Here is a 60,948-nt window from a genome sequence, read left to right on the forward strand (position 1 = left end):
ACAAGAAGGCATCGACTTTGTTGATACATTTTCACCTGTGGCAAAGATGACAACAGTTAAAACTCTGTTATCTGTGGCTGCAGCTAAGAAGTGGAGTTTAACACAGTTAGACGTATCGAATGCTTTCTTAAATGGTGAGTTACATGAGGAAATCTATATGCGTTTGCCTCCTGGTTACACACCTAAAGAAGGAACTGTTCTGCCTCCTAATGCTGTCTGCAAATTAAAGAAGTCCTTATATGGTTTAAAGCAGGCATCAAGGCAATGGTTCTTGAAGTTCAGTACTACACTACTGGCTCTGAGTTTCACGCAGTCTCACAGTGATCACACACTCTTCATTCGTCGTGATTCCAAGAGATATAAGCTGTTTTGGTGTACGTTTATGACATTATCATCGCCTCAAACAATGATGATGATGTTACTCAACTCAAAACAGACTTGAAATCCTTCTTTAAACTAAGAGATCTTGGCCCTCTCCGATATTTTCTTGGACTGGAAATTGCCCGCTCAGCCTCTGGAATCTTCATTTGTCAACGGAAATACACTCTGGAGTTACTTGAAGATTCAGGTCTTCTTGCGTGCAAACCGGTCTCTGTTCCGATGGATCCAAACGTTAAACTGCGATGTGAACCTTTGAAACACTGTCAAGATGATCTTCTCGATGATCCCTTGTTGGCAAAATGATGTACCTTACAATCACACGGCCTGACATTACTTTTGCTATCAACAAGCTTTGCCAGTTTGCTTCAGCTCCACGCAAGTCACATTACCAAGCTGCCTTGAAGGTTCTTCATTATCTGAAAGGAACAGTTGGAATGGGCATTTTCTACTCGTCAGAAAGTGATTTGGTACTCAAAGGTTTCACCGACGCAGACTGGGGTTCCTGCTTGGATTCACGAAGATCGACTACGGGTTATTGTATGCATCTTGGTAACTCATTGATATCACGGAAGTCCAAGAAACAGGATACCGTATCACATTATTCAGCGGAGTCCGAGTATAGAGCTATGGGGTTTGCAGCACGAGAGATTCAATGGTTGGTTAATCTGTTAACATATTTTCAGGTGTTTCAGACTCAACCAGTGGCGTTCTTTTGTGATTCAACTGCAGCAATTCACATTGCAAACAATGCAGTGTTTCATGAAAGAACTAAACATCTTGAGTTTGATTGTCACAAAGTCCGAGAGCTCATCATCAAAGGCCTGATCAAGACCTTACATGTTCGCACAGACAATCAACTTGCAGACGTCTTTACTAAACCGCTTCAACCTGGCCACTTTCAGTCTATCATTAGCAAGATGGCTTTGAATTCAGTCTTCTCGCCATCTTGAGAGGGGCTATTAGAGTGTTGGTTTATATCGGTTCAATATTGTATTCGGTTTACATAGTTTTCCGGTTCAGTAGCTACTATAAATAGCTCTGTAACAGACTCTGTAACCGTTTAACGAGAATAACAAACTCATTTTCTTCTTCATGATTTCTCGTCTATCAGAGATCCAAACATTGAAAGAAAAGATGGAAGAATATTCCAAACAGCTGGCGCAGAGCGTTCAAAACCTACCATCGCTCGAACCCGATAACTTAATTCTCTGCGAGGAAAATTCAGCCCTCAATATCACATGGAAAAATGCAGGTTCCAAACCCGCGTTTGACCTATGGAGCCCTTAACACACCGTCTGAGGGAGGATTCGGCGAGCTCCACCATAGAATGGAGAACCGATCAAAGGGCCTGATATCATGAGTGACAGTGACTCTGATATGTACATTGACAAAGAGATGCATGAAGTAGCCATTACGAAGAAATCAAAAGAAACGGCTTATCTGGAAGATGTCTTCTCCAAGAAATTCAAAGCGGTCTGCCCGCTTATAGAGAGGCTTCCTGTTGTCGCTCCTCCAATCAAAAGAAGTTCTCCCAACTCCTATGCAGACGAGATCACCTTGTTGAAGAAACATTTCGGAAATTAGAATTTTAGTTTTGTATTAATTAAAAAGTCCATATCCTACGTATCATTCAATTAGATTATTAATTAATCCTACGTGGCATCATTACGTTGAAATTGAAAAGGGAGTTGGTCCAATTGAATTTGTATATCTCGCTAGATACAATGGAATATAGAAACTATAGGGTATGATGATAGTGATATGATATCATATTATTTAATTAACTAAAGCAATGTCTAAACAAGCGATATGATATTTCTTCAGAAAAAAAGACAAGCGATATGATATTCTTCAGACCATATGACCGTATGACTGTTCGTCTCTTTAAACGATGATCTACAAATATGTCTTTTATATCATCATGTGTATGAAGCTTTCAACAAAAAAAAAACGAAACCTCAAAACTCAAAATCTCGAATTTACAGTAAACTTTAGATGATCGTTAACATGTGACCCAAGTTTGTAATCGATCGACAGACAAGTTTTTATTTCTAATAGTAAACAAGTTTCCAGGCATCGAAGATGTTCTTGGGTCAAATTTGTATTTACATATCTACACCGATGGTATTAACTTTAGATGATTCCACCATGAATGTCTCCTTCAAACTCCAAATCGCAAGAAAGCTTCCTCCTTTGTGAATCTGCAATTATCCCAATTATGGCAAGCCAAATTCAGAAGCTCTGAAGTCGTTGCCTCTAGCCGTGGCTGTCGTCGGAATCAACCAGGTCACGTCGAGAGAAGAAGAACCAATAACTCCAATGGTGGGTTTTTTCGTATTTTAAAAACCAGTCCCTGACCTTTGGATTTCTCTCAACTCTGACCCATACTTTTATATGTGCAGAAATGCCCCGCAAATCAAACCCAAAGTTTCGATTATGCAATCTAACCCCAGCGAGTATTCTAAATTGCAGCCTTGGTCCCTGAATTCTCGTGGTCTTTCATTTTTGCCCCCAACTTTGTAATTTACAAAGATAACCTCTCAAATTTATCTCAAACTTCCAATTGTGCACTCCAACCCCTATGATATGCAAATGAATATGCAAATGCAACATAAAAACATAAATGCAACCTAAAATGATCATAATAAGCTAAAATATAAATCTAAAACACATCAAAATCAAGAGATATCAAACACTCAAACCGTTTTCTCCTTTTTCACCATTTGTTAAACAAGGTAACACCCAAGAGTAGACTCAGGTGTGGAAAGGATTTGGCACATACCACATACTAAAGATTATAAGTTTCTTGTGATGTTATCAAACGTATATTATTGTTTAGCTCTAATGGTTCAAAAGGTTAAGTTGCTCTCCACCCTCTCTGTTTTTCGAGTCCCCAAAGTGTTTTTGTGTTTTTTTTTTAATTTGTTTCTACACTGTTAATCACCGTTCGCTTATTCATTTATTTTTCTGCCTACAATTATATTTTATTTTATTTTTCTTTTCATTTCTTTTCTTTTCTTTCCTTTCTACAATATTAACTTTCCAAATAAAAATATAATTTATTTAAATTTCACTCTAACAATTATCTCCTATATATTAAAAGAGAAGTATTTTGAAAATAATTACCTCAGTTTTGTATTATTTTTAAAAAGCCTCATTGTCCACGTATCACTCAATAAGAATGCTAATTTATCCTATGTGTCATGCTTAGATTGAAATTGAAAAAGTGAATGATCCAATTTAATTTATTTCTTTTCTTTCCTTAAATAAAACCGACGGAATTACCTTAAATAACTAATATATAGATATATATATATATGACAATTAATGATTCTAATAATAAAGATTTGATAAAAAAAGTTTTATCTCTTCCATCATTTTTTGTTTAATTTTATATTATTAAAATAAATTACACAATCAAATTAGCTACAAAATTAAAATTTAGATTTTTTCGAATATGTTATATTTTGGTTTAAAAAATTACAATAAATGACTAAACTATTAAAATTATTATGTTAAAATTAATGATCAAAGGTTTAAAATTTTTATTATAAAAAGATACACATAATTTTAAAATCATATGAGTAAAAATTATCATTTAATAATAAAACAAATATATGTTATAAAAAAAATATATATATATATATATTAAAATATATAAAATATAATATTACATAAATATTTTAATATTCAAACTTTCGATGAATTTTTAAGAACATTTATAAATTATAAACTTATTAATTTTTCACATTGAAAATTTTGTTATCAATGATTGAAAATGTTTTGTTATAAAACGATATTATTATGAAGTCTCATTTAATAAATAACTATATAAAATATACTATTCTTAGAAAAAGAGGTTGGTCCATCTTAACTTATATTACACTATTTATTAATCTAACTATCGAACTGATAAATAATGTCCAAAAAACAATCTCGCAATTTCTTTAAATAAAAGCTACAAAATTACCTAATATGATTGACGTATATATGAAAATTAATTATTATGAATAATAATTATTTGATCACAAATTTTGTATCTTAGTTCTTTTTATTTCTTTTCTATTATTAAAAGATATTAAACAATCACATTAACTATATAATAAAAATTAATCTTTTTCTTATATGCTATATTTTGAATTTTTCAAAACGTCTATAAATTATTAGAAATTTGAAGATACCATTTTGAAAATTTTGTGATCAATCGTTTATTTTTTTGTTATAATAAGATACAAATCATCATAAAATTGTATTAATATGAACTTTTATTTATTAAATATTCAAATTTTTGGATAACAATTAGTTGAAATTCTTTACAACTTTTTTTAAGCCCAAATTGATCTGGCTCATCATAAATTCAAAATAGATTTTGGTCCACAATTACAATTATAAATGTTCAGCTGAACATATCCACTATATATTAAATCAATTTAGTCACTTTAATTCTAATTAACAATGAGGCTCTTAATTTTTTAATCTTTATTTTCTTGATCTTTTTGCTTTATTTTAGCAGTAACTAAATTGAAGTAAAAATTATAAATTTGATGGATTACAATTAGTTGAAATTCTTTACAACATTTTTTTATCTTTAAACAAACAAAGTTGTGTTGAGTCGAAGACATATTAATTTGATGAACACTAAATATGGAAGAATAGAAAAACTTTTCTTTCATGCTTCTATTTTTTTTTAAATTTGGAGCTTTGATATTAATTCTAGATTTGATTAATTTATTAGATGATATAAGCTTTTTTGTTTTTTATTCTCTTATTTAAATATATAATATTTTTTAATAAATGAATTTTTGCAACACAATTCAAAAATTCGTATAATATATAATATGATTTCAAACTAAATAATTATGTTTTGGTATAAACCTAATAAACTGAGAACCGACGGCATATAAACCAAATCGAACCTAAGTAAATATGGATTTAGAATATTAGTTATATTTTACAAACCGAAATATCGAAAAAACCGAACCAAACTATTGTTTCATTCTCTAAAACCCCTAATCCAAATGAAACCGAACTATTGTTTCATTCTCTAAAACATAATAAAAATAAAAACTTCATCCCGCGCAAGGCGCGGGTCTTATCCTAGTGTTTATTATTTTTTTGTCAATTGCATGACATGAACAAAGAAGTCTTCTCACAGTAGACTTCTATGTAAGACTTCATTTAAAATTCAAATTTCTACGATATTTTGGTCAATTTAAAAACTAACATCGCTTTTACAAAAAATTTCGGGAAGTCTACTCAATTTTTCTGTTACACAGACTTCTCAAGAATAATTCTATGACCCTTTATCAAAAAAAAAAAAAATAATTCTATGAAACATTCGCAAAATAATTAATTACAAAAGTAACCTATGTATTGACCATAAGTAAGATTTCTCTAGAAATCTTCCGGTGGAGCAAACTTCGGGAGAAGTCTTCTATGTGAAACAGATCTGAAAATTTCACATATCATACATAGATCCAGTGAGAGATCGTGGTTAGCTTCTCTAAGCACCAATAACATATTAATAAAATATACCCACTCGTTATCGACCAAGAGTCATCAAGTTTGAATAACTTTAGTGAAAATGTAACATCGAAATCTAAAATTTTGAGTTTTAGAATGATATGAGAGAGGATATTCAAGGTAAATAATTTGTATGTGTAAAAACTGAGATAAGAAGATGTATAAATTGATTTATCATGCATTTAAGCTTGGTTTTGGTTCTTAGAGCATCTCTAAAAGACACTCTATTATAAAGTTTCTAAAACTTTATATTTGAAGTTTAAAAGTATTCTTGTTCAAAAGAAAAACTATAAACTTAATTTTAAAGCTATTTGTCTTTTATAATATGGTCCTTACATGTATCATAATTAAATTAAATTCATAAAAATGTAAATAATTAAGCACATATATAAAAATATTACAACATTATTAATTACTACAATGTTATGTTAAAATATATATATAACATAATTAATATTAAAATTCAACCAAAATACCATATTATTCCATAAAATTATTTCCATAATGCATATATGATCAGCTAGTACATTTCAAAGTAAAAGACGACTCTCTTTATTTTTAATTTGTAACTACAAACTAAAAGTTGTTGAAATCAGATGATCTTAAACTTGTAAATACATTAGATCAAAACAATAAACTCACCAACCTTTCTCTAATCTCTTTGAACTTGAAAATATGAAACTTTATATGAATTTTCATTTTTGTCTCATGTGTTTCTCACTAATTTATCTTATTTTTGCAGGTTTTTATCACATGGTTCTCATCTCCGCACCTTTAAAGGTAAATTTATAAATTTTGGATATCTAGTTTTGGGTATTCTATAAAAGTAGATCTATCTAATTTTCCACTCATTTTTTGTATTTTGAAGACATATTGAATGTTTTTAGATATTCATGTTTTTAAGATCCGGGTTTGGATATACATGTTTTTTAGATCTGGGCCGAACTCTGGAAGTCGTCCTGGAAGTCTTCTGACGGGGTCTTCTCTCATGTTTCTTCTTTCATAACAGATCTGAGCGTTTTAGTAAGTCACGATGTCTGTTTTTTTTTTTCATTTAGTAACCTCTTGTTGTATAAAGCTCTTACATATTTCCCAAACTAAAATTATCCAACCTCTCTAATCTCTTTAAACTCAAAAATATCAAACTTTATATCAATTTCTCATTTTTTGTCTCATGTATTTCTTACTAATTTATCTTGTTTTTGCAAGTTTTTATATCACATGGTTCCCATATTCCACTCATTTAAAGGTAGATCTAAATTTTTTCTCTATGTATTTTGTATGTTCTTTGAGGTAAAACTATCTCATCTTCCACTTATTTTCTCTTTTTGAAGCCATTTGAACATTTTTGGATTTTCAGATTTTTCAGATAACTTATGGGAAGTCTTCTCAGAAGTCTTCTAACATATAGTGTGTTAGTAGACACTATATGTTAGAAGACTTGCGAGTCTTCTACCATATCAAGTGAAGTCCAAGCTTGTGTTTTTTGAGGAATGATCTATAATAGTTTTGTTTGTTGTCTGTTTTGTGATTTGTATTTGTACTCTTCAAGTTATGATTTTTTTTTGTAAATTTGAAGAGATATTAATAATTTTTTTTGGTAAACCTGTTCATTTCCACAAATATTATTTTCCCAAAAGTACTTGACATTATTGAAATTTTTGATATAACTTCATTAGCAAACATAATAATAAAAAACAATTAGTCAAATTTACTACAACTAAGGGAGAAGAATTCTCAAGAAAACTTAGCCAAATTCACAAAATATCAAACACTAAATAAATTCAGAAATATAACAGTTTCACCAGAAGACTTATGGGAAGTCTTCTCGATGACTTCTCAAAAGACTTAAGCGGGAAATGGAAATAAAAGCAGGAAATTTAAGCGGAAAATTAAAATTTAAACTAGAAACTCAAATTTTAAGTGAAAGTTGAAATTTAAAATTTCATGAAAGTTAAAAAGTATATCCTATGATCTAAGAAGACACATTAAACCATATGACTTGATATTCTTGAAGTTATCTAACACTTTTGAAAGTTAAAAACATATTTTAAAGTTACTTAACAAGTTTACAAAAATTAATCAAGAAAACTTCCACGGAAGTCTTCTCGGATAAGCTAGAAACTTTAATAAACATGAATGTTGGTAATCTCATAAATATCACCAATTAAGTTATAAATTTCTTTCAGTAGTCCCAATATTGACTAATATACATGAATAAACAAGAAAATGTTAAAAGTTTTTATAGTTTTAGAGAAAACTAAATTTTATTAAAGATTGGCGCATAATACTTACACGAAAGTCTTCTGTAGAGACGACTTTCGGGTAAGTCTTCTGGCGGAAGACTTACCCGAATTGACCGAATTGTGTCACAAATTTGACTTTTTCTAGAAGAAATACATGGTAAGTCTTCCACAAGAAAAATAAAAGTTAAATATTACATTTTTCTAGAAGACTTACATGTAAATCGTCTCAGGTTACTTTTGCAATTGGAAATTTTCTTTAAGTATTAAGTTTTAACCAGTCGACTTACATGTAAGTCTTCTGGAAGACGACTTACACAAAAGTCTTATGGGAAAACCAAGGTTTGACCAGAATCTCAGAATAAAATTTTGAAAGACTTCCGTGTAAATCGTCTATCGGAAGACTTACATAGAAGTCTTCTAAAAAAAATTAAATATTTAAGTTTTATTTTTCAATTTGAAAAGTAACTTGAGACAACTGTCACCAACAGTTGGAAGACTTCCACCGATAGTTGGAAGACTTCCACCGAGAGATGGGAAGACTTTCAGGAAAATCTTCCGGCAGAAGACTTACCCGAAAGTCTTCTAGAGAAAGTCAAATTTCTGAGACAATCCGGTCAATTGCAAAACTAACATGTTTATATAGAAGACTTTCGAAGTCTTCTAGGTTTTTTTTGTTAACAAAGAAAAGTGGGAAGACTTCTAAGGAAGTCGTCTAACTAAAAGTCAAAGAAAGAAAATTGCAAAACTAACATATGAATTGACCAGATGAAGTCTTCTAAGTCGAGAAGACTTACACGGAAGTCTTCTGACAAACATATATGAAAAAAAAAATTCATACTTCCAACCAGTGAGATAACTTGATTACTTCTCCTAATACCTAGAACTTTACCACGAAACAGACCCACTTGTTAGTGACCAAGAATCATGAGCTTCAACCTGACAAAGTTTAGAATCAAAAATCTTGGGTTTTTTGGATGATTATTGAGAGAAAGTTAAAGAGATGAAGTTTGTTGAGCAAAAGAAATGATATATGACGTTTCAAAATCGAATTTTAGTGCATTAAGAGCCTCAAATTGGTTCTTTATGGTGGTTGGTGTACTGATGGCAATAGCAATATTGTAAACATTTGAGGAAGATGAGGATGATAAAGTAAAACACTCAATTTTTTAAAAATGATATTTTCATGAATAATCAGAACTTCTTGAGTGAATTGGACAAATGAAAGTTTCAGAAAAATCAAAGGTTAGTTTTGTGTTTGACTTTTTGTTTTGGGTCATATTTGAAAAACCCCCTAAAATTAATTTATAAATTTTGAAAAAAATATTTTGATGGAAAATAGATTGAATCAAGTAAACATAATCAATTCTAAATCATGTAAATTTAAATTTAATAAATTGAATTATTATCCATATAGATGGGTGAATAAGATGTAACCCGATGATTGTTCATTAGTTAAGGTTTGGTAACATATATTCAAGTAATGTTGGTATTTTTAATATTATATTTTGGAATATTAAATATTTTGAAATTAAAACTTTAGATATAAATGTTTAGTTCTATGCATATTAAGTATTTTATTATTTGATTTTGTATTTAATGAAGTCTTTGTTATCATATAGTTAACTCTTTAATTTTAAGATTTGGGGGACGTCTCCTACAAAATTATGCACAAGCACTAAGCAGACTTCTTTAAAAGTGTTTTTTGAATGTAAAGTAAATTTAGGGTGAAGTCTGCTAAATACACTAGCAGACTTCTTGAGAAATCTTCAACACCAGATGTTTTTGACATAATTGATTTTTTTGTTTCCTTATATATTATTTTATACAAATTCTCTCTTTTGCTCAAATGTCTGCAGAAAAAAATGTAATGGTTCTCACGTTAAAACTCTCTAATCTCTCTATAATCTCTTTGAACATGAAGACTAAATTGTATATTAATTTCTGATATCTATGTCTCATGTCTTCCTCACATGTTTATCTTTTTTTGCAGGTTTTCCATTCTATATTTTTCATCTTACTCTCCTAAAAATGAAGATCTGTAAATTTTAAAGAAGTATATTTGTGTATTTTGTGTATTAAATTCGAATAATACTGTAAATTCAACCTAATAGGATTGTTTTGTTTATTATTTAAGCATAAAAAGCTATTTTGATTTTCTTTTTCCTGTTTTGAGGCTATTTTAATGTTTTGGATATGTATGTATTTCAGATATGAAGACAATATATCGGACTTCAAATTTTATTAGCAGACTTACTAAAAATATTCTAAACTTTTATGCAGTATCTATCTTCTGGAGAAGTATGTTGTGCAAACTACCAAAGTTAGTAATTCACCAATTATATTTTGGAGAATTAGGCTGTATAACCATCAAATAAAAGATAATTCACTCACTATCTAGAAAATAAATTTCACCTATACAACTTGCTTCTTATACATAATATTGCCATATTGCCCTCACATGCAACCTGTGAAACCTGCAAGAAAAATAAGATTAATAATAATAATACTTGTAATTAACTTGTGGTTACCACTGATGCACATATCTTCTCTTCTTCTTCCTCTTTTACCATATTTCTGTTTTTTTTCATACGTACAAATACACACCACCACATCTCCTTTTTTTGTTTAAACACACCACCACATTTCAAAGCAAGGAAAAAACAAAAATTCTGGACTTACGAAATTGAGTTTGGAGGAGAAGATGGCACCGTAGAGAATGAGGTGACATCGTGTTTTTATACTCTGTTTTTTTTTGTTTTCAAACATTGTTTCTGTTTTTATATTTTGTTTCTGTTTCTATTTTTATACTCTGTTTATCTTTTTATTTTAGTGATTCAATGTTGAAGAATAACAACGGTAGACCGGTAGAGGCGTCGTTGTGTCGGAAAAAAGAAGAGGAGATAAAGATGATCTTTATATGGTGGTGAAGAATAACGATGGTGAACGAAGTGAAGGTGTATTAACACGTTTGAAAAAAGAAGAATTGAAAAAGATGAACTCGCTGTCTATACTATATTCGGTGAACGAAATAGTATAGTATATATTCTTTAGTGTAGCTATTTATGTAATGTTACCATACTATTTGAGACATATTTCCATACTATTTATTAGAAATGTAATAATATGTTGACTGTCAGTATTTGAAAACGGGAAAAACTGTTTATATCTCGGATGTGGGTTGACATTTCCGAGTTAGGGTATAGTTTTATCATTTGACGATTAATAGAGAGTGTTTTATTTTGTTCACCAATATGTACTATATTATTTATTTTGTTCCATTCTATTTGGGTTTATGATCTATATTTGGGTTTATGGTTTAGTTCTTGGGTTGATGTTTGGATTTAGTTTGTTACATTTTATTTGGGTTTATAGTTTATACTTGGGTTTTGAGTTTAATGATTAAGATTTAGGGTTTAGTATTAGGAAGGTTGTGGTTGAGATTTGAGTTTAGTTTGTTCCATTCTATTTGGGTTTAGGGTTTATACTTGGGTTTAGGGTTTTGTGATTAAGATTTAGGGTTTGGTATTTGGATGGAGGTTGAGATTTGGGTTTAGTTTGCTCCATTCTATTTGAGTTTATGGTTTATAATTGGGTTTAGGGGTTAGTGATTAAGATTTAGGGTTTATTATTTGGAAGGTGGGGTTGAGATTTGGGTTTAGTTTGTTCCATTCTATTTGGGTTTAGGGGTTATACTTGGGATTATGATTTGATTAATATTTAAGGTTTAGTATTTGGACAGTGGGGGTTGAGATTTGGGTTTAGTTTGCTACATTCTATTTTGTTTTATGGTTTATACTTGGGTTTAGGGTATATTAATTATAAGATTTAGGGTATGTTTAGTATTTAGGGGTTGTATGTGGGGATATAATCCTATACTATTTTCACGGTAAAGAATAGAATAACCAATGCATATAAATGTGTGGTTAGTAAATGTATACGTTGATGCTTCTTTTTTTATGTACAATATTTTAAAGGGAAATTTGGATGCATATACATAGTAGGATTTAAACCAAGTCTCTAACCATAAGAGCAATTAGGCTATGATATTTATGCATTATTTGCCATATTACCCTTTCTCACTTTCACCTCTCTTTTTTAATTCACTTTACAAGTTTAAAAAATTATAATTTGAATTTGTTATATACTTATTAAAAATATAGATTTTTTTTTGTATATGACATGTTTTAAATGTTGTAAAACTGAAATATATTTGTAAACTGCTCTAATTTTTTTCATAATCCCTATTTCCAGATCATACGTCATATGTTTCATACTATTTAAAATTACAGTATAGTGTGATAAATTTCTTTTTTCTCTTTTTTGTAATTTAAATCTCATTCTCTGCCTCTTGATTCTTCTTACTCACTAATTGATCAGTTACACTGTTTTATTCTCTAAAATTGGTGCCATTCATCATCTCTCTCTATAAAGAAATTTTAAAGAATTTCATATATACAAATTTTGTGGGTGTGTCGAGTATTCCATACCATAATATGTATAGTATAGTCACGTAATGGATAAAAATTTGGGTTTAGAGTTTATGATTAGGGTTTGGGTTTAGAGTATATGGTTTGGATATATGGTTTGAGTTTAGGGTTTGGGTTTAGGGTATATGGTTTGGGTTTATGGTTCATAGTTTGGGTTTAGGGTTTATGGTTTAGGGTTTGGGTTTAGGGTATATGATTTGGGTTTAGGGTTTGGGTTTAGAATTTTAGATTTGGGTTTAGGGTATATGGATTTGTGTTTGTTTATTTGTATTTGCCTATACTATATGATTTGGGTTTAGGGTTTCTCTCTCTCTCTTTCTCTCTCTCTCTCTCTCTCTCTCTCAATTTCTCATACTATACTGATTTTAAATTACAGTATAGTATGATACATTTCTTTTTCTTTTCTTTTGCACTTTGTATCTCCATCTCTGCTTCCTAATTCTTCTTACTCACTACTTGATCAGTTACATTGTTTTGTTCTCCAACACCGTCGCCACTCATCAGCTCTCTCTCTAAAGAAATTTTAGAAAATTTCCTATATACAAAGTTTGTGGGTGTGTCGAGTTTTCCATACCATAATATGTATAACATAGTCATGTAATGAATAATGGTTTGAGTTTAGGGTTTAGGGTTTAGGATTAGGGTTTATGGTATATGGTTTGAGTATATAGTTTGGGTTTAGAGTTTGGGTTTAGAGTATATAATTTGGGTTTATGGTTCAGAATTTGGGTTTAGGGTTTATGGTTTAGGGTATATGGTTTGGGCTTAGGGTATATGGTTTGAGTATATAGTTTGGGTTTAGGGTTTGGGTTATAGTATATAATTTGGATTTATGGTTCAGAATTTGGGTTTAGGGTTTATGGTTTAGGGTATATGGTTTGGGTTTAGGGTATATGGTTTGGGTTTGGGTTTAGGGTATATGGTTTGGGTTTAGGGTTTAGTTTTAGGTTTAGGGTTTAGGGTTTAGGATTTGGGTTTAAAGTGTACGGTTTGGGGTTTAGGGTTTACATTTATGTTTTTGGAATAATCTATTCTATATCTATGTTATATATAGAATAGTATATAGCTCGACGTTTGAAATACACACACTCACTCTTATGCTCACTCTCCATGAAGGATTATAATGTCTTATTATGGTGCAAATTGACACACTTTTCATTGCATGGCTATATTCTTAATTGTCAGAGCCCATATGAATATTGAGCAAATTGACCATATTTTAAAAATATTTTGACCTTTTGTTTTATTAGCCATTTGTCTATTCTCTCTCATTGACCTGCTACCTATAAACCCTATAAAGAGGAAGGATAAAACTGGATAAATAATAACAAAAATGTGAGATAATACATTATGTCAAAATCAATGCTATGCATTTAATTATTTACACTCCTTTGGCCATCTCGCAAATTCATCCTTATTTTTTGTGTTTTGTGTGTTAAATTCGAGTAAAGTTATATTTTAGAGTAATTGGCACAAATGCACCTAAACATGCGTACAATTTGCCATATACTCTTCATTCAGAAACCCTTTTTCATTGGACATTTTTGCCCCTACAAGTACACCACTCTACCTCTCTTCCATGTGTAGTTCCTCATGTGTGCCACGATGTGTCAAAAAAGTAAAGCTACTTTTTCCTCACTCTTTTTTAATTCTCTCTCGTTCCTTCTCTTTCTCTTTCCTCCATTTTCTCTTTCTCTTTCTTTTCCTCCATTTTCTCTCATTTGAACCATATTCTCAACCTCTGATTATTAACTTCTGATTTTTTCATCTATTTATTAAATTTAATCGTTAGTTATCAAGCTCTAGCAATTCACATCATCCAACTCACTCTGATTTTGCAGCAGTGATAAAACAACTTTCTTCTTCTGATTTCTTGCCACTGCAATCGTAAATATCTTCTCCCATATTTCATATTTGTGAAAAAAATATCTGGTTCTAAACTTTTTCTTGTGTTGGTCATCACTGTTGTTGTTTGTATTATGCTATGAGTAAATAAATATGCATACAATATTATTATTATTTACATGTTAAATTGTTTTATAACATACAAATTTCTTTTATTTGATTGTTAACTTTAAAATTAGTTAGTAAACTTTATATGTTAACCATTAAAGAGTGTTAGATTGGTAAATAAGTCTGAATTATATAGTGTATTATTGAGCCAACGATTTGTTTAATTTTTTATAACAAAATATAACTTGATAACATAATTTGTAACATGTTAACAAATAGTATTCAAAGTTAATAAAATGTGTTAGCATGTAATACAATATGTTAACTCGATAACAAACTTTGTAACAAGTTTTTCATGTAGCAATTAAGTTGCGTTAACGGTATCAATGGTCGTTACCGATCGATACATCCCACTAACACAAAACTTAACGACTAACCAACTATGTACCATATTTGTTATTAACGACTAACAAACTATGTAGCGATATAATTATATTTTAAATATTATATAGCATATTATTTTGAACATAAACCTATACACATATGTATTTTCGCATTTATATAATTTATATAAAGTTTAGTAGTCAATACATCAAATCTATTAATATATTAATGAATATTATAACACTGAATAAAGAAATAAGGTGGTGTTTTAAAAAGTAGAAAAAGAAAAATAATCACCATTAGAAAAACGTAAAAGAGGCTGAAAACTGTTGTGTCAGTGTCTGCTGCATCAGGTCTACATCTGTCCCCTACTATATATGTGTATGCTGCATCAGGTCTATCGCCGAATGTCCTCTCAATAAAAAAAGGGTATTCTCGTCTGCACAGGCACAAAAGGCTAGTACTTTTTTGGTTTTCGAAAACCAGGGTTATTTGGCCAATTTGGACCCTTCTAGGATATATCGTGCCCATTCACCCTATATTTTAACTAAATGTGATTTTTTATTTATTTTAGTTTATAATATATTTTTCTTGCCTTATCTTTCTTAATATCTAAAAAATAAAATATTTAGATTTATATTTTTATATACTTTTGTGTGTTAAAACCAAATAAAAAATATACTCAAATTCATCGTGATTATATATGTTTTGTTATTATTTTAGATGTAAAAGTTCTACTACAAAAAAATATAAAGTATACTTTTTGTGTGTTAGATGCAAATAAAATATATATTAAACTTATTGTAATTGTTTTCTTCTTTTTAAGCTTAAAAGTTCTCTTTTTGAAAATTTTCTTTTTTGAAACTAATTAAACATTTTCGGATATGCATTTTAGCATATTTCTCGAGCAGACTTCACCGGAGAAGTCTAACTTCACCGGAGAAGTCTGCTAAACTAATAATTGATCGGAAAATTAATAATCTAAATGAAATTTGATAGAGAATTAGAAGAACTCTTCAGAAGTCTTCAAATTTTTGATTAAAATTCACTTAAAATTTAGTTTCAGCTAAGGATTAAGAAATGTCTTCGAGAAGTCTCCTAATCTCTAATGTAATAGCATACTTCTCAAAGAACTCTTCTATGTAGGCGATGATCTTAAATGTTTTGGACAGTGGTATTCCCAATTATGTTTCACTTTTAGCTATTAGAGAGAAAGACTTTTGCTTTGATAGCTTATATAATGTTGTAAACAATACATCCAATTTGTCTCCAATCTATTGAAAATCACTTCGTCTAATCCTTTGTATATTCCTTCAACTTTTTGTAACCACTATCTTCATTGTAAATTATTTATTGAGACTTTGGTTGTGCAACTTAAAATAGAGGCTTCTGTGTTTTATGTCTACGAATTTTGTGTACAAGTTCAACATAAAAAATTTCAAACATATCACCTTTTTAATATCACATAAGCTCAGAAAAAACAAAAATATACTTAAGTGTAAACATCTAACATCGCAAATTTTAACATTTTTTTATGCTTAAGGCTTATTTAGTAAACTTTCATAACTTAACCAATATGCAAAAATGATTTTGAAACACATTAACAAACATGAAACATCATCTTCAAAGAAACTATCAGAGTCGGCATCTTTAGAAGTCTTCGCTTATCAAATAGACATATAAATAAATATGAATATTGCTAACTTTATCATTTTATTAATAAATACACATTAAAGAACAATAAATTATTTAAATTCTTTTTAAATTTGGAGAAACATAAGTTTACTAAAATTAGTGGAGAAGACTTCTCAAATATCTTCTGTTTCAGTTATTTTTACAATTACAAATTACCAAAGGAAGACTCTCAAGAAGTCTGCTAATTAAGTCTTACTTTGTAAATTATTGGGTTAATTTTATATTTGGATAAATTTTATTTTATAAGAGAAAGTTTAAAATTCTTCTCTTATAGTTGATCGTAATTTTACAGAAATTTGACTTTTTCATAGAAGACTTATGAAGAAGTATGGTGTGAGTAGAGTTCTAGAGAAGTTTTCTTACTGTTGCATTATGTCTCCAAAGTATGGCAAAATATCTGTGTAGGTTACTTTTGCAACTGATCATGTTTGACTTTATATGAGAAGACTTCCCACTAAGTCTGAGGATAAAAATAGAGCAGATTTCTCAAAATAAATTCTCATTGATTAATTTTAAAACTAAATATTTTATTAGTTTTTATCAATTAAAAATTGACTTTAGAAGACTTCTTACGAAACTTTGACGAATTCATATGCCAGTAAGAAGACTTCTTCATAAATTTACCCACAGTCAAATTTTAGAAGTATTCAATTGAAAAGTCTTCTGATTTTACTTATAGTCAAAATTTTCTTTTTAGAAATCTTCAATGAAAAAGGGAAATTTCAATAAATTTTTGTTCAAATGCAAAACTATCTCACCTTTACGGAAACTTCTTCGGATGTATATTTTATCCTTTTTTTTTAATTACAAAGAAAAGGTAACAGATTTCCAAAGAATTCTTCTATGAAAAAACTCACGAAATAGTCAATTGCAAAACTAATATATGCTTTAACCAAAAGACTTCTCTAGATATCTTTTCCATGAAGCGGAACTCAGAGAAGTCTTGTACGTGAAACATATCTGAAAAGAAAATTAAATATTATATATAGATAAGGTGAGAGTTCATGTTTACTTTCTCCAAAGATATTTAACTTCTTAATGAAAGATACTCACTCATTATTTACGAAAAATCATGAACTTGAGTTATTCTAGTGAAAATCTAATCTGGGAATCGGAAAGTTTGAGTTTTTGAGATGAAATGAGAGAGAAAATGAAACATAAATGATTTGTGTGTGTAAGAAATATGATATGAAGAGATATATTTTTATTTCTAGTGCATCTAGAGGTTGGTTTTGGTTGTTAATGGTGGTTAGTTTATTGGTAACAGTGGCAATTGGTGAATAAGTGAATAAGAAGATGATGATTGAGCAAAAACACTCTATTTCAGAAAAAAAATTAATAATATTTTTGTAAATAACTTGAACTTTAGGGTGAAGAGACAATTAGTTGTATTTACCCAAGTGAAGCTCATATTAATGAACTACACATCCATTGACACTAAGGACTCAGCTCATACCATTTCGCACGTGAGAAAAGTATTATACCCCAGCATGATGATGAAAACTCCAATTCCGTACACTGTCGCAGCAGAGAGTAGAAAAGCGTGTTACGTGAGTGGGGAGGCGTTCAGGTCATAGATTACCGGTTGGATGGCTTTTGCTCCACTCATTTCATCTCACCTCCACTCCTTTTTTTATTCTAATTTTCGTCTCTTTCTTCTTTATCTCTTTTCTTCTTTTTTTTGATTCTCATCATTTTGTTTTCTCATTCCCTTTTTCTCTCTCTCAATATTTTCATTGATTCTTCATTTTTTCATAATACATATAGATATCAATTTTCTTAAAATTCAGCAAAAACCAAAGATGATTTAACACGGAATCTAGATAAAATCAGTGAATTTCATGACAGTGATTATATTGATAGTGATTATATTGATGGTGAAAATTAGTAATTTTCTTATGTTTGAGTTCTTGTGAATCATAGTTAGAACGCATGTATTACCATATATTTATAGAAATGTGATAAAGGTAAAAAATATTAACACTATACTATTTGTTAAGATACTTATTTGATTATCGAGTTAAGTGTTATTGTAGCCCGTTAAACAAATCAATAACATAATAACAATTTTTATAATTTAGTATCAGTTATTAATCTATTATATTATTTATCCTGTAATAAATAAGTTAGTTACTTAATTTTAAATTAACGAGTAAAACAACAAAGTTAACATGCAATAATCGTTATTGTAAGTTATTAATAATTGATGTATCGTTTAATAGATAGAGTAGCTGTTCGCATATGTATTAGATGTTACTTCTCATGAAAAATATATAATAAACATACATATTAACATAGATATAATATTTTGTTTTACACGTTAAACAAGTCAGTAGCTTAACAATGTACTATATAATTCTATATTATTTTCAATCTAACTCATTATTTAACGGCTACACATAAATTTAACTGACTAATATTAAAGTTAGCAAGTAAAATAAAAAGAACTTAGCATGTTATAAAACAAGTTAGTATGTTAAAAATAAAAGTATTGTATAAATATATATGTTTACTTTTACATAAGTGGTTAACCTAGTAACATATATTCACCTAAAACCAGAAAAATATAGTTATTTTATCACCTTTATAGGTAATAATGTAGAATTTTCTTTAAGGTTTAAATCGATCTTGCCTTTGGATTAGATTCCGCCATCACATATTTTTAATCGGCTCTGACCAAGTTCTTTCTCTGTTCCTAGAAACAAAATCAGAACAAAACTCAATCATCATCCAATGAAAGCAATCAAAATTGAGCACATATGAAGGCAGTCCCTATGACGCAATTAAAAAAATTAAAGATGAAAACCTTTTTTTTTTCAGCAACAAACAGACTCATATAGACTCTACAAACCAAACCGGTAGCTCCGCATCCATATGGAAAACAAAAAACGGTTGCTTTCTTGCATTGCATGCTAGACTATCCGCTCTTTTATTCTGCGTCCGTGGTATATGAACGAGCTCTGAATTGTTGAAACTCCTCTTCAAGGATGTAATGTCTTCAAAATAAATTGCAAAGGCTGGCCATTTCTCTGGTTCTGAAATCATCTTCACCAACTGAGAACAATCCGTTGCAAAAGTAATACAAAACTGTCGTAAATTCCTCATGCATTCCATTACCCAAATAAGAGCTTCTATTTCCGAACGGAGTGGTGACTGACTCGCACGTGTATTCCTTGCTCCCATTAAGCCATCAAATCTTTCCAATGTGCTATACCATCCTTGTCCCGAGAAATTATCCTTATCTTTCCATGAGCCATCCGTAAAACACCATCTACCTGGGTTAGTCGGCACGATTACTACAGCTGATGGTCGTGCAACATCTAGTCCTAGTCGAAGTGAACTTTGTGCCTCGGTCTAAAGTAACGACTCCCTTTCTGCCAAATTTGGAGTATATCTTGGATCAATATCCAAATTGATGAAAACTTTATTATTTCTTCCTTTCCATATATACCATAAGATCCACGTAAATTGATGATCTTCCATTACCGGAGATACTCTCCAGAATAAGTGGTCCATGTTTGCAAACAGTGATTGGGTGGGGAATATGCTTGGATTTGATTGGATTCTTGATAAGGCCCAAACCTTAACCGCCGGTGGACACTCAAAAAACACATGATTTATAGATTACTTAGATGCACCACAACATGCACAAATTATGTCTCCTTGCATTTCTCTAGCCTTTAAATTTTTCTCGACCGCTATACATCCTGTTACAAGTTACCATAAGAAATGTTAAAGATGAAAACCTTATAAAGCTTACGAAACAGAGAGACCATATAATATTGTAGTCAGTTTAACATGATACTCTCATGAAACAAAACTAAATACCCAAAAATAGCAAAACAAGAGATAAATATGAATGCAGAATACCAGCTTATGGGGAGTGAAAATCACTTGATCCGTTGGGTTAATGTTTGTAAATCCACCATTACTGAAATTTTTTTACGGTTCCATTTTGATTCGAAACTAAAAATATGACCTTCAAATTAAAGAGTCTTTTAAAAGAAAACAAAAACTGAAACTCACATGACGATTTTCTCTTTCAATTTTTAAATTGTATGGTTTCAATTGTTTTTATAATTATTTTAAATTGATTTTTTGAAGGGTTTTATGAGGAAGAGAAATAGAGAGGTAAAAGATGGCACTGACACCGCTGAAGAGCATGAGCTTTCACGTCTTTTAGCCTGCCAGCGGTTTCAGGTGGACAGTGTCAAGTGTAAGAGTATTATATATGGTCTCGAAAATATTTTCGAGTTCGCCAATATAGGTGATCGATAGGGCTATAGACACCAATTATCTCTAGGGTGAATAGGTCAGGCCAACAATTTTGAAGGAAAAAAGGCTAAATTAAATGATAGAAAAGTCAACAATTTGAATATGATAAAATTTGGTTCAGAAATTAGGAATCATGGAGTATAGTAAGGTTATAGTTATTAAAACTTATATTTTTAAAAATAATTTATTAGGTTATGTTTTTGCAAAAATATGTTAGAAACTTCATATTTTGACTACATTATCGATAAACTTTCTTGTCCATATCAAACTCCTTACTTTATGTAATTTTTAAACCATTTTCCATTGTGTTTAACTAAAAATAATATTGTAATTTTGTTAATAAATTGGTTTATTTTAAAATGTATCGAACCGTAATTCTGAAAATAGTATCCATAAATTTTTAATTTATTTATTTTCCTAAATAAGTTTACCCATAATATCATTAGTTTACAAATAATTTCAGTTAGGCATGAGCTTTCGATATCCGTATAAATTCAGATAGAACTTTTAAAATTTTCAGATATTTTGTGATTAAAGATATATGAGTCATTTGGGATTTCATTATTTTGGGTTGAATTTGGTTTAATTCGATCTGGGTTCGATGGAAAATGGTATTTCAGATTCGATATTTACTCATATACTTATCGGGATAAGAGAAAAAAACCAAGATAGCACCAAACCAACTTTTTGTCACAAAAATAGCATGCAAGAAAAAAATTACCAAAAGAAGTTTTATTGAAGGGTAAATATGCATTTATAATCCTTGGGTTAATTAATCTAAAACTTAGGGTTTAGAGTTAAGAGGTGGGGTTTTAGGAATGTGTTATGTGTTCAAATTTTTAAAAATAAAAAAATAAGTATTAAATTTTTCAAAACAAAAAGGTACTATTTTGGTCATTTTATTTTTTGAGTGTTATTTTTGTGACAAAAACTTAAAAAATAATATTTGAGAGATTTGCCCTATCGGATACCTTCAAATCAATTAGTTTTATCCAAAGTAACAATAAATATAATCTGGTTGTAAGTATATACCTAAATTATTCAAATTTATCCAAAATAATATATATATATATATATATTTAAATACATATATGGTTCTTGGTTTTCTGTCGGTTCTTTGAATATATCAAGTAAGGATCCCTTCGAGTATGTAAGTCGGATTTGTCCATTTTAGGTAGGGATATTCAACTATGTAAAACCAAACTGAACCAACCAAAATAAGATATATAGTTTGAATTTGGTTAATATCAAGTAAATCATATTTAAAATAAGAACAAGAAAATCGTATTTTATGTTAAATACCCAAAAAGAGTGAACAGAGCCGGAAGCAAACCGAAATCGAACAAATATTTTCACCAAATAGCAAAAAGAGAAAAGGGGGAATTATTTGGATATTTTCCAAAAAGCACCACCAAAAAAAAAGAAAAAGAAAGAAGGCTGGAAAACTCTCTCAGGCACGAGTCTTGAGCTTAGTCTTTAACCACTGAGTAACCAGCCCTGGGTTTGGTGAAACCGCCTGGTTTTAACCTCTTTTGGTTAAAACCACCTGCACCTTTACCTCCCTTTTTGAATCTCTTACCCCTTTAGAAAGTAACTGCTGGATATTAGCCTACTGCCACCAGAGTAGTTTCCTCCGGCGTCCTTCTGGACCGATGGCGAGTCGACGATACTCCTCTTGGGCGGCATACACAGTTCTCCGGTGCTTCCTCCTCTACCCAAGTTCGCTCCAGGTCCTCTTGTTACCATGACTACTCGCCGATGGACTAACTCAGAGAAAGGCAAAGGTCTTGCTCTCCCTTCCTCTTCAGCTGACTCCACACGGAAACGCATCCAGGCTTCTGACTTCGATTTCTCGGACCTTGTGAGAGACAACGCCAAAACACTCATTGGAAGGATCACTAACCCTAAGGAGAAAAGAATCAACGAAGTTGTTAGTGAACTCCCCAAAAAGTGGGCTTTAAGAGGCAAAGTCATCGGCGCTGACCTAGGAAATGACTGCTTTCAATTTTGCTTCGACAGAGATGAGGATCTTCACTACGTCCTCCTCAACAGACCCTACCAACATAGCAACTGGATGATTGTGCTGGAAAGGTGGGAGCCCGTCATCTCTAGCTCATTTCCCTCAAGAATCCCCTTCTGGATCTCAGTGAAAGGCCTTCCTCTACATTTATGGCACGAGAAGATGGCGTTTGGAATAGGTCGTGTGCTCGGAACTTATGAAGGTTGCGACATTACAGCCACTACAGCAAGAATCCACATTCTCCTGGATGCAATGGAGCCTCTGACATTGGAGTCAGTAGTTGACTTCCCCACCGGTGAAGAGGTTCCTATTTCCTTTGAGTACGAAGGAATCGCTAACTTTTGCTCGCTTTGCAAGAGACTAACACATTCTTCTCGTCACTGCAACTTCAATCAAGGGACCTTGCACATCGCTAGCTCCAATAGGGTAAGTCGACGTAACTCCTCACAAGTGAACCTACCCCCAAAATACCCTCTAACCCTCCCCCCAGCAGGGAAGCACAGTAGAGACAACGGTGAGACCTTCCACCATAGGGTTGATAGGCACGGCAGATAGAACGACTGAAAGTAACGACTGAAAGTTCTAGAGTAATGGCAGATAGAACTTTGGCGACAGAGTAACGACTGAAAGTTCTAGAGTTCTACCCCTTAAGAACAAGATTTCACCGGGAGCTCCTTTTGAATCCTCTAGGACCTCCCCTGCTATGCAGTACAAAGACTCTAGACGCACCAACTCGCAACTGCAGTGGAGGGCTCGTGAACGCTCAACCTCTCCTCATCTCCCTCCTCCGCCACCATTGCGACGTTCTCCCTCAACACCACCTCTTCCCCTGGAGAGAAACCTGCATGAAAGTGCCTTCTCTAAGCAAATAATTCCAACAACTGAAGAAGTTCTGGGAGAACTTAGAGATGTTACCTTGCAGTATATTCATTGTGCTGATCCCACGGAGAGTGCAGCAAGAAGACTCAGGGTTATCCAAAGTGAGAAGGATAACTTGATGGCTAATACGGCCTCAGGAATCATAGCTGCTGCTGCTGAAGTTTCTGCTCAGTTGGATAAGCCCCTGCAGGAAAATCAAAATGTTATTCTGCTCCCACACGCTACAACGTCTATTCCAGTAGTGGGATCTGCAAGCTCAAGTGGATTACCCTTGATTCTCGTGGGTAGTAAACGTAGAGGACGACCCCCATGCCCAAAGAAAGCAAATACAGCATCCAAGGCGATGGGGGCAGTGCAAAGAAACGCATCTTCTCTAGGATTCAAGCTTCTCCAGCTAGGCAGAATGCAAACACACCCAAGATAGCAAAAGCTAAGCAGGCGCCTTGACCAAAGGATCAACAACAACGATCATCTATTACTAATACCACTCCTTTGGCCTCTGCACGCACTCCGGGTTTTCACATCCCCGGAAATCCTCTTTCTTAGATGTACTGAGCTGGAACTGTTGTGGGATTGGGACCCCCGGAACAGTCCAGCGTTTAAAGGAGCTCTCACAAAGCTGCTCTCCTGACATCTGTTTTATCATGGAAACGAAAAATCAGGATAGCTTTGTGTTACAGCAGCTCCAGGAATTGAACTACGACTCCCATTTCCTGGTCTCTCCCCATGGGCAGGGAGGATGAGGACTGGCCTTAACTTGGAAGGAGCATATAGGAGTTAGCATCCTGTCAGCAAACCACAACATGATAGACTCTAATATAAAGTTTAAAGATGCAGAGTTCTTATGTACCTTTACTATGGAGCTCCTGAGGTTGGAAATCGACAAGCCGTGTGGGATACTCTTTCTAACCTCTCCTCCTCTCGATCTGGTGCCTGGTACCTGACAGGGGATTTCAACGAGATTATCAACAATGCGGAGAAATCAGGAGGCAGAGACAGAGCAGAGAGTACCTTTGTTAACTTCAGATCCTTCCTATCTCAGTGTGATCTCTTTGACCTTCAACACACTTGCAACTTCCTTTCGTGGAGGGGAACTCGAGGATCCCAAGAGACTGGTACCTACATTGTTCACTGCAGATTAGACAGAGCCTTGGCCAATAGCGAATGGTCAGACCTTTTTCCAACTGCTAAATGCCATTACCTCTTGTACGAGGGCTCTGATCATAGACCCCTGCTCTCGATCTTTGATCCAACAAAGCTTAAATCTCACCGCCTGTTCCGGTATGATAGAAGACTAAGGTGCAACCCCGACGTAAAAGCCCTAGTAGACAGAGTATGGAGAGAAAATGAGGATCTTAATGTGATGAATCAAATCTCTAACTGTCGAAAGGCTATAGCCAAATGGAGCAAGGAACAATACCTTAATAGCAAGAAAGTTATCAATGAACTCAAGATCCGACTGGATACTGAACTATCCAAGAGCAATGCTGAGGATACAGCTATCTCCTCCATTAATCTTTCTCTCCTCCAAGCCTACAGAGCCGAAGAGGAGTACTAGAGGCAAAGGAGTAGGCAACTGTGGCTATCTCTGGGGGATAGAAACACATGCTACTTCCACGCTTCGGCTCGTGGGAGACGTGCTAGAAACCGGCTGTCAATGATGGAGTCGCCTGAGGGAGGACTGGTGTTTGAAGAAGAGAAAATAGCAGCAGTGATTGCAGCATACTTCATCGACATCTTCACTTCTTCAGTTGATGACTGTGATGACATAGTTCGTAGGGCTTTGAAGCCTCGCATCACTGCAGTACAGAATGACATGTTCCTCGATATCCCGTCAGCTGCAAAGGACAAAATGGCGCTATTTTCCATTCACCCAGACAAAGTGCCGGAACCTGATGGATTCTCAGCAAGCTTCTTTCAATCCAACTGGGAAACTACGGGGCCTGCAATGATCAGAGAGATACAAGGTTTCTTTAGGAACGGTTCTTTACCTCACGCTATCAACTCAACACATATAAGACTGATTCCTAAAATCTCAAACCCAAAAACAGTTGCTGACTTCAGGCCCATAGCCTTTTGCAACGTGTACTACAAGGTTATTTCTAAGCTCCTATCACTAAGGCTAAAACATCTACTTCACTATACCATCTCGGAGAACCAGTCAGCGTTTATACCTGGTCGTGCTATTGCTGACAATGTCTTGATAACACATGAAGTCTTGCATCACCTGAAAACCACAAAGGCAAAGAAAAGAAGCTCAATGGCAGTGAAAACTGACATGAGTAAAGCCTATGATAGGCTAGAGTGGAGATTTATAAAGAGTGTTCTAGCTACACTCGGGTTTCATGAGAAATTCATTACCTTGATATTGGAGTCGTCTCCTCCGTCTCGTACTCCTTCCTGATAAACGATTCAGTGCTTGGAAACGTGGTCCCGCAGAGAGGTATCCGACAGGGAGACCCCTTATCCCCCTATCTCTTCATTCTGTGCAGTGAAGTATTAACGGGACTCTGCATTAATGCTCAAAGGGATGGAAGTCTTCCAGGAGTAAAATTGCAAAAAATAGCCCAAGTTTGAACCACTTAGTGTTTGCTGACGACACCATGTTCTTCATCCCAACCGACAGGAGGAGCTGCGAGACTCTAAAGGAAATCCTCTCCCTCTATGAGACTGCATCAGGGCAAAGAATAAATACTGAAAAGTATTCTATCTCCTTTGCGGCAAAGACTCCAGCTGCATTGAGGAAAGAGGTCAAAAGCATCTTACAAATTAATAAAGAGGGTGGAGTTGGAAAGTACCTAGGACTCCCGGAGCTATTTGGCCGAAAGAAGAAGGACCTTTTCTCCTCCATAGTTGAGAAAATAAAGCTTAAAGCGATCAGCTAGTCTACTAGGTTCCTCTCCTCTACAGGAAAATTGACAATGCTTAAAGCGGTTCTGTCAGCTATACCCTCCTTTGCTATGACCTGCTTCCAGCTTCCCATCGGACTCTGTAACATGATTCAGTCAGCTCTCACTCGGTTCTGGTGGGATTCAAACACTGGAAAAAAGAAAATGTGTTGGTTAGCGTGGAACAAGCTCATTAAGCCTAAAGGAATGGGAGGACTGGGGTTCAAGGACATACAAACCTTCAACAAGGCCCTACTGGCTAAGCTACCGTGGCGTATGCTGACCAACCCAGACTGCCTCTTGTCTCGAGTGCTCCTAGGGAAGTACTGCCATAAGTACTCCTTGCTCAGAGTTAAACCGACGAAAGGATCATCGCATGGCTGGCTGGGCATCTTAGCAGGAAGAGACCTCCTGCTCCCACAACTAGGAAGAGCTATAGGGTCGGGTACAGAGATCAAAGTGTGGTCTGATGCTTGGATCTCAACCTCCTCCTATCTAGTTCCCTACGGACCTCACAAAGAGAGAGCTAGCGATCTCTATGTATCTGACCTTATCAACCGAGGCATCTGTGATTGGAACAAAGAACTAGTCAGGAGTATACTACCAGACTTTGCTGAAGACATTTTAACCCTAAAACCGAGCAAGACGGGAGCTAGAGATTCTTACATTTGGTTTGCGTCAAAGTCTGGACAATACACTACTAAGTCTGGCTACGCTTCAGCTATCGAGCTCCAGAACCATGATCTTCAGGAGGAATCGAGGCCAGAGGAGTTTGACTGGTACAGATCGGTGTGGTCTCTCACTACTGCTCCAAAGCTTCATCTTTTCATCTGGAAAGCGATCCAAGGAGCTCTTCCAACTGGTGACAGTCTGCGTAAGCGAGGCCTCTTGCAGAACACCAATTGCATCCACTGTGGTTTGTTGGAAACGACGGAGCATATTTTCCTCCATTGCTCCTTTGCTAAGCAAGTGTGGAAAGCGATCCACACCTCCACTGATTTCAACCCTGAGCTTCTCCTCTCCTTTACAGAAGCGCTAATAGCCTCCACAAACTGGATTTGTCCCCCTCTTTATGGCATCACAGGAGACCTATTCTCATGGGTTTGCTAGAGTATCTGGACCTCAAGAAACCACCTCCTGTTTGAAGCTAGACCCGCAGTGGCTCTGAATACTGCTTCGAAAGCTCTCCAGGATGCCAGAGAATGGACGCTTGCTCAGAACACCGACGCTCCCCACCAAAAGGATATCAGATCCAGAGAAGACCGCCGACTGCTCCATCCAATGTGGTGGTCTGCAACACAGATGCAGCTTGGAACAAAGACTCCTCCGCTGCCGGTCTTATTTGGATCTTCGATTCTCCCTCACCGTTGCATGCATCTGATGGCTGTCAATACCAGGATCGAATCGCATCGGCTCTTGCTGCTGAATATCTTGCTATTAAAGAAACCCTCTCCCACGCTCTCCATCTGGGAATCACCTCGATCTGGCTACGCTCAGACTCCCTATCGCTCATCAAAGCGATAGATTCGATCACCAAGTCGATGAATCTCTATGGGATCTTATCGAACATCGAATCGTTATCTCTCTGTTTCGACTTCTGTTGTTTTTCGTTTGTTCCTAGAGACTGTAGCGGGTCGGCGGAGAGTTTAGCCAAAGCCTGTTTATTTCATGCTTGTACCTCTTGGACCTGAGGCCTCTTCCTATTAATCTATTCGGTTGTTCAAAAAAAAAAGAAAAGGGGGAATTAAAGAATATATAGAAAAGGAGAGGCTCACGACGAAGTCGACTTGACTTAAAAGAGAATCGAATCGAATCCCCTCATTATAAAATCCAAATCCCTTCGTTGCGTTTCTTCTGCATTGACCGGATCGCTTCCTTCTTACGCGGATTCATCCTCAATTCACCATGACTCATATCCTTTGATTCTCTTCCTTCAAATCGCTTGTTCTCTCCGTTAGTTTTCGTTTTATGATTCTGTGTTTCGATCTTTGAATTAAGGTTTTTTTGCAATCAAAAGTTTCAATTTAGGTTTTTTTTTGTAATTGTTTTTGATTTAGCCTCTGGAACCATCCAATTGACTAGATCTAGTAGACTGTTGCTGGTTGCTTTTCTTTGATTCAAGATTTTTGATTTGATGGTGAAACCGCACGTGGAAGTCAGAGAGAGCGTGACCGTGAAAGAGCCGCGGCTCGTGCTGGAGGAAAAGGAAAGTCTGCTGACGACGGATTGACTCCAGAGCAACGCCGTGAAAGGTGAAAACGTGTCTTAAAGATTTTGTTTTGATTTGAAATCGATCTTGGATTCTTGATGACTGATGGTTAGATTTGTGGGTTTTGTGTGTATGATGACTTCAGAGATGGAAAAGCATTGCAAGAGAAAGCAGCAAAGAAGGCTGCTCAAGCTGCAGCTGCTGCAGGTTCTGGTGGAGGTGCAGGAGGCAAAGGAACTGCTAAGAAGTGATCTCATTTGGTTTGTCTCTTGGGGAATAATGTAGACTTCTACGGTTCTTTTTATAAACATCTCGCAAAATATTTCAAATTTGGGTTAACTTCGACTTGAGTTGTACTCTTGTCTGAATCCCGGTATACTGTCTCTGTTGAAAAATTGATATCTTATGCTTGTGGTAACTTATTTTGTCTTTATATGATCTCTTATGATTATTCTTGCAGATTTAACTCTCTTTTGATATCGGTCGTTTAGTTAAGAACTGAGTCTATCTTGTGTTTGAATCGCATTATGCTGTCACTGTACTGAAACTGGAGTTTGATAGCTTGTGGTGTGAGATCTTATTTGGTCGTTCTCTGATCTTGTAAGAAGTATATACTTGCAATTAAACCGTCTCTTCGGGGTCATTGTAGCTTTTGTTCACTCACTCTATCAGAATGTTTGAATATAGTTAGTCTTGAGCTTTTGTCGTCTTGTCTGAATCCTGTCTAACTGCCTCTTATGCTTAAAATTGCAAATTTGACAACACAACCGTTAAATTTCACTCTTCCTCTCAGAAGTATTTTCTGTTAACTCTTGTGTTTTGTTTACTGGAAAGTGTTATCTGAGTAAGAAACTTCGGTGTTTGCTGGATGAATCTTCGCTAGATATATCTTGCTAAAGTATCTGTTGGGCATTATGAGCTCTCTTGCTCTAGGAACTTCGGTCTTTGATGGTTTCTTAGGTTTGTAACAATCACTTCACCTGAGCTCTCTTGCTCTAGGAGCAACCATTGATTCCTTGTTGCCCCAGTTTTGATATCACTTCTGAGCTTTAAGTAAAAGTACACCGTTGGCTCATTTAGTGGTCTTGACGCATATATTCTGAACTTGTTTAAAGGTGTGAATGAAAATAAATTAAATGGCACAAGGGATCCACAACCCAAAACCTAATTAATCGACTTATGCCTGAAACTAACACTCACACTCGACTACAAAATTTGTATCATAGGGAGATCCTTTGAAAGCGTCTTTCAGTAAATGCAGTTAAACGGCCAACCCATCAAAAAACCTCCTAAAGCAATGTAAAACCACATCTCAAGTCCTGCTTTCCCTCGGGTTAATAATTTTCCAAGACTTCAAACGTTCTCCCAGAGATACTGCTACCTGAAACCAAGACTTCAAACGTTCTCCCAGTGATACTGCTACCTGAAAACAAGACTTCTACAACTATTAAGATAACATTTGAAAGGACATAATGTAGAAGGTTTATGAACTGATTATTATATTACTAAATGACCAACATTTTTATACATGAATCATTCGAGATTAAGATAAGCATATATTTTTATATGAACACATCTTTACAAGATACTAACTAACTCTAAAGATATAAAAAATGAGTACAAAAACAAAAGCAAAATGAGACAATTGTCATCTTTGGATTCAAAATTTGAAACACTTATTTGAATATATGCTACGACACACAGGCCCTGTTCGTTTCGAAGTCGCTAGCGTCAGCGACTAGAATTAGCGACCAGCGTCAGCGACTTGATGCCGCAGTATGTTGTTTGTTTGAAGGTCGCGCGACTGATCGCAACGGTTGTCACTCCGTTGTTCATTTGTAAGTCGCGAGTTTGATCGCAGCGGTTGTCGTCGACATACATTGTTCGTTTCGATATCGCTGGCGACCAAATATTTACGAGTGCGATTGCTTTTACAAAAACTAGGAAACAACCCCGCGCGTAAACACGCGCGAAGAGTGATTTTTTTTTGTGTTTTAATGGTCAATATTTCTTAAATATATTTTAAATAAAAAAATTTTACGAAGTAAATAATGGGATTAATATATGTACACAAAAAATATGTGTAAATATAATACAACGTGTAAGTAAACAACAAATACTAGTAATGTATTTAAAAGTTTAATTGTTTTTTATAGCATAACTTAAGTTACATAACCGTTTTCTATTTTTTTTCTTTTTTCTTTGTGGCCGTTTTACTTCTTTTGTTCCTCCTATCATTGAATTTATCATGAGAAGATGCCTTTAAAATCAAATGAATAGACACAATTTTTAAATTTTAATATACAATATTTAAGATATTTTATCTACTTTTGAACTATTTAAAAAGACACAACCTTTCATAGTTATAAATATTTAGATAAAATATTAACAAAATGATATGGGCAAGTAAAAACAAAAATACACAATTTTTCATCCCAGAAACTAATAAATATAATTTTTGTAGATGAAACTGAAGTTTCTAAAATAAAACAAAGAATTAAAGATGAATTTCTTAGAAAGAGAAAATAATTATATATCACAATCTATGTAATTGCGATCACTACAAACTCAAGGAAGAAGAATTTCACCTTTTATTAATAGAAAAAAAAATTGAACTTGTTATTTTTCATCACAATAACAAGGGCTTAAATAAAAAACGAAACAGCACAAGTGAACAATTGCATCTCTTCATTGCTTCTTTTCAATGAAGAGTTGTCTTATTACAAATGAAAAATTGTGTATTTTGTCTTTAGAACTCTCAATTTTAACTAACAACAACTAACAATTTTTCATGTTAAAAATATTTAAGAGATGCAAATTTTCAAATAAGTATTAAAGGTTACAATGATTGATAGTTAATTATTGCATTGGCTGGCTAAGGGATGCAATAGTTAACACCAAAATTTATAATGGTTTATCACTAAAATCAAATAATATATTTAAGTATTTTTTACGAAAACACACAATTTTTTATAAAGAAAAAAAATATAATTCTTAAAACAAATATATTTTGGTTTTTATTAAAAGACACCTTTCAACATTAAATATGATGGTTATTATTAGTAAAGAAATTTTTAAGACCATTAGATAAAAAAAAAATTCTAACCGTCAGGTTCTAACTCTTCAAATAATTTTTTAACAAAATACACAAATTATGAAAAGTATGTCTCTTACTATTCAAGAGATGTGTCATTTCAAATAAATAACTGCTCAAAATAGAAAGTTTTTAATGATGAAAAAATATGATTGTGTCTATTTAAAATATGTGTTGTTTAAAATAAGTTTTTAATGATGAAAATGTATGATTATGTCTATTTAAAATATGTGTTGTTTAAAATAGAAGACGGTTAGAAGAAAAAAGTTGCCAAAACTTTGATGACATCATCATACATAGCAAGACATGTTTATATCCATTGGATCATAAAATAAAGAGAACTCTAACCATTAGATCAAATTTTTTTTTCTATAAAAGAAATTGATGCCATAGGAAGACCAAAACTGGTTAGGTGCGAATCAGGTTAAATCAGGTTAGGCGCGATTCGACGGACTTAACCAAAAATAAAAATTAGAGATTTTTCTGTTAAAAAATCAGAGTTTTGAATTGGGAATTAGTTTTAATGTTTTTCTGCAATTTTATGGATATGTTTACAAATGCTTGTCGATTCGACCCAGAAAAATATTGATTTCACAAAAATACCAGTTATATGATGGAGGAGTAGGTTGTTTAGTTACAACTTACAAGAAATTGGGTGTTGTGTACCATTTATTAAAAAATGTTTCGCTTGACGAGCGGCCAAATAGTAAATAACTCTTTTTCTTTTTTTATATATCGGTAACTTTCCTGCAACTTTTACAATAGATCTGTCACCATCCACTAAAGTATTGTGTTTATTTGTTGTTCTTTCATTAAATCTGTAAATCTCGCTTGTATATTTCCATTCCAACCATTAAAATCCGGAAACGAAAGATTTTTTAGTGAAACCGATCTGTGAACCGATTAACGCTAAAACGCTATGGTTGGCCTTTACAACCTACCGACAGTAAAATCAATTCGAATATAAATGCAGAGATGATGAATGAGGATGATGCTCATGGATAGATGGGAAAATAGAAGACTATAATTTTTAATATATAAAATTGTTAAGAGTTGCAACTCGTTAAATGACGCGACTGTAAAATATTTGTGGATTAAGAGACGTGTTGCTTCGGAGAAGACAACAAATGAAGCATTGTTTCGCGCAATATATAGCTGACGTCAGACTATTTTATAAACACAGTATTCTAACCGTTAGATCATCAAACTAAAACAAACTCAACCGTTTGGTCACAAAAAAAAACAATGAAATCAGGTCCAAAAATGAGTTTGCTATTGTATATAGAAAGTTCCAAAGCAATGGAAAATTCATATGCTGATCGATGGCGGAACAAAGACTCATAACTTATGTTTATTGGCAGTGAAACAGATAATTGATAAAATTTAAGTTACCATATATATATTTATATATTTATATATATTTGTAAATATACTTCTCTGAAGTGTTTTTTATATATTTTAAATTTGTAAATGTTTGATGTCTAAAAATAATTTAGCTGGAAATTAAGCACAATGATGATCTGCTGAGATAAAGAAACCATATATAAATTTGCTAAAAGATTTTATTCTGAAAAGTTGTGTCTTTTGGGAAGTGACTATTCAGAAAAAGAAAACCAAAGAGATGTTGTTTGCGTCCATTGGCATTAATATTGATGACGTCAGATGACTTAATGAATCTAAAATTTCATCCATTAGATTGAATAATAGCAACAATCTCCACCGTACGATTTCGCTTTTATTTTCCTATAAAAAAATAGTGATGTCACTTTAGGTTTACTATTATATATAGATATGATTTTAAGAATTTTATTTTTAGCTTATTTATATCTTGTAAATAAAACTATATCAACAAACTAAACATAAATAAATTTTTAGAAACAAAAGTCAAATGTTTTAAGACCAATAATAAACATCAGTACAAACTCAAATCAAATAAACTAATAAGGCAATCGATATCCTCTACTCAACTCACTAGTAATATGATCACGTAAAATTTCCATGGCTCTGTCACCAGTCGGATTATATGGAATATGTCCATCATAACCATCACCATCTTCTTCTTCGTCTTCATCATCTTCAACTTCATTATCACCATGAGTATGATATTCTTCTCTTCTCTCCCAATGCACAAAATCATTATCTTCTCGATGTGAATCACGTATGAAGTTGTTTAGAGCCATTGTTGCTGTTACTAGCTTCATCCATTTGATCAAACCATATTTAGGATGCCCACGGTCAAGAATTCTCCATTTTGCTTTCCACACTCCAAATGTCCGCTCAATCACTGATCGTAAGCTTGAATGTTTCCGGTTGAACACCTCTCGAGTGTTTGTTGGTGGTCCTCCTCTGTTGAACTGATCAAGATGATACCAAACTTTACGATACGGACCAAGATACCCTGTTCTTGTGGGATATCCAACATCAACCACATAATATTTTCCATTTGACGGATGTGGAAAAAAGGGCTCATTCCTCGCACAATAAGTCAATACCTTTGTGTCATGGACTCTACCCGGTACCCCCACATAAGCATATATGAATTTCATATCAAAGTTACATATAGCAACGACATTCATGGTTGGCACATGTTTTCTACCCTTGTATGCTTCTGCATTTCCTTTAGGAGGGCAAACTGAGATATGAGTTCCATCCAATGCTCCAATACAATCTTTAAAAAATGGCCAGTATCGATCATCATTTCCTAAAGCAGGACATACTCTTGTGAACTCACCATCTTCTGGTTTTAGTGCATCTGCAGCAAATTTCAAGAGAACACTCAAAACTTCACCAAGTTTTCTTTTGACCGTATCCAACGAACGCTGATATGTTTGTGCAATAACCCGTACTGTCTTATTTTGACCCACCACTTCAAGGAACATTGCAACCGCTTCTTCAATATAGACATTGTTCATCTCTTTTAACCCATATCTTGTTGCTAACATCCTACACAAATCTTGGAATGTCCTCTGATGCATGCGAAGAATATCATAACACTGTTGATCTGAACCGTGCATAAGCTGCTGAACATGATGCCATCCAGCACCTTGATCTATTCTATGAAGCAATCTTTCTGGCTTAAGCATATCAACTTCCTGCTCTTCCTCATAATCATCATCATCATCATCATCATCATCATCATCCAAGTACCACCTAACCATCTGCAAAGCATCAAAATCATATATAACTGATTAAAAAAACTGATTACAATTTTAAAAAGAATTGATTAAAGCAAATGAAGTTCAAAACTAACTAAAGCAACTGAAATCATGCCAACATGTGACCATTAGCAACAATATTTCATCAGCAGATAGCAATTTCCTTAAATACTACAATTTGAGTCATAACAAAAGAAATGAAACAAAAGTTATAGGCTTAAAAAAAACACTACAATCTAAGTCATATTAAACAGTCTTACTAAAAAGAGTGATACTAAAACAGACACTACAATCCTTCATACATCTTAACTCCAATCATATTCTCAAGATAGCTAATCTTATCATCATCACTAGAAAAAGACATAAAAGCCATTCTATTTCCTTCAACAGCTTTGAGATGGTTAAGTGCACCAATGTGAAACAGTGACCACATTATCACTCCAGGCAGCTTATTAAGTATCTCCAACACTGAGTCTATACGGAATTTGCGATCCTGCTACAACACCACACGATCCTCTGCCATTATCTCTACCATCTTCTCAGCTATCTTATTTTTTTCAGCCAGAATTGCATTCCTTACAACAAAAAGACATAAAAGCCATTCTATTTCCTTCTTTTTGACGTTGAACATCCAGGCCTACTGGTTCCTTCTCTTGGTGCTGGCATATCAGTGTCAACTGAATCAGACTCATCATCCTTCTCTGCATCTGCTCTAGAATCAAAGCTAGTTTCTCCTTGCTGAGCACACCACCCCTCTGCTCCAGTTACAGTAACAACACCAAACTCTGCTTCAAATAAATCCATGTTTGGAGGCACTTTGATCTTATACTTTCTTGCACCTTGCCATTCATGTTTAAGAAAAAAACTTAGTATATTTGAAACATACAAGTATATATAATATATATATATGTCGCAAAGAGCTAAAAATAAAATAAAAAAAACTTAGTAATTGCTGCTATAGAAGAAAAACCTTCACGTAAAATAAAAATTACTTACCGCAATGTATTGATCCCACCAAGCTTCCGACATCGCCAACCTTCCCAAAGCATCATATACAAGTCCGGTTCTGTTATGGGTAAGCTTCTTGAACTTGACATATGCTTTTCTACTAATATCAACCTTGTTCTTAAACATGTCCCATATCCATCTCTTACCAAATTTCTCTTCAAACTTATTTACGATGAATGTATGCTACGATACACAATCTGCCAGTATGTTGGATCAGACTGTAAGTAAATGATTATGAGGACTGAAGAACCTCACACATGGCCAAGATTCTCAACATAAATGAACAAGTTTGCAGAAGATAATCCAAGAATCCAAAAAAACTAAAAATAAAACTCAAAAATATCCAAAAAACTGATCTAAATGTCCAAATTGATATGTAATATAAATATTTGAAACAATTATATATTTCAAATATTTATTTCCATATTTATTTTAGATACCAATTCTAATAAATATATATATATATATATATATATATATATATATATATATCTTTTGTTATATTTTAAAATTTTAGATTTTACTTTAGGATATTTGAATTGATCCGATATAATCTGAATCCAAACGATATATTATTGTTTTATAGGTTTTAGGATGTGCAAATTAGAACCGAAACCAATGTATTGTATCCGAACCCGATCCATATTTATAAGTTTACTAGAACGGAATCTACGGTGTGATATAAATTAGAATCAAAGTCTGAAATATTCGATCCAAATCCAACGTTTATCCGAACGCCAAGGCTTACACAACGACTCACCAATTTCTGTGGATTTCTTCTCGCTCAGTTCAGTATAACAATGAACTAAACAGCTTCTACGTTTTGTCAGAGAGAAGTTCTTAGGCCCCATGGCCAAATTATTTTTTAGGCCCATCGGTTAATAATTTTTTTAAAGCATATATTGTTTAGAAACTAAATTTTTAAAATTATATTAAAATAGCTATTCTATTTATTTCTATTAATAATATAATTAAATATTTTATATTATTATATTTTATAGAATTATCTGGTTTAAATATGTTAATCAAAATGACACAAAGTTTTTGATAAAAACTAAGATGAAAAAAAGAAGAAGGTAATTTTGATGTGGACCCTGTGACTGTCGCACTGACCATCCCTGCACTAAGCTCGCCTCCGACAAACACAAGAACTCTGGTCTGAATCCATGTTTCCACTCCATTGACGTACTTCTCAGCTCCAACACACACCAAGCTATATAATTTTAGGAGCTTTCATCGCTATTTTCTCTCGAGATTGGTAATTTTTTTACCAATTAGAAATTAAGAAAAAAGGAATTTAGTTTTTATTACTTAGCTGTGATCAATTAAAAATGTTTATTTTAAACTGGTTTTTGTTGGTTTATTCTGGTTTATTTTGGTTATTTGGTTAATTCTAGGTAACTTTTATTCATAATTCGTCTTGCTACAAAAAAGAACCAAAATATCTAAAACCAATCCAGAAAACAAAGAACTGCTCCAAAAATAACCAAAAAAAAAAAACTGAAACCGACCTGAAAACAAAGAACTAATCCAAAAATAACCGAAAAACTAGAACCGATCTGAAATTGTTTGTATCCAAAATTTAAAGGGGATGTATTCAACTAAGAGTTTGGAGTGATTTATATTAAAATGACAAATTCACTGTTCTTCAAATGTGGAATTTTAAAATAGCACTTTAAAATCCAGTGTTATTGAACTTGTCATTTCATAAAATATCCTGAAATTTATTGTTATTGAATAAAATTTAAGTGGAAGATTTTATACTACTTTAAGTGTTTCTAGAGTATTTGAAGGGAATTCCTCACCCTGAAATTTTTTGTTATTGAATAAAATTTAAGTTGAAGATTTTATATTACTCTAAGTGTTTATAAAGTATTTGAGGGGAATTTCTTACTTATAAAAGTCAAAATCAAAATTTCATTGTTTTAAATGAAATTCTAGAGTGTTTTAATAAAAAGCACACCAAATTTTTAATTCTCCTGTAATAATCTACAAACTCATTAAAAATCAGATCATTTCAAATTTCAGATTCAAATTTCAGATTTCAATTTCAAAAATTAAATGTAAGCGGAGAAGTGATGCTAGCTTAACAAATTTGGCATACACGGATCTCTGACTAAAGATCTAACTTCAAACCACCTAAGTAGAAACATGAACTTGTTTCATACAACCTCGTAAGTAGCAGATCTTGAGCCATTGTATTATTCTTTCGATTCTATATATATATATCTTATTTTGTTGCGACTTTCCAAGTTCAACCTTTTTAAAAAATTCATTACAATTTTTGAATAATAGGTTGGGCTCCGTATACGATTCCATCTTCCACGCTGGTTACAGCAAGAAAAGAACTTTTCCAATTATTACTTTTGAGAATTAATTTTCCAACCATTTTTTTTTGTGGAAAGTCAAATTTACGATCAAACCATAAACAAGAAATAAAGCAGAGATCATCCAACAAAAAAAAACAAAGGAAGAAAAAAAAACAGAGATCATTTCTTCCATCTCCTTCTTCTCTAATCCTAGCAGTGAGGGATTTATTCATTATAACAATGTCGAACCAATCGTACAGATTCGGCTTCTTCCGACGGAAGTATCATCACACAGCTTCGGTGGCACCACCTGAGGTCAAGATCCTTTTCGAGAGTTACTCCGAGAAAGGGGTCATGTCTGTCGATCATCTCCTTAGGTTTCTAACAGATGTTCAGAAACAAGAAAAAGCCACGAGAGAGGAAGCTCAAGCGATCGTCAATGCCTTATCCTCTCTTCTTCATCGCAATTGTATTCACCTTGATGCTTTCTTTAAGTACCTTTTCGGTGTTGACAACTCTCCTCTTGCTTCTCATGAGGTAATATACTCCATCTTACTCTTTAACTTTTCTTATAGATATTGATTCTTGAATTTTTTTTTTTTTTTTTCTTTTTGCAGGTGCATCAAGACATGAATGATCCATTGTCACATTATTTCATATTCACAGGGCATAATTCGTATTTGACGGGTAACCAGCTGAGTAGTGACTGCAGTGAAGTACCTATAATAGAAGCATTGCAAAAAGGTGTCAAGGTCATTGAATTGGATCTTTGGCCAAACTCTGATGAAGACGGTATTGATGTTGTTCATGGAAGGTGGTGAAATGAATTAGGGTTAAGTGGTTGTTGTTCTCTTCTTGTATATCAATTAATATGTATTGTACATATCTCATCCAGGACTCTCACGTCACCTGTGGAGCTGATCAAATGTCTTAGAGCTATTAAAGCGCACGCTTTCGATGTATCTGATTATCCCGTTGTTGTAACTCTTGAAGATCATCTTACTCCACAACTCCAGGCTAAAGTTGCTGAGGTGCTAGTGTGTGTGTGAGCTTATTTTCCGTTTCTGTGATAACATTAGATGGTCTTATTTTTCTTGTATTAATCTTAGATGCTTACTGAAACATTTGGAGACATGCTGTTTGCTCCTCCTCCTGGAGAATGCTTAAAGGAACTCCCATCGCCAGAGTTTTTGAAAAAACGTATTCTCATTTCAACCAAACCTCCCAAAGAGTATAAGGAATCAAAACGTGAGCATGTTGTGGAGAAAGGGAACACTTCAGGTGGTGATAAGGTATGTGAAGCAACACATCATGTTCGTTTCCATACGTCAAGTTATTTTTTATATATAGTTCTTTCTTGTTGCAGAATGTTTCAGATGGAGATGAGGATGAAGATGACGACGAGGATGATGATGATGAAGATGAAAATGAAGTAGATAAGGTTAAGAAGAGTACACCATCAGAATACAAGCATCTGATTGCAATCCAAGCTGGGAAACCGAAAGGCGGAATGACTGAATGTTTGAAAGTGGATCCTGATAAAGTAAGACGGCTTAGCTTGAGTGAAGAACAACTTGAAGATGCATCAGAAAAATATGGCACACAGATTGTGAGGTATTCTCATGAATTCTTGTTAAAAATAATTAAAAAAAAAAAGAGTTCGACTATTTTAACATATTCAGTTGCCGTATGTATTAAGAAACTGTGCTGACCATGGAGTAATATGTAGGTTTACTCAGCAGAATGTGCTTCGGATTTACCCAAAAGGAACTAGAATTATGTCATCAAATTACGACCCCCTGGTTGGTTGGAGCCATGGTGCTCAAATGGTGGCTTTCAATATGCAGGTTTCCTCTCTATTGATTGTGTTACATCTCTTACAATTGATCAAATCGTAGTTCCAAGAAAAAATTTGAATTCTTTAAATGAATTTTCCTTTTACAGGGACAAGGAAAATCATTGTGGATAATGCGAGGAATGTTTAGAGCCAACGGAGGATGTGGCTACGTCAAGAAACCCGATATTCTGCTAAACAACAACGTTATATTTGACCCTCAAGCTTCATTACCTGTAAATACAACACTAAGGGTCAGTGACATGTCTATCCTAATATCCTCTGTTTTATTTTAAAAACTCATGAAGTTATACTGTTATTTTTTTTATTTCTTTATGCATCTTTTTTAGGTAACTATATACATGGGAGAAGGATGGTACGATGATTTTCCCCGCACACACTTCGATCGTTATTCCCCACCTGATTTCTATGCGAGGGTATGAAACTCTGCACTTTATAGTTTTAGCTTTGAGGCTGAAACTGATACAAAGTTTTGGAATTTTTTTGCTCTCTCAGGTCGGAATCGCTGGAGTTCCCGCGGATACTGTAATGAAGAAGACTAAAACCTTAGAAGATGATTGGATGCCAGCTTGGGAAGAGGTTTTTGAGTTTCCGTTAACAGTTCCACAGCTTGCTCTTCTGCGTATAGAAGTACTTGACTATGACATGTCGGAGAAAGACGATTTCGGAGGTCAAACTTGCTTGCCAGTTTGGGAACTGAGGCAAGGAATACGTACCGTTCCTCTGCATAACGAGGATGGGGTCAAGTGTAGATCCGTGAAACTTCTTGTGCGGTTGGAGTTTGTGTAAGCATGCAACTTGCAAGTAGCAAATCCACGCTTCTTTTGTGTTGGTTTTATAAAGTTTGTAACATCCATTTGCATGCACATCTTAGAGCATGTTTATAATTTCTGAAAAATAAATATATTAACATTATATGTAACGGTTCATGGTTTTATGACTGAGTGGAAAGCAAATCCACGCTTCTTTTGTGTTGGTTTTATAAAGTTTATGACATCCATTTGCATGCACATCTTAGAGCATGTTTATAATTTCTGAAAAAAAATATATTAACATTATACTTATAAAATATACTAGGTTTACCTTGCGGAGTTCTATCTTTTTTGTTGTTGTGTGGTGTTCCTCTAATTTTTTTAGAGGTTGCTGCCGGCATTATAGGTTTGATTAAAAAGATGGTGTTATGTATGGTATATGGTACTTGGATGATTTCTTGCTGGGTGTCGATGTGGGTTGGGTGTTTGCAGTTTGTCTGTATTAGTGTATATACTTACTTATTACGGTAGTTACTATACTCATTCACATACTTGTATATATATTTCACTTATACATGATTTTTATTAATTAATTAAGATACATTTTAAGTTTGGATTACTCTTAATATGGTATCAGGGCTTAACAAACCTTTCCGCCATTAACAGCGAGCTTGATTTCGTGAGTTCTTCAGCTTGAATATCTTTGATTCAGATCTCATGAGTGCTCTGATTCATCGATTCCTTGCTGATTCCATTGTATCTTGGTTCTTCCTCGTTCGTGATATCTTGTTTCTCGTCTCCTTCATCGTTCTCGTTCTGATTCTTGTTCCGTTCTTCATCTGAATCGAGTCATGAGCTCGAATCCGACTATGCCGTCTCTTCAATCATCTCCGGTGGATCAGTATGACAATCCGTTTTTCCTTCACAACTCGGATCATGCTGGATTGATTCTCGTTTCTGATCGTCTTTCTTCTGAAGCTGACTTTCACGCTTGACTACGTTCTGTTCGTATGGCGTTGAATGTTCGTAACAAACTCGGATTCATCGATGGTACGATTCCTAAACCTCCTGCAAATCATAGAGATTCAGGATCTTGGTCTCGTTGCAATGATATGGTCTCTACATGGTTGATGAATTCGGTTTCGAAGAAGATAGGGAAGAGCTTACTCTTTATGTCTATTGTGGAATGTATTTGGAAAAATCTGATGTCTAGGTTTAAACAAGATGATGCTCCACGGATATTTGAGATTGAGCAGAAGCTAAGTAACATTCAACAAGGTTCACTTGATGTGGGTACTTACTATACGGAGCTTGTGACTCTCTGGGAGGAGTTTCAGAATTACGTTGATTTCCCGTGTGCACTTGTGGTAAATGTGAATGTAATACAGCTGCTTCTTGGGAGAAACTACAGCAATGTAGCCATGTGACTAGGTTCTTGATGGGGTTAAAAGAATCTTATGATACTACTCGTCGTCACATCTTGATGCTCAAGCCCATTCTTTCTATTGAGGAAGTCTTTAACATGGTGGCTCAGGATGAAAGGCAGAAGCTGATTCGTCTTTCTCTCAAGACAGATAATGTAGTTTTTCAGGCTGCTGTTTCTGGTGATGAAACGTCTTAATCATTATGCTGCAGTGGTTGCTTGTTGTTGGGTTTATGCTTATAAGTATAACGCTGATGGTACGGTGGAGAGACCTCGTGCACAATTGGTAGCACATGGATATACGCAACAAGAAGGCGTAGACTACACTGATACTTTCTCTCCGGTTGCAAAGATGACTAGTGTCAAGCTGTTATTAGCTCTTGCCGCGAAGAAAGGATGGTCATTGTCTCAAATGGACGTGACTAATGCATTTTTGCATAGTGAGCTTGACGAGGAGATTTACATGAATCTTCCTCTTGGCTAAACTCCAGGACCAGGCGAATTGTTACCTCCTAATGATGTCTGTCGTCTGCACAAATCCATTTATGGTTTAAAACAGGCGTCTCGACAATGGGACACTTGCTTTTCTTCTGTTCTGTTGAAGTCCTTGTTCAGTCTCCCGGTGATCATTCTCTTTTCATCAATCAAACGGGGATGTCTTTCACGGCTGTTTTGGTATATGTTGACAATATCTTAATTGCCAGCAACGATGATGAAGCTGTTCTTCGCTTGAAGAAAACTCTTCATCAAGCGTTTAAGATCAAAGGTTTGGGACAAGCTCGTTTCTTCTTAGGCTTGGAGATAGCACGCAATTCAACAGGAATTTCTTTGTGTCAGCGCAAGTATGCTCTTGATCTTCTGCGGACACTGGTTTTCTTGCTTCTAAGCCATGTGTTGTCCCTCTTGATCCAACAATCCTAATGAGTAGTTCCACTGGCATTCCTTTGGAGAACATCACCTCTTATCGAGAACTCATTGGTCGCTTACACGGCCTAATATTACCTTTGATGTGCATCGTCTCAGTCAACTCCTATCAGCTCCTACGGATGTTCATTTACGTGCAGCTCATCATGTTTTGCGGTATTTGAAGTCTAATCCGGGTCAGGGGGTTGTTTTATGCTGCTGATATAGAGTTGTGCTTGAATGCATTCTCTGATACTGATTGGGCTACATGTACGGATACAAGACACTCAGTTAATGGCTTATGTATTTATCTTGGTTCTTCTCTTATCAGTTGGAAGTCCAAGAAACAATGTACTATCAGTCGAAATAGCACGGAGGAAAAGTATCGCAGCATGGCTTTAGCAACATGTGAGTTGATCTGGCTGCAACAGCTTCTTACTGATCTTCGTGTGGCTGTTACCGCTCAGGCTAAGCTCCTCTGTGAGAACAAGTCGGCTATGCATATTGCTAACAACCTTGTGTTTCATGAGCGCACCAAACACATCGATGTTGACTGCCATACTCTTTGGGATCAAGTCAAGAAAGGTTTCATCTCACTTCATCATGTTATTACGACGAATCAACATGCTGATATCTTGACTAAGGCTTTGCATCCCGGTCCTTTCCATTCTTTGCTCAACCGCATGTCTCTTTCAAGCCTTTACACTCCACAATCTGATTAAGTTTCAAGGCTTGAGGGGGTGTATTAGTGTATATACTTACTTACGGTATACGGGTATAGGGTGTTACTATACTCATTCACATACTTGTATATATACTTTACTTGTACATGACTTTCATTAATTAATCAAGATACATTTTAAATTTTGATTACTCTTAATCGTCTGAACTGTACTTTTATTTTGGAGAGATTTAAGGCCTTTGCATAGAGTTATGGTGTTTGTAGTTTTCATCAGTCTCTGGTTTTACTCGGGTGTTTGAGCTCTAAGGTTGTGTTAGTTTATTTAATGGGTCACAATTTATGACATCGATTTATAGTGTTCAGGTAGTTAACAAATTTCGTTGTGTATATTGAGTTTGTAATTTGCCGTATTGGTTGTTGGCCTGTCATACTTGTTTTGTGGGTAGATGGTCATTGTTGAGACCCATTTTTTTGCATTGTACGAACCCCTTTGGCGTGGTGTGTGTTAACATTCTGGTATTAATGGCTGTAGCCACCACCACTTGGCAGCTTTGAGAGGCGGTGCAAAGTGGACGGTAACTCCGGGTTAGGCCTCCGGGTTTGGTCCACTGTGAAAGGGTAGTAGATTTGCAATGTATTTAATATATACTCTTTCTTCTTATGGATTAGCACAATTGTGTTTTATGAACTGTGTGAAGATTGTTGTTCTTCGTAGTTATACACTGTAAGAATAATTGTAAATGTTTTTTTGGTTTACCTTTTCACCTGTGAACTTATTGACGATGACTGGGTAAATGAAACCTTATGTGTAACTGAGTTCTGTGATAACAATTTTGTTGTAATAAATATACGATATACCTCTAGGCAAACACGAGATGGATATGTATGAACATTTTTTTGAGAGGCTTTTTGCAAAATCTCATTTACCTGACAAGATATTATAGTATGTACTCTTGCCTCGTTCATGTAGACGGTTTGGACATATGTTCTATTTTGTCAACAAAAAGCAGCATCGATATTGTTAAAGAGAACAATGTCTTTTAGTTTGGGTTATTTTTAGAGGTTATATAGTAAAGATAATGCTTGTGTTCTTAACAGTTCCAGATGTGATGACATCCCTGAGGAGAGGACATCACTTTGTCAAAAATTGCAGGCATCCTTGTTCTGAAGCTGTTTGCATTTCCTACAACAATGTAACAAAGTCTTTTGTCATGTAAATGGGTAAATTTTAAATAAGCAAAAATTGTATTAGTAATTTGTATTATTAATAATGTTGTGGGTGACAACCTGCTAAGAGTGTAAGTTATTGAATACCCCACTTTTGACAATATTAGTGACACCCAAGTTGTTGTTTGTGGTATTTATCTCGTCCAGTATTTTCAGTTCTCTCCGTGAGGCCAAACATGAAAAACATGAAAGAGCAACATATAATTTCCTTTGAATAAAGAGAGTTTTTGGAAGCTAGAGTACAACTTGTGTTAGACTCAGCATGTACCCTTATTTATAGTCACTAGTAACACATTCATAGAGAGTATTGGCATTTACGTAAGGTGAAAGGTTGTATTCTCTTATTTTGTGATAACTGAATTTTTGGTATAGAACATTTTCCCAAACATGAGTACTTGTTATAATTTATGCCTCAATGATTATGTTTCCTAACAGTGTATATAACTTTGTATCATAGGAGAGACCATTCCTCTGGTTGAGGTTCTGTAACACTATCACTGAGGATCGCACATTCAGACATAACTGTGGTTTGGTAACCCAAGAAATTCAAGTGAGTTGAGGTAGGCATGTGTGTAGTTCAATATTCAGTCCCCTTGAGGTTTCTTTTTTTTTAATTCATATTTTATGTTATCTAAACTTATATACTACTTGATGGGACTACTGAGAGTATGTCATTTTTGACCTCCCATGCTATTTCATTTGTTGGAGTTAGTGTAGCTTTCTCTCTCAAAGTAAATGTGGTCCTCAAACTTATGAATAAAGTTTGGCTAGGCTGCCTCGGCTAGTTCACGTTTAGTTTAGTATCTATTTATGGTTCACCAGAATACATGTGTGTATAGCTATCTCAAAACCTTCCCCATGCTACAAGTTATTTTTCCAACAGTTTATGATGTATGATTCCCAACTTTGAGAAGCCAGTTCAGAAATACTATGTCCTATTTTTTAGATGCATGTTTGGGAAAAATCAATATTTTTTGCCTAACCCCCAATATGTTTTGCCTAACATCACCACCAAGCAAGACTGTCTCCTCCCTCCCTCAAAAGTTTTGATAGCTTCTGCGTCATTTTTAATAGAAAGCAAATCTCTTAGTGTGTGTGATCGAATGTTTCAAAGGTGTGGCAGTGTGCTATTAGTTCTACATCTCAATTTATTAAAATCAACATTCTCAATTAACAAAGCTAACATAGAAACGTGGCTGGATGTCACACATGGACTCTTCAGTCATGTTAAGTGGTTTTTAAAACGTGAATGGGCTGTCCTCCCACCAGGAAGTAGTAATGCATTAGTTACAGCGGATGCAATATGAATGACAACTTTTCAGACAGACCAAAACTTACCTATAATTTTCTGGTCGAGGAAAATTTTACGGGTTCTTCCCGAGCCATAAACAAAAACAAAACAAAAAACATTTTCCCTCTTGGTTATGTACTGAATTGATGACTGAATTCTCTATTTTTTCTTGTCCATGTTCATGGAAAATACATGGTTGGGTGCTCAACCGCTTCTTCCCCAGCGTCTTAATTCAACTCTTCCCTTTGGACACTATAAGAAGTCTCTTGAAAACACACTTTTTTGGGTAAATGAAGTCTGGATAACCTATCATTCACTTTTGGAAGCCATTCAGTTTTTATTACTGTGTACTTTGGGGGAGTGGCACATCTTCTAGCAACATGCTGTTAAATTTGATTTTTTTTTCATGTAAGTGATGTTTTCTGATAGATAATTTCATGTGTTGTTCCCAAGTCTAACAAGATAGCAGCTTTATAATACACTAAAATTGTGACACAGTATGCCTCACTTTTGGCATGTTGTCCAAATTGATATTCACATAGAGCATCATGTTATTTTGGTCATCATCAAGCAAACCTCTTGCTTAACATTCATCTCTGAACTGCTCATATATAATACCTCCAACTATGTAAAACTCATCAAAACTCGTAAAACATTTGATGACACTAATCTTCGGAGGTAGTACAAATCACCAATAACTTGGTGGATATATTTAACTCTTCCTATTTTTGCACTTTTTTCTTGTTGTCCATATTTTATCATCGCCGTTGTAATTAAATTGTGATGGGAATTCTACATCAATTAGGATACGGGCTTCCTCGTTTGTTTCATTTTCCACCATCCATATGTTATCATTTTTTTTCTCTATATCAGTTCTAGGTATAATCGCGACTAAACTTGAAGACTGTTCAAACATCAGTCTTTGTTGTTTGGTATGTACAATTGGAGCTTCATATCGGAATGATGGTTATGGTGGATGTGAAAACAGAACAGCCTCCAAGCAGCCTCATATGATGACACATCGACAATCTAGATAGTCGTAGATATCATTTACTGTCTGGATCTTTGTTTGATTCACTCGGATTTTACCGCCATCTTTTTTTGAGCTTTCAAAAATTGTGGCTCTGTCAACACCCTTAGTGATGTATTTGAATATGTGCATTACTGCACTGGCTTGGCAGCACCACTCCACTGATATGGGACTTGTATTTCTTCAGAAGGTCTAGGTTCTGAGGGATCACATATTTGTTACCAAGCATAGTCGCACCCTTGTAAACAATTGCTCATATATCAGCTTTTCTTCTATATACCATAAACCTAGATTTTTTTCATTTTCGTATGATCAAAGAATGTTTTAGGATAGTTATTTTTGCGTTCACCTTTATCCATACATGATGATTTCGGCTGCACTTTACGTCAAGGGCCATGCCTCATGTGGACAATCAGCCTAAACTTCTTACTGTTAGAGATGACATAACCACCTATGTGATAACTGAGAAAACTGATCCTTGAACTGCCGGCGAAGACGTACAAACGACTAAGAAATCCGTTGAACAGGATTCTGATCCCCAAAATGATAGCTCGAGAAGATATTTTTTGCTCAGCCCAAAGCTCTCTTTGTATAGGAGTTGTTAAACAGTCGGCCAAAACGACTCGAGTCAAGCTTTGTGATAGGGTAAACTTTCACTATTCATCAGAATACATCCTATTAGTAAACGATCAATATGCAGCCACCAAATTATTCCGTCAGGTAGGGCGGCAGATATATTTTCTAGAAGTCCAAAAATAACCTTCCTAGAAAAGTATCGCGAAATAGCTCTTGCGGCAATCATTGTAAGTTTTTCCACAAGAAAAATCTATATATTTTTCTATATTTATTATCTTGTTCCTTAACCATTTTAATTTTTATAATAGTATGATGCTCATATATGTCATGGTGAGCGGCTATGAGAATATACTGAAGAAGGTAGCTGATTTGCTGCTAGTTCATTTTATTCTAAGGCTAATGCTGAGAAGTACTGAAAACCAAGGCAGAGTTGAAGGTGTTCATGGAGAAGGAAAAAGTGATAGAGGCTGAGAAGAAGAAGCTATCACTGAGCTTAATTTGGCAAAACATCTCTTCGCCTTGGTAAAGGAGTTAGAGGCTGCTCAGGCTTCGATAAAAGTAATGGAGTCTAAGACATATGCCCTTGTCTACTAACTGCTAAAAGATGACTGATGAGAAGGAGGTCTCCCTAGAACTAGAACGTGTTGAGACCGCGATGTCGGAAAAGTGTCTCTCTCACTTAGATAAATTCTGCAAATACATGGCGGAACAAGAAGTCGTCTTGCAGAAGCTACTTCTCCTATGCCAGGCTTCAAGTACGATGAAATGACTTGAGAAGCTTGCATCAAGAGGCATTGTGGTCCCCCAAGATGTCATGGACAAATTTAACAGGGATAAAGCACGGTTTGAGGAGAAGATAAACAATATGGAAGTTATCAGAATTAACAACAACGATCTCGTCCTTTCCCCTCTTATGGATAACCCAATTTTCTGAGGTTTCTGCACCGATTATTGGTGATTATTTTGGAAAGAATGTGCATCTCATGTCGGCTGAGACTTGCAATTCTGAATTCATCTAGGATGTAGGACCCTTCAATCAAATTCTACAATCAAGCTGTTGATTTCCAGACCAAAGGAGAAAATGAGGGAACTGTCCATGCCGAGGATCAGAATCCTGAGAACAACATCAGCTAGCCTGCCCAGCAGAACGAAGAAGGCTTTGGTATTGTGCATGTTGAACTAAACGTCTAACAGAGTCCTCAATAGAGTCATTATTTTTATTTAGACCATTTCATACTTATAACCTCTTTAACTTTACTTTTTCTTTTTAATCCGCTTTTGATATATTTGTATAAGTTTAATCTTCTTCTCATCAAAAGTTTTAACTCAAAAGTCATATCAACGTAATCTTGAAAAATGTTTGTCATATGATGATTCATAACTTAAGAATATAATGGAACTATTAAAACCGGTTACTACTCAGGAAAATTTTTTCATGTTAGATATGCCTCCTAAGAATATAACTGACCTATTAAAACATGTTTTAAATATTTTTCAAAGGTACTCGCCTTTTATTAGAGGTGAGGCTTGCTTTTTGTTTGCAAAAAGAGGACAATTTTACTGTGAAAAGTTTTATGGTCATTCAACTCCGCAAATTTACTGTGACATATAATGATGTCATTCAAATCAGCTTTTTTGGCGGAGACTACGATTTTTGGTGATACATTCTGTGTTTTTTCGAGTCGGCAAGATATTCCAGCCTGATTATACAAGAATAAGGGACTAAACCATTCAAGGAAATTTAACTCGACTTATTATCCCAGTGAAAGGGCATTATCTATGGCGGCTGCGTTTTCATCAACTAAGCTGACCATATCATTATGTTGCAGTAATAATGATTTTACTGTGACAAGACTATGTCATTCAACTCGGTTTCTCATAACATTGTATATATTTTTTTATAGTTGAACCTAAAAAGGCTGCCTACATACCCCCAAAGAGGACTAAGCCGTCCGTAGTTCCTTCAAACAAAAAAAAATAGTAGTGATATCACTTGAAGTATATCTTGAGAATCATCGAATGCAAAGAACGTGACAATTTTTCTTTGGATAATGTCTCAATTCGGTAGACGCCTGGTTTGACTACCTTGGCGATCTTTTAGGGACCTTCCTAGTTGGTTCCGAATTTACCAAATTGCACACTTTAGTGTTTTCAGACACTTCTCGAAGAATGAAATCACTGAACTTGAGAGGTTTTGCACAAACCTTTTGTTGTAGTAATTTTCAGCAAGTGTTTATAGTTCTGGATCCAAAGAAAAGCTTGATTTCATCGTTACTCTATTTAATCAAAGAATCCAACATCATGTATTTTTTGAGGGAAACATATTGAGGTATCTTAGATCGACAAAGACCAGGGATATTGACCTCGACTAGTGCCATTACCTTCACTCCATAAGCCAGTGAGAATATTGTTTTACTTATCTCACATCTGGGTGTCGTCCTATTCGACCAAAGTAAACTATCCAACTCATCCACCCAGTGACTATTCTTGAGGTCTTGATTCCATCGATGATTATGTTATTGGTTGATTCAGCTTGTATGTTGTTTTGAGGATACCTTGGAGTTGATGTACTCAGACGGATTTGCCACCTTTCGCATAAAACAAGAAACTTATTAGATTTGAACTGGGAGTCGATATTGGTGATTATATCATAAGGGAGACCATGTTGGCAGACGATGTACTTCCAGAAAAAGTTATAGGCCTAGTTATCTGTAATTTAAACAAGTGTATTTCCCTCCACCCACTTGGTGAAGTAGTCTATCATTATAAGTAAGAAATGTTGTTGTCTAGAACACGTCAGAGATCTAAATATATCCATAGCCCAACACATAAAAGGACATGGGGTGGTAATAAATCTTTAGAAACTCGGTAGAAGACTATATTCGGAGCATGTTGCTGATATTTGTCACAACTTGCATCATATTTCTCACAGTATACAACCAAATTCAGACAATAGTGTCATTGGCTCTTGATTTTTAGGGTAAGAGGTCGTCCGCCGGAATGATTTCTTTCTACTCCTTTGTGTGCTTCTTCTGTAACCAGCCTAATTGATTCGCCGTGTATACTCGAAAATATGATCTTATTGGCACTCCACCTGTAAAGTTTACCATCTGTGGACACTTCATATTTTAACAGGTTGTGAAAACAGTCGGAGCCCCCTTTTTGAGCCTTGAGAACCACGTCAAATCCAGTCTGTTAAGACTTCCCAAAAATAATTGATAGTATCCTACATCTTTCTTCTCAGCGGTAAAGTGTGCTCATCCCACGGCTATACTCAAAGCATTCATGTGATCAGTAGGATCAGATTCCCTTCACGAAGATAAGACTTTTAGCTTATCTAAATGTCTAACTCAAATGCCGGTGATCTTTTTCGTGAAGGAAGTCTTTGTATTGCTGAAAAATACACTCTATTTCATGAGCCGAAATTGTTGTTCGATGGATTTTTGAGGAGATATCCAATATAACTGTTTGGAGAAAATTAATTTGTTGAGTCGTTGTTGCTCTTTGATCTGTTTGATTGATGGTTATCTATAAGAGTCATCTCCTTACAGTTTCAGGTTCTTGATCATCAGCCGCAGATGGTGCGCAAGCAGTGACTAGGGCATCTCGGCGCTCATTCGTTGCTTTGTCTGATGTATCTTGTTGACTTTTCGGCATTGCTTTTTAGTTCATTACACGCCAATTGTTTGATCTTAATTCTGTGTATACAGGAAGTAACATGAATTCGATAGTGGATTGTTTGAAAGAAGTTTATTGAGAAATTAAAAGTTTGATTACAAGAGTACATGCTAAGAACCGGTAAAAACATTAAAACTCAGCAATAGCAATAAACCGTGTAAATCCTAGTTGTTGCATCGACTTTTGTTAGTCGATGTATTTATTTTGACTGTATCTTAATTAAGGGAGCCCAGTTTAGTTTAGAAACATTTACATGGCATGTCAGTTTATGTCTTTGAGTTTATTACACTAAAAGACAGTTTTGAGTTTATTATTTCACTTTAGGACAGTTTCAGCTACCAACACACTTTTTGTCTCATCTCAACATCTTCTTTCTTCTTTTCAGCATGTGAAAACTCATCATTACCCTTTTTCATTATCTTTAATTGAAACCTAACAAAAATATAAGAATTAAATTATGTGGCCATAAATCAATCTCTTTTTCTCGTCCCTTTCCTTATCTATTTATTTTTTTTCTTGTCTAAAATAAATCATGCCTACGTTCTTTAACTCCGGTTTCTCTTACGCCTCCGCTCTCTAATAATTTGTAACCGTCGCGATAACGATTTCGGAAGTGGTGATGATGTCTCATTCCAGTGGAGTTTTGCATCCAGATTTGAAGCCAAATGACTTCTTTTACGGAGAACAAGAAGGAGAACTCAGTGTTAAAAGCCATCAATTTCAGTTTCTCTATCTTCATCGAACCTTGTAAAGATTACATCTTTGCAATATTAATGTTCATCATATGAATTTTCTACTTATGTGAAGTTTTTTCCTTTATTGTAAGAGATAGTTCAACATAGATTGTAGGGAGTTTATATTAGATAGGGTTTTGTCGAACCAACACAGTTTTTATTGTGTACATGTAAATATCTGTACATATGGACGTTGTGAAATTGTGTACACGTGACATAAAGTCATAATGGTGTACATGAAAGAAGTGTACACATGGATACCAATTTTTTGTCCACTATTTTAGAAGATGCACATGTATGTAACATTATCTAACTACCTTATTAATCTTGCATTAGGAAAAATTAAAACAAAAAAGTGTACATGTAGTCTCATCAAACGATGTACATGAAAACAATGTACACATGGACTATGTACATGTGACAATGTACACATGGATACATGTAATCTCATCAAACGATGTACATGAAAACAATGTACACATAGATTGTGTACATGTGACAAAAGAAGTACATGAAAACAATGTACATGAAAACAATGTACATGAAAACAAAAGGGTGTACATGTAGTCTCATCAAATGATGGTACATGAAAACAATGTACGCATGGATTGTGTACATGTGACAAGGTACACATGGACACAATGTACATGAAAACAATTAAACAATGTACACATAGATTGTGTACAATGTAGACATGGATACTATTTTTTTGTTGTACACATGCGTGTACATGAACGCTTAAAACAAATATCATTCTCCTTTGTTGGATCTATCCACGCTTCTTTTGGTCAATATCTTGTGAATCTGTGTGAAAACTCCAGTGTAAGCATTTTCAACATGGGTTGCATATATAGCTGATGCCTCTAGAAATTGAGCATCTCTCTCAATAAAGACTTTACTTTCTTCTGTTTTTATTGCTACTAAATGTCATAAATCTCACTATGTTTGGGTCTGTTTTTCTCTTGTTTGTCTCTTCCGTTCCCTTAGCCATCTTCGCTGCATTCTCAAATGTTGAGTGCATGGTTATAAGAGCTCGGTTGAAGTGGTAGAAACGCGGCGGAGAAGATGATATAGAAGATGCCAAATAGAGCACTGTAATATTTTTTCTTTATACGAGACTGATGAATACTCAATCTCGTCAAACCATCTCTGTAATTTATATGGATTATTTGTCGCCGCCGAAGCTATATCAATTTGTTTCACCACCGCATCTTCACCGCACTCTTATGTTTGTTGGTCTAATTTAAAAATAAGATAAAAATAAAGCAACTTTTTTTTGTGGTTCAGATTAAAAACAATTAAATGAAACAATGTATTTTCACTTTTAAATAAAATAATACTAGATCCACATGACCAGAAAAAAAGGAAGAGAGAGGTATCAAAAGGTTTGGTTTTCATTTGGGGATATTAGTGTCTTTGACCACCAACAAACTACCCTAATATAACAAACTGTCTTATTCTGTTATAAAAACTCAAAAACTGTCCTGCAGTGTAATTTCTCGAGGTAGACTTGAGGTGTAAAAGACATTTCTCTTTCAATGTCTTTTATATTACACTATAAGACACTTATTACTCTTGAGGTAGTTTTGCACACTAAACGACAAATGCTGAACACACAGAATTCCCAACATATCCTTTTTCTTCTCCTTTCTTCTTTAGTTTACTTTTTATTTAGTTTAGTTATATTTTAACCAAAAAAACTAAAACACATGGTTGGATTGAAAAACACAATAATTTCCTTTATGTTTCTTCCCCTTCATATTTCTTCTTCGTGCACTTCTTTCTAAATTATATTTTTCTGTAAATTAAATTATGTTTCTCCAAAACAATTTGTTGAGAGAGTTTATTATAAATCATTTGTCTATGTTATTAGATCTATTTTTAAGATATGTCAAACTACCGGATGGATGAAAGCAGAGACATAGATGACGTTGAATATGTAGATGACAATGAGACATATACTAACGACAAGATGCAGCAAAAATTATCAATATATTTTGTTTCTAATCATCTCCCATTCAAAGGCGTAATCTATCTTTACTGCACTGTAACATCGAGACAAACTTGTTTAATTTATAAAAGAATACTGAAAAATATGGTGTACATGTGTTCACGTTTTGTTGTACATAATGAAACATATGTCTGCTTACTGGTAAGCAGGTAAGATGTACATGTGTACACATGTAAACCAATGTACATATGATTTTAATCCTATCTTATTAATAAACACATTTGTTTAATTTATAAAAGAACGCCAAGAAAATAGATTTTTTTACATTCAAAGACACATTTTCACTTTTCAATTACATTCAAAGGCACATTGTGCTTGAGACACACATTTATAGTGTTGTTTGTCACTTCTACCCTTCATTTCATCTATCTATCAAATTAATTTTTTAATAACTACATATTTAATATATATTTATTTTTAAAAAGTTACTACTGACAAATCTAAGGTTTCATCTCTCTCCTAACTCAAATTCACTTTTCCCAGATATATTTCTTTCGACTTGATCTCTCAGCTCGCTCATTGTATCAAAAATCCGAGACCACCACCATGTTCCTCTCGACGAAACGAAGCTGCAGCTCCCAACCACGCCCCAAACAGAGCTCAGACATATCTGTAATCGCGGTGAGAAGCTTCGCCGTCCGAATTGAATTTTTGACTCGATCTCTTAATTTGTTGGTCGTATCAAAAATCTGAGACCATCACCGTGTTCCTCTCGACAAAAAGAAGCCACAGCCACCGACCATGCATCAAACAAAGCCCATACGCACCCGTAATGGCCATGAGAAGCTTCACCATAATCATCATCATATCGCCACCGGAACCACTGAAATTTCTAGTAATTAACCTTGTCCACAAATTTCTGGTAAGCTTAAAGTGACGAAGCTGTTTTCTCTGTTGTTGTCTTGTCCATAGATGACTTCAAGAGATGTTGTAATCAAAGGGTGGAGACGAGAATGACAGTGTGCGATGAAACAAAACAGAGTCGCTCCTGTCACCGCCTTGGTTGTGGAGCCTCTCAATGCTGCGATTCAGATTCATTACTAGTGTAAGCTCATTCAGAAGAAAGTTTCAAGTTTTTTTATATGGGTCTTAGTTTCTATTTCCCCTGACGTCTTGAATCCTCTCAGAAGTTTTCTCTTCCTCATATAACTTTTAGCTGCAGAAGGTTCGAACTTTATCCAACTCAGGATTTGGTAGTATCTAGAAAGATTTGATCTTGATTCGGTTTTGTTTGCAGATGGGATATACCGGAATCTGAGAGTTCAGTATTGGCGTCAACATCTAAGAATTTAGAAGAGACAGATACATAACTCATGTGAATCCTGACAAGTTGAGAGCTGTTGATGAAGGGCTTCAATATGGTATGTTCACCCATCCACAACTCGCCCGTCCACATCTCTCCCATCCATAACTCTCCCCTCCACAACCCACCCGTCAACAACTCGCCCGTCCACATCTCACCCATCCACAACTCTCTCGTGATTCACATCCACATCTCACCCATCCACAACTCTAACGTCTATGCCGTCATGTACTACCCATCTTTAATTAAACATCAACCGTTGGATTAACGACCATCTTTCACTTCTAAAAAAAACATTTTCTAGGGAACTGCAGTCTAGTTCAGGTAACCTTTTACCTTTTATGTAAAGTAACAATGATGTTGTGTTCTTTGTCTTAAGATAGATTCAAAGTGTTGTGGGTTTCTCATGGTTTCACGAGGGTAACACTACCTTGGTTAATGGGACTCATGGTCGCTGGACATGTTTGAAGTTAAACTTTGTTTTTTTTCTCGTTCGACATGTCTGAAATATTAATTTTTTGGTCTGTTTAGCTTTGTTTTTCATCACCTAACCTTTGTTTTTTCTCAATGGACATGTACGTGACTGTTTTGGTTTGAATTTATTAATTTGTTCATCATTGATTGTGGAGACATTAACATTTGTATCCAAACCTTTTACTGTCACTTTTTTTTTATCTATGTTGTTTAGTGCTTGAGTGACTTTGTCCACCACAGCAAAGCTTTCATTCTCTATCCATAAATTTAAGAGATCTTTTTTTTATCCATGGTCATGTTGGCTTCCACATCCACAACACAACCCAGATCTTTGTCAAAGAATAAAATAATAATTTTAACTACTTCGAAGCGGTGTTAAAAAAGAAAAATTATTTTGAAACAAAGAAAAACAAAAAGTTCACGTGATATCGGAACTGCAGTCAACTTGTCTTTCGTCTCAATAAGGGTATATCTGTCAACATTTTCTTTGGACCCACCACAAAGTGCCTTCCAAGTAGAATGTGTTTTTTTATGCAATAGAAACTCAAAATGTGTCTCATATGGTAATCAACTCAAGAAAATATGGTGTACATGTGTTCATGTTTTTTGTACATATTGAAACATACATCTGCTTGCTGGTAAGGTGTACATGTGTACGAAAGTAAACCAATGTACATGTGGACAAGGTCCAAACTAATGTACAAGTGTACATACACGAACAAATGTACATTCATCAAGATTTTGAAATCCTTTGCTCCTTACCTTCTTCCTTATGTACCAGCAAATTTGTAAATATAACACAAATACATTCAAATTTACGCTCTTTGATGACCATGATGCATTTTTTATCGACAACCAGTGCCAAGAACGGATCCGAGTCTGGATTTCCAAGATCGGAAACCTTCTTTTCATCCTGTCATAAACCCTGGGATCTTGGTCTTTTCCACCGTTGAGTCCGTGAGTTCATAGTTTCAATACAACTTGAAGTGGTAATCAGATTAAGACAGACAGAAAGCAACAACGAGTGAGATGGAGACGACGCAACAGAAAATTTAAATGGTAAATAGAAATAGATAAGAAGGTATCTCAACAACGCCTAAGGTGAAGTGGAGCTTTCCAGCGGTGAACAAGGAGAGACGTCGTTGATACGGAGGAAGAAATTGACTTAGTTACGTCGTTCTTTTAATTCAAAGAAAAACAGAAGTAGAAATAATAAAGTAAAAAGGTATTTTAAATTTATGTGGTTGTAATTAAAAGATATGAATTAAAGTTTGAATTTTGAAATCTTCACAAAAATAAACAAAGCGGCGATATCTTAAACTGATCCCATTTGTTGTGTTTAATTAGTTGAGGGCTTGTAAGTCTTTTTATCACAAAGATCTACCTTAGTAGCATAATGTGACTGAGTGTGTAATAAAAACACAAAAAATGACTTAGAGTGTTAAAAACTCTTTAGTTTATTTGACTGCTTTTGTAAAGTGAGGCAGGCAGTCTATCGCCAATAAGAATAGCAGACAAATAGAATGGAAATATGTGTATACTATATACACACAACCACGTCATTCAATTATTATTATTTTGGAAGGGCCTAATCATTCAATTATTTACTCTGCTAATTATTAAAGGTTTTGTTTTTATACACTCCAATTTTCCATCTTAAATTGTTCGGATCTTCTGAATTATATTATTTATAAGAGTAATTCTCTCAAATATCACTTTTTAAGTTTTTATCACAAAATAGCATTCAAAAAATAAATTGACCAAAATAGCATATTTTTGTTTAGAAAATTTTAATATTTATTTTTAAAAATTTAAACACATTCCTAAAACTCCACTCCTTAACTCTAAATCCTAAGAATTAGATTAATTAATTCAAATGTTATAAATGCATATTTACCCTTTAATAAAATTTCTTTTAATTATTTTGCTTCTTATGATGCTATTTTTGTGACAAAAACTCGATTTTGTGAAATCTTGTTTTTTTCTCTATTTTTATAATCTTTGTAATGACAATACGATTATATGTCCAACAAAACTCAAGAATTTAGTTGCTTGTAAGAGGTTTTGTCCCCTTCCCTCGAGTTGAAGAAACTTTATAATAGAAAATTCTGTTTTTTTCTAACTTTATGTTAGTTACTTGTTAAGTCTGTTAGGCAAGCACATGGTTCAGTGTTATTCTCTTTCTTGTTTATGCCATGTTTCTGTTAATTTCTTTTACATAATTGCTGTCTCAAATCTAGACATTTACCTAAATAGGAAGAACGCAATCTAAGGTTCACAAAATTTTTTTGCTGCATCCTAAATTTTGTTCTATAAATAGTTAATTGCGCTTCTTTTTTTTGAACCTTTTTGTTGTCAACTTAAAATTTATATTGGATATTTAAACCATTTAGACAGCTTGGATTAGAAGTTCATTTTTGAAGAGTTTGGATTATAAATTCTTACTCAAAAATTATAGATAGATAATCCTGATTTTCAATGGAAATAGATGATAATAAATATAAGTATATTATTTGGGATGAAATTAATTTACACTTTGAAAGTTTAAATTTAAGAATCCTCCAATATGTATCTTTTTTTATTTTTTGCTAAAAACCAATTTGTATCTTCTAAGATTTTTTTATATAAGAATGTATATTTTACTGAATATTAAATGATAAATACGTTGTTTCTGGACAAGGAGGAATACAACAGGTATACATGTAACTTTATAAAGACGGTTATATTTAATTATTACAAATAAATCAGAAAACTAATGAAAAGTCAATTAGCTAATTTTCATGTGCAGCACTGCATGATGCGATATTCCACATTACATTGCTTCTTGTTTCTCCTCTACTCGCTTTGCTCTGCGAAGTCAGCCTCACATGTTACGGCTCTGGCTATTAATATAACTTATTAATTTCTTAACTTTATTATGTACGAAAACAAACTAATATGAATGGTTCCAAAATAGGTAATGTGACGTGTTTTCCATTCCCCGAAGCTAAAAAGCATTTTAGTTTTGTCATGTAGTTGCCTTATTTTTTGAATGAGTCATGTAGTTGCCTTTTTTTTTTTTTGTAAACTGCTTACAATCATGTAGTTGCCTTAACCAATGGTAAAAAGAATATTACGAATAATTTATTTATTTAAAATACAGAGAAGAATCTAACGCACCCAGTTCAACTAATCAAAGAGTTTGAGAACTTTCATTTTCGAATCTCATGTCCGAGTTCAGAGAATCCGTAAATTCACATGGTATACTCAGACAAATTGACTGTAACAAAGCACTAATGCTACTCGTATTAATTGCCCTTTTGAAAGGTCTGAGTAGTGTCTTTTTTTATTTTTTTGGTTCGATGTTTGGCCATAAGCCGATTTTTTTACAAGTCTTACTGCTGCAACTTCACTAAGAGTGGTATGTTTATTGTTAAGTCAGGATATATGGGTGACCAGATATATACTCAAGGCTGAAGAAAATGTTGTATACACTGAACCGAATATCACGAAATTCCAAACTTTTGCTTAGAAGGTAAATGTTCTAGAAATATTTATCATCTTATATGGCGATTCACGGGATATGTAACAGTCACAAAGAACATGAATCGTCGCTATATATGATGTGATAATATTTGTATGATTGCAACACTTAAAATCTAATAGGCGACTTCTCTCCCTTGACTAAGAAGTAGCGCCGTTTGTTATTTGTTGGCTACTCCGACAGTTTGTGCTCGTCGCCACCGCCGGGAGTGCCTCTGTCTACCTTTTTCTTCTTCTATTTCGTGTCTATTTTTCTGAGTTCTAAAGATCGAGTCTCTTTTTCGGTTATGGTGTGAATCTAGAGTTTTTTTTATCTGGTCGTTGCAGTGGATGGAGTTGGTTTCTCGTTCTGACTCGGTTCTAATCTTGTGGTTCCAGGCTCATCTGAGTCAGGGTATGGGATCTTGACGTTGTTTCTTCATCGGGGATGAAGTGGTGATCGTTTTTCGGTTGTCCGGTGATGCTTGTGGGAGGCAAGCTTTCTGAGTCTCTTCAGATCTCTATCCTCGCCTACTGATTTTTGTGTGGTTTGTGTTCCACTCTCTTTCGCCCCTGGTTTCCTTTCAGCAAGGATGGGCTTGGAGAGTTTGCTGGCTCCTAGTGGAGCTTAACTTCTGGATCCTTGTGGAGTGACAGTTTTTGTCTATTTGCTATATCTCATGCGACATTTCAATGACATTTTAGTTTTTTTCCCTCTGTTTAAATTGAGTTGTTTTCAAGCTGCTATACTGTGAATAAAAGAAGAACCAGTTTCAATGGATATGAGTTTATGCTTTAACAATTTTCCCCCAAATTTTAGATCTTCGATATCAATGCAAACATGCAACATATCCATGTCATCTTTGTGGCATCCTTCGGTCTTGCTCAAGATGCTTCTTGTACCCGCGACATTACCCTCACTTGCGAAACAGTGTAGAAGTGATAAGGTACTACTACCTCAGCCAAATCCAATATTGGTCTTTGAAAATCTCAACGATTATT

At 34.3% G+C, this 60,948-nt stretch overlaps 5 protein-coding genes and 2 long non-coding RNA genes across 8 annotated transcripts; 5 read left to right on the plus strand and 2 right to left on the minus strand.

Moving 5' to 3' along the window:
- The first annotated feature begins 22,688 nt into the window (after positions 1 to 22,688).
- On the plus strand, positions 22,689 to 23,519 carry LOC130511379 (uncharacterized protein At4g02000-like). Its single transcript, XM_057008340.1, has one exon. It carries the CDS (start codon positions 22,689 to 22,691, stop codon positions 23,517 to 23,519), a length of 831 nt encoding a protein of 276 aa, XP_056864320.1.
- A 4,964-nt stretch (positions 23,520 to 28,483) lies between these two features.
- Positions 28,484 to 29,399, plus strand: LOC108849247 (uncharacterized). Its single transcript, XM_057007324.1, has 3 exons — positions 28,484 to 28,642; positions 28,880 to 28,983; positions 29,086 to 29,399. Exons 1-3 carry the CDS (start codon positions 28,637 to 28,639, stop codon positions 29,189 to 29,191), a joined length of 216 nt encoding a protein of 71 aa, XP_056863304.1. The 5' UTR covers positions 28,484 to 28,636; the 3' UTR covers positions 29,192 to 29,399.
- Positions 29,400 to 33,971: 4,572 nt separating this feature from the next.
- LOC130511380 (protein ALP1-like) lies at positions 33,972 to 35,192 on the minus strand. The gene has a single exon (XM_057008341.1). It carries the CDS (start codon positions 35,190 to 35,192, stop codon positions 33,972 to 33,974), a length of 1,221 nt encoding a protein of 406 aa, XP_056864321.1.
- A 3,398-nt stretch (positions 35,193 to 38,590) lies between these two features.
- LOC108848705 (phosphoinositide phospholipase C 7) lies at positions 38,591 to 41,330 on the plus strand. Its single transcript, XM_018622135.2, has 9 exons — positions 38,591 to 39,043; positions 39,124 to 39,320; positions 39,402 to 39,537; positions 39,616 to 39,798; positions 39,873 to 40,120; positions 40,236 to 40,353; positions 40,451 to 40,594; positions 40,691 to 40,777; positions 40,857 to 41,330. The coding sequence occupies exons 1-9, from the start codon at positions 38,747 to 38,749 to the stop codon at positions 41,148 to 41,150; spliced, it is 1,704 nt and encodes a 567-aa protein (XP_018477637.1). The 5' UTR covers positions 38,591 to 38,746; the 3' UTR covers positions 41,151 to 41,330.
- A 793-nt stretch (positions 41,331 to 42,123) lies between these two features.
- On the plus strand, positions 42,124 to 43,020 carry LOC108851128 (uncharacterized). The gene is made up of 3 exons (XM_018624546.1): positions 42,124 to 42,406; positions 42,502 to 42,692; positions 42,781 to 43,020. Exons 1-3 carry the CDS (start codon positions 42,124 to 42,126, stop codon positions 43,018 to 43,020), a joined length of 714 nt encoding a protein of 237 aa, XP_018480048.1.
- Positions 43,021 to 56,986: 13,966 nt separating this feature from the next.
- LOC108852287 (uncharacterized) lies at positions 56,987 to 57,918 on the minus strand. The gene is made up of 2 exons (XR_001949474.2): positions 57,537 to 57,918; positions 56,987 to 57,425 (listed from the first exon to the last, which is right to left on the minus strand). It is a non-coding gene; the product is annotated as an uncharacterized LOC108852287 (long non-coding RNA).
- Positions 57,919 to 59,601: 1,683 nt separating this feature from the next.
- Positions 59,602 to 60,724, plus strand: LOC130510415 (uncharacterized). Of its 2 annotated transcripts, XR_008944055.1 has the most exons (3): positions 59,602 to 59,751; positions 59,863 to 59,959; positions 60,346 to 60,724. It is a non-coding gene; the product is annotated as an uncharacterized LOC130510415 (long non-coding RNA). The 2 variants fall into 2 exon arrangements; XR_008944054.1 differs by lacking the exon at positions 59,602 to 59,751 and having other exon boundaries at positions 59,771 to 59,959.
- The last annotated feature ends 224 nt before the right edge of the window (positions 60,725 to 60,948 follow it).

Source organism: Raphanus sativus, chromosome 4, assembly GCF_000801105.2.
Source record: "Raphanus sativus cultivar WK10039 chromosome 4, ASM80110v3, whole genome shotgun sequence".
NCBI lineage: Eukaryota > Viridiplantae > Streptophyta > Magnoliopsida > Brassicales > Brassicaceae > Raphanus > Raphanus sativus.

What these genes read in the sequence shown, in the direction of transcription:
- LOC130511379 (XM_057008340.1), top strand. Translation starts at nt 22,689, where the DNA reads ATGACTACTCGCCGATGGACTAACTCAGAGAAAGGCAAAGGTCTTGCT.
- LOC108849247 (XM_057007324.1), top strand. An exon ending in CCAGAGCAACGCCGTGAAAG is followed by an intron (nt 28,984 to 29,085) that starts GTGAAAACGTGT and finishes TGATGACTTCAG; the next exon opens with AGATGGAAAAGCATTGCAAG.
- LOC130511380 (XM_057008341.1), bottom strand. Translation starts at nt 35,192, where the DNA reads ATGGTTAGGTGGTACTTGGATGATGATGATGATGATGATGATGATGAT.
- LOC108848705 (XM_018622135.2), top strand. Translation starts at nt 38,747, where the DNA reads ATGTCGAACCAATCGTACAGATTCGGCTTCTTCCGACGGAAGTATCAT. An exon ending in CTCCTCTTGCTTCTCATGAG is followed by an intron (nt 39,044 to 39,123) that starts GTAATATACTCC and finishes TTCTTTTTGCAG; the next exon opens with GTGCATCAAGACATGAATGA. An exon ending in ATTGATGTTGTTCATGGAAG is followed by an intron (nt 39,321 to 39,401) that starts GTGGTGAAATGA and finishes TATCTCATCCAG; the next exon opens with GACTCTCACGTCACCTGTGG.
- LOC108851128 (XM_018624546.1), top strand. Translation starts at nt 42,124, where the DNA reads ATGGCGTTGAATGTTCGTAACAAACTCGGATTCATCGATGGTACGATT. An exon ending in ACAAGGTTCACTTGATGTGG is followed by an intron (nt 42,407 to 42,501) that starts GTACTTACTATA and finishes AATGTAATACAG; the next exon opens with CTGCTTCTTGGGAGAAACTA. An exon ending in TTTCTCTCAAGACAGATAAT is followed by an intron (nt 42,693 to 42,780) that starts GTAGTTTTTCAG and finishes TATGCTTATAAG; the next exon opens with TATAACGCTGATGGTACGGT.